General features: G+C 34.7%; 1 protein-coding gene across 1 annotated transcript; it reads left to right on the top strand.

Annotated features, from left to right (window-relative positions):
• Positions 1-38,661: 38,661 nt before the first annotated feature.
• On the top strand, positions 38,662-45,502 carry LOC143921915 (uncharacterized). Its single transcript, XM_077445236.1, has 2 exons — positions 38,662-43,840; positions 43,943-45,502. The coding sequence occupies exons 1-2, from the start codon at positions 38,981-38,983 to the stop codon at positions 44,240-44,242; spliced, it is 5,160 nt and encodes a 1,719-aa protein (XP_077301362.1). The 5' UTR covers positions 38,662-38,980; the 3' UTR covers positions 44,243-45,502.
• The last annotated feature ends 26,587 nt before the right edge of the window (positions 45,503-72,089 follow it).

A 72,089-nucleotide genomic window follows, 5' to 3' on the forward strand; every position in this document is an offset into this window, starting at 1 on the left:
TATGTGTGTGTGTTTCTGTATGTGTGTATTATGTATGTGTGTATTCGTGTGTTTGTATGTTTGCATGTGTGTATGTGTGTATTATGTATGTGTGTATGTGTGTGTGTGTATGCATGTATGTATGTGTGTACGTATGTATGTTAGTATGTATGCATGCATGTATGCATGTATGTAAGTATGTATGTATGTGTGTGTGTTTGTGTATGTGTGTATTTGTGTGGGTGTGTGTGTGTGTATGTGTGTATTATGTATGTGTGTTTGTGTGTGTTTGTATGTTTGCATGTGTGTATTTGTGTGTGTGTATGTATGTACGTATGTATGTTTGTATGTTTGCATGCATGTATGTATGTATGTATGTGTGTGTGTTTGTGTATGTGTGTATTTGTGTGGGTGTGTGTGTGTGTATGTGTGTATTATGTATGTGTATTTGTGTGTGTTTGTATGTTTGCATGTGTGTATTTGTGTGTGTGTATGTATGTACGTATGTATGTTTGTATGTATGCATGCATGTATGTATGTATGTATGTATGTGTTTGTGTATGTGTGTATTATGTATGTGTGTATGTATGCATGTATGTATGTATGTATGTACGTATGTATGTATGTTTGTATGCATGCATGTATGTATGTGTGTGTGTTTGTGTATGTGTGTATTATGTATGTGTGTATTCGTGTGTTTGTATGTTTGCATGTGTGGTTGTGTGTATTATGTATGTGTGTATGTAAGTCTGTGTATGTATGCATGTGTGTATTTGTGTGTTTGTATGTATGCATGCATGTATGTATGTATGTATGTATGCATGCATGTATGTATGTGTGTGTGTGTTTGTGTATAGGTTAGGTTAGGTTAGGTTAGGTTAGGTTAGGTTCGGTTAGGTTAGGTTAGGTTAGGTTAGGTTAGGTTAGGTTAGGTTAGGTTAGGTTAAGTTAGGTACGTATGTATGTTTGTATGTATGCATGCATGTTTGTATGTATGTATGCATGTGTGTATTATGTATGTGTGTATGTATGTATGTATGCATGCATGTATGTATGTGTGTGTGTTTCTGTATGTGTGTATTATGTATGTGTGTATTCGTGTGTTTGTATGTATGTATGTACGTATGTATGTATGTTTGTATGCATGCATGTATGTATGTGTGTGTGTTTCTGTATGTGTGTATTATGTATGTGTGTATTCGTGTGTTTGTATGTATGTATGTACGTATGTATGTATGTTTGTATGCATGCATGTATGTATGTGTGTGTGTTTGTGTATGTGTGTATTATGTATGTGTGTATTCGTGTGTGTGTATGTATGCACGTGTGTATGCATGTATGTATGTGTGTATGTATGTATGTATCTGTGTGTGTTTGTGTATGTGTGTATTATGTATGTGTGTATTTGTGTGTGTGTATGTATGCACGTGTGTATGCATGCATGTATCTATGTATGTATGTATGTGTGTGTGTTCGTGTATGTGTGTATTATGTATGTGTGTATTTGTGTGTGTGTATGTATGCATTTGTATATGTGTGTATTATGTATGTGTGTATGTGTGTATGTGTATGCATGTATGTATGTATGTATGTATGCATGCATGTATGTATGTGTGTGTGTTTGTGTATAGGTTAGGTTAGGTTAGGTAAGGTTAGGTTCGGTTAGGTTAGGTTAGGTTAGGTTAGGTTAGGTTAGGTAAGGTTAGGTTAGGTTAGGTTAGGTTAGGTACGTATGTATGTTTGTATGTATGCATGCATGTATGTATGTATGTATGCATGTGTGTATTATGTATGTGTGTATGTATGTATGTATGCATGCATGTATGTATGTGTGTGTGTTTCTGTATGTGTGTATTATGTATGTGTGTATTCGTGTGTTTGTATGTTTGCATGTGTGTATTTGTGTGTGTGTATGTATGTACGTATGTATGTTTGTATGTATGCATGCATGTATGTATGTATGTATGTATGTGTTTGTGTATGTGTGTATTATGTATGTGTATGTATGCATGTGTGTATGCATGCATGTATGTATGTATGTATATATGTGTGTGTGTGTATGCATGTATGTATGTATGTTTGTATGTATGCATGCATTTACGTATGTGTGTGTGTGTTTGTGTATGTGTGTATTATGTATGTGTGTATTCGTGTGTTTGTATGTTTGCATGTGTGTATGTGGGTATTATGTATGTGTGTATGTGTGTGTGTATGTATGCATGTGTGTATTTGTGTGTTTGTATGTATGCATGCATGTATGTATGTATGTATGTATGTGTGTGTGTGTATGCATGTATGTATGTATGTTTGTATGTATGCATGCATTTACGTATGTGTGTGTGTGTTTGTGTATGTGTGTATTATGTATGTGTGTATTCTTGTGTTTGTATGTTTGCATGTGTGTATGTGTGTATGTGTGTGTGTTTATGCATGTATGTATGTATGTACGTATGTATGTTTGTATGTATGCATGCATGTATGTATGCATGTATGTATGTATGTGTGTATTCTTGTGTTTGTATGTTTGCATGCGTGTATGTGTGTATTATGTATGTGTGTATGTGTGTATGTGTGTATGTGTATGCATGTATTTATGTATGTATGTATGTACGTATGTATGTATGTTTGTATGCATGCATGTATGTATGTGTGTGTGTTTGTGTATGTGTGTATTATGTATGTGTGTATTCGTGTGTTTGTATGTTTGCATGTGTGTATGTGTGTATTATGTATGTGTGTATGTGTGTGTGTGTATGCATGTATGTATGTATGTATGTATGTATGTATCTGTGTGTGTTTGTGTATGTGTGTATTATGTATGTGTGTATTTGTGTGTGTGTATGTATGCACGTGTGTATGCATGCATGTATGTATGTATGTATGTATGTGTGTGTGTTCGTGTATGTGTGTATTATGTATGTGTGTATTTGTGTGTGTGTATGTATGCATTTGTATATGTGTGTATTATGTATGTGTGTATGTGTGTATGTGTATGCATGTATGTATGTATGTATGTATGCATGCATGTATGAATGTGTGTGTGTTTGTGTATAGGTTAGGTTAGGTTAGGTAAGGTTAGGTTCGGTTAGGTTAGGTTAGGTTAGGTTAGGTTAGGTTAGGTTAGGTTAGGTTAGGTTCGGTTAGGTACGTATGTATGTTTGTATGTATGCATGCATGTATGTATGTATGTATGCATGTGTGTATTATGTATGTGTGTATGTATGTATGTATGCATGCATGTATGTATGTGTGTGTGTGTCTTTGTGTATGTGTGTATTATGTATGTGTGTATTCGTGTGTTTGTATGATTGCACGTGTGTATGTGTGTATTATGTATGTGTGTATGTGTGTGTGTGTATGCATGTATGTATGTGTGTACGTATGTATGTTTGTATGTATGCATGCATGTATGCATGTATGTATGTATGTATGTATGTGTGTGTGTTTGTGTATGTGTGTATTTGTGTGGGTGTGTGTGTGTATGTGTGTATTATGTATGTGTGTTTGTGTGTGTTTGTATGTTTGCATGTGTGTATTTGTGTGTGTGTATGTATGTACGTATGTATGTTTGTATGTTTGCATGCATGTATGTATGTATGTATGTGTGTGTGTTTGTGTATGTGTGTATTTGTGTGGGTGTGTGTGTGTGTATGTGTGTATTATGTATGTGTGTTTGTGTGTGTTTGTATGTTTGCATGTGTGTATTTGTGTGTGTGTATGTATGTACGTATGTATGTTTGTATGTATGCATGCATGTATGTTTGTATGTATGTATGTGTTTGTGTATGTGTGTATTATGTATGTGTGTATGTATGCATGTGTGTATGCATGCATGTATGTATGTTTGTATGTATGTGTGTGTGTGTATGCATGTATGTATGTATGTTTGTATGTATGCATGCATTTACGTATGTGTGTGTGTGTTTGTGTATGTGTGTATTATGTATGTGTGTATTCTTGTGTTTGTATGTTTGCATGTGTGTATGTGTGTATGTGTGTGTGTTTATGCATGTATGTATGTATGTACGTATGTATGTGTGTATTCTTGTGTTTGTATGTTTGCATGCGTGTATGTGTGTATTATGTATGTGTGTATGTGTGTATGTGTATGCATGTATGTATGTATGTATGTATGTTCGTATGTATGTATGTTTGTATGCATGCATGTAAGTATGTGTGTGTGTTTGTGTATGTGTGTATTATGTATGTGTGTATTCGTGTGTTTGTATGTTTGCATGTGTGTATGTGTATATTATGTATGTGTGTATGTGTGTGTGTGTATGCATGTATGTATGTATGTATGTATGTATGTATCTGTGTGTGTTTGTGTATGTGTGTATTATGTATGTGTGTATTTGTGTGTGTGTATGTATGCACGTGTGTATGCATGCATGTATGTATGTATGTATGTATGTGTGTGTGTATGCATGTATGTATGTATGTTTGTATGTATGCATATATGTATGTATGTATGTATGTATGCATGCATGTATGTATGTATTTGTGTGTGTTTGTGTATGTGTGTATTATGTATGTGTGTATTTGTGTGTGTGTATGTTTGTTTGTATGTGTATGCATGTATGTATGTATGTATGTATGTACGTATGTATGTATGTTTGTATGCATGTATGTATGTGTGTGTGTGTGTTTGTGTATGTGTGTATTATGTATGTGTGTATTCGTGTGTTTGTATGTTTGCACGTGTGTATGTGTGTATTATGTATGTGTGTATGTGTGTGTGTGTATGCATGTATGTATGTGTGTACGTATGTATGTTTGTATGTATGCATGCATGTTTGCATGCATGTATGTATGTATGTATGTGTGTGTGTTTGTGTATGTGTGTATTTGTGTGGGTGTGTGTGTTTGTATGTGTGTATTATGTATGTGTGTTTGTATGTTTGCATGTGTGTATTTGTGTGTGTGTATGTATGTACGTATGTATGTTTGTATGTATGCATGCATGTATGTATGTATGTATGTGTGTGTGTTTGTGTATATGTGTATTTGTGTGGGTGTGTGTGTGTGTATGTGTGTATTATGTATGTGTGTTTGTGTGTGTTTGTATGTTTGCATGTGTGTATTTGTGTGTGTGTATGTATGTACGTATGTATGTTTGTATGTATGCATGCATGTATGTATGTATGTATGTATGTGTTTGTGTATGTGTGTATTATGTATGTGTGTATGTATGCATGTGTGTATGCATGTATGTATGTATGTTTGTATGTATGCATGCATTTACGTATGTGTGTGTGTGTTTGTGTATGTGTGTATTATGTATGTGTGTATTCGTGTGTTTGTATGTTTGCACGTGTGTATGTGTGTATTATGTATGTGTGTGTGTGTATGCATGTATGTATGTGTGTACGTATGTATGTTTGTATGTATGCATGCATGTTTGCATGCATGTATGTATGTATGTATGTGTGTGTGTTTGTGTATGTGTGTATTTGTGTGGGTGTGTGTGTGTGTATGTGTGTATTATGTATGTGTGTTTGTGTGTGTTTGTATGTTTGCATGTGTGTATTTGTGTGTGTGTATGTATGTACGTATGTATGTTTGTATGTATGCATGCATGTATGTATGTATGTATGTATGTGTTTGTGTATGTGTGTATTATGTATGTGTGTATGTATGCATGTATGTATGTATGTATGTACGTATGTATGTATGTTTGTATGCATGCATGTATGTATGTGTGTGTGTTTGTGTATGTGTGTATTATGTATGTGTGTATTCGTGTGTTTGTATGTTTGCATGTGTGGTTGTGTGTATTATGTATGTGTGTATGTAAGTCTGTGTATGTATGCATGTGTGTATTTGTGTGTTTGTATGTATGCATGCATGTATGTATGTATGTATGTATGTGTGTGTGTGTATGCATGTATGTATGTATGTTTGTATGTATGCATGCATTTACGTATGTGTGTGTGTGTTTGTGTATGTGTGTATTATGTATGTGTGTATTCTTGTGTTTGTATGTTTGCATGTGTGTATGTGTGTATGTGTGTGTGTTTATGCATATATGTATGTATGTACGTATGTATGTTTGTATGTATGCATGCATGTATGTATGCATGTATGTATGTATGTGTGTATTCTTGTGTTTGTATGTTTGCATGCGTGTATGTGTGTATTATGTATGTGTGTATGTGTGTATGTGTGTATGTGTATGCATGTATTTATGTATGTATGTATGTACGTATGTATGTATGTTTGTATGCATGCATGTATGTATGTGTGTGTGTTTGTGTATGTGTGTATTATGTATGTGTGTATTCGTGTGTTTGTATGTTTGCATGTGTGTATGTGTGTATTATGTATGTGTGTATGTGTGTGTGTGTATGCATGTATGTATGTATGTATGTATGTATGTATCTGTGTGTGTTTGTGTATGTGTGTATTATGTATGTGTGTATTTGTGTGTGTGTATGTATGCACGTGTATATGCATGCATGTATGTATGTATGTATGTATGTGTGTGTGTTCGTGTATGTGTGTATTATGTATGTGTGTATTTGTGTGTGTGTATGTATGCATTTGTATATGTGTGTATTATGTATGTGTGTATGTGTGTATGTGTATGCATGTATGTATGTATGTATGTATGCATGCATGTATGAATGTGTGTGTGTTTGTGTATAGGTTAGGTTAGGTTAGGTAAGGTTAGGTTCGGTTAGGTTAAGTTAGGTTAGGTTAGGTTAGGTTAGGTTAGGTAAGGTTAGGTTAGGTTCGGTTAGGTACGTATGTATGTTTGTATGTATGCATGCATGTATGTATGTATGTATGCATGTGTGTATTATGTATGTGTGTATGTATGTATGTATGCATGCATGTATGTATGTGTGTGTGTGTCTTTGTGTATGTGTGTATTATGTATGTGTGTATTCGTGTGTTTGTATGATTGCACGTGTGTATGTGTGTATTATGTATGTGTGTATGTGTGTGTGTGTATGCATGTATGTATGTGTGTACGTATGTATGTTTGTATGTATGCATGCATGTATGCATGTATGTATGTATGTATGTATGTGTGTGTGTTTGTGTATGTGTGTATTTGTGTGGGTGTGTGTGTGTATGTGTGTATTATGTATGTGTGTTTGTGTGTGTTTGTATGTTTGCATGTGTGTATTTGTGTGTGTGTATGTATGTACGTATGTATGTTTGTATGTTTGCATGCATGTATGTATGTATGTATGTGTGTGTGTTTGTGTATGTGTGTATTTGTGTGGGTGTGTGTGTGTGTATGTGTGTATTATGTATGTGTGTTTGTGTGTGTTTGTATGTTTGCATGTGTGTATTTGTGTGTGTGTATGTATGTACGTATGTATGTTTGTATGTATGCATGCATGTATGTATGTATGTATGTATGTGTTTGTGTATGTGTGTATTATGTATGTGTGTATGTATGCATGTGTGTATGCATGCATGTATGTATGTTTGTATGTATGTGTGTGTGTGTATGCATGTATGTATGTATGTTTGTATGTATGCATGCATTTACGTATGTGTGTGTGTGTTTGTGTATGTGTGTATTATGTATGTGTGTATTCTTGTGTTTGTATGTTTGCATGTGTGTATGTGTGTATGTGTGTGTGTTTATGCATGTATGTATGTATGTACGTATGTATGTGTGTATTCTTGTGTTTGTATGTTTGCATGCGTGTATGTGTGTATTATGTATGTGTGTATGTGTGTATGTGTATGCATGTATGTATGTATGTATGTATGTACGTATGTATGTATGTTTGTATGCATGCATGTAAGTATGTGTGTGTGTTTGTGTATGTGTGTATTATGTATGTGTGTATTCGTGTGTTTGTATGTTTGCATGTGTGTATGTGTATATTATGTATGTGTGTATGTGTGTGTGTGTATGCATGTATGTATGTATGTATGTATGTATGTATCTGTGTGTGTTTGTGTATGTGTGTATTATGTATGTGTGTATTTGTGTGTGTGTATGTATGCACGTGTGTATGCATGCATGTATGTATGTATGTATGTATGTGTGTGTGTATGCATGTATGTATGTATGTTTGTATGTATGCATATATGTATGTATGTATGTATGTATGCATGCATGTATGTATGTATTTGTGTGTGTTTGTGTATGTGTGTATTATGTATGTGTGTATTTGTGTGTGTGTATGTTTGTTTGTATGTGTATGCATGTATGTATGTATGTATGTATGTACGTATGTATGTATGTTTGTATGCATGTATGTATGTGTGTGTGTGTGTTTGTGTATGTGTGTATTATGTATGTGTGTATTCGTGTGTTTGTATGTTTGCACGTGTGTATGTGTGTATTATGTATGTGTGTATGTGTGTGTGTGTATGCATGTATGTATGTGTGTACGTATGTATGTTTGTATGTATGCATGCATGTTTGCATGCATGTATGTATGTATGTATGTGTGTGTGTTTGTGTATGTGTGTATTTGTGTGGGTGTGTGTGTTTGTATGTGTGTATTATGTATGTGTGTTTGTATGTTTGCATGTGTGTATTTGTGTGTGTGTATGTATGTACGTATGTATGTTTGTATGTATGCATGCATGTATGTATGTATGTATGTGTGTGTGTTTGTGTATATGTGTATTTGTGTGGGTGTGTGTGTGTGTATGTGTGTATTATGTATGTGTGTTTGTGTGTGTTTGTATGTTTGCATGTGTGTATTTGTGTGTGTGTATGTATGTACGTATGTATGTTTGTATGTATGCATGCATGTATGTATGTATGTATGTATGTGTTTGTGTATGTGTGTATTATGTATGTGTGTATGTATGCATGTGTGTATGCATGTATGTATGTATGTTTGTATGTATGCATGCATTTACGTATGTGTGTGTGTGTTTGTGTATGTGTGTATTATGTATGTGTGTATTCGTGTGTTTGTATGTTTGCACGTGTGTATGTGTGTATTATGTATGTGTGTGTGTGTATGCATGTATGTATGTGTGTACGTATGTATGTTTGTATGTATGCATGCATGTTTGCATGCATGTATGTATGTATGTATGTGTGTGTGTTTGTGTATGTGTGTATTTGTGTGGGTGTGTGTGTGTGTATGTGTGTATTATGTATGTGTGTTTGTGTGTGTTTGTATGTTTGCATGTGTGTATTTGTGTGTGTGTATGTATGTACGTATGTATGTTTGTATGTATGCATGCATGTATGTATGTATGTATGTATGTGTTTGTGTATGTGTGTATTATGTATGTGTGTATGTATGCATGTATGTATGTATGTATGTACGTATGTATGTATGTTTGTATGCATGCATGTATGTATGTGTGTGTGTTTGTGTATGTGTGTATTATGTATGTGTGTATTCGTGTGTTTGTATGTTTGCATGTGTGGTTGTGTGTATTATGTATGTGTGTATGTAAGTCTGTGTATGTATGCATGTGTGTATTTGTGTGTTTGTATGTATGCATGCATGTATGTATGTATGTATGTATGCATGCATGTATGTATGTGTGTGTGTGTTTGTGTATAGGTTAGGTTAGGTTAGGTTAGGTTAGGTTAGGTTCGGTTAGGTTAGGTTAGGTTAGGTTAGGTTAGGTTAGGTTAGGTTAGGTTAGGTTAAGTTAGGTACGTATGTATGTTTGTATGTATGCATGCATGTTTGTATGTATGTATGCATGTGTGTATTATGTATGTGTGTATGTATGTATGTATGCATGCATGTATGTATGTGTGTGTGTTTCTGTATGTGTGTATTATGTATGTGTGTATTCGTGTGTTTGTATGTATGTATGTACGTATGTATGTATGTTTGTATGCATGCATGTATGTATGTGTGTGTGTTTCTGTATGTGTGTATTATGTATGTGTGTATTCGTGTGTTTGTATGTATGTATGTACGTATGTATGTATGTTTGTATGCATGCATGTATGTATGTGTGTGTGTTTGTGTATGTGTGTATTATGTATGTGTGTATTCGTGTGTGTGTATGTATGCACGTGTGTATGCATGTATGTATGTGTGTATGTATGTATGTATCTGTGTGTGTTTGTGTATGTGTGTATTATGTATGTGTGTATTTGTGTGTGTGTATGTATGCACGTGTGTATGCATGCATGTATGTATGTATGTATGTATGTGTGTGTGTTCGTGTATTTGTGTATTATGTATGTGTGTATTTGTGTGTGTGTATGTATGCATTTGTATATGTGTGTATTATGTATGTGTGTATGTGTGTATGTGTATGCATGTATGTATGTATGTATGTATGCATGCATGTATGTATGTGTGTGTGTTTGTGTATAGGTTAGGTTAGGTTAGGTAAGGTTAGGTTCGGTTAGGTTAGGTTAGGTTAGGTTAGGTTAGGTTAGGTAAGGTTAGGTTAGGTTAGGTTAGGTTAGGTACGTATGTATGTTTGTATGTATGCATGCATGTATGTATGTATGTATGCATGTGTGTATTATGTATGTGTGTATGTATGTATGTATGCATGCATGTATGTATGTGTGTGTGTTTCTGTATGTGTGTATTATGTATGTGTGTATTCGTGTGTTTGTATGTTTGCATGTGTGTATTTGTGTGTGTGTATGTATGTACGTATGTATGTTTGTATGTATGCATGCATGTATGTATGTATGTATGTATGTGTTTGTGTATGTGTGTATTATGTATGTGTGTATGTATGCATGTGTGTATGCATGTATGTATGTATGTTTGTATGTATGCATGCATTTACGTATGTGTGTGTGTGTTTGTGTATGTGTGTATTATGTATGTGTGTATTCGTGTGTTTGTATGTTTGCACGTGTGTATGTGTGTATTATGTATGTGTGTGTGTGTATGCATGTATGTATGTGTGTACGTATGTATGTTTGTATGTATGCATGCATGTTTGCATGCATGTATGTATGTATGTATGTGTGTGTGTTTGTGTATGTGTGTATTTGTGTGGGTGTGTGTGTGTGTATGTGTGTATTATGTATGTGTGTTTGTGTGTGTTTGTATGTTTGCATGTGTGTATTTGTGTGTGTGTATGTATGTACGTATGTATGTTTGTATGTATGCATGCATGTATGTATGTATGTATGTATGTGTTTGTGTATGTGTGTATTATGTATGTGTGTATGTATGCATGTATGTATGTATGTATGTACGTATGTATGTATGTTTGTATGCATGCATGTATGTATGTGTGTGTGTTTGTGTATGTGTGTATTATGTATGTGTGTATTCGTGTGTTTGTATGTTTGCATGTGTGTATGTGTGTATTATGTATGTGTGTATGTAAGTCTGTGTATGTATGCATGTGTGTATTTGTGTGTTTGTATGTATGCATGCATGTATGTATGTATGTATGTATGCATGCATGTATGTATGTGTGTGTGTGTTTGTGTATAGGTTAGGTTAGGTTAGGTTAGGTTAGGTTAGGTTCGGTTAGGTTAGGTTAGGTTAGGTTAGGTTAGGTTAGGTTAGGTTAGGTTAGGTTAAGTTAGGTACGTATGTATGTTTGTATGTATGCATGCATGTATGTATGTATGTATGCATGTGTGTATTATGTATGTGTGTATGTATGTATGTATGCATGCATGTATGTATGTGTGTGTGTTTCTGTATGTGTGTATTATGAATGTGTGTATTCGTGTGTTTGTATGTATGTATGTACGTATGTATGTATGTTTGTATGCATGCATGTATGTATGTGTGTGTGTTTGTGTATGTGTGTATTATGTATGTGTGTATTCGTGTGTTTGTATGTTTGCATGTGTGTATGTGGGTATTATGTATGTGTGTATGTGTGTGTGTATGTATGCATGTGTGTATTTGTGTGTTTGTATGTATGCATGCATGTATGTATGTATGTATGTATGTGTGTGTGTGTATGCATGTATGTATGTATGTTTGTATGTATGCATGCATTTACGTATGTGTGTGTGTGTTTGTGTATGTGTGTATTATGTATGTGTGTATTCTTGTGTTTGTATGTTTGCATGTGTGTATGTGTGTATGTGTGTGTGTTTATGCATGTATGTATGTATGTACGTATGTATGTTTGTATGTATGCATGCATGTATGTATGCATGTATGTATGTATGTGTGTATTCTTGTGTTTGTATGTTTGCATGCGTGTATGTGTGTATTATGTATGTGTGTATGTGTGTATGTGTGTATGTGTATGCATGTATTTATGTATGTATGTATGTACGTATGTATGTATGTTTGTATGCATGCATGTATGTATGTGTGTGTGTTTGTGTATGTGTGTATTATGTATGTGTGTATTCGTGTGTTTGTATGTTTGCATGTGTGTATGTGTGTATTATGTATGTGTGTATGTGTGTGTGTGTATGCATGTATGTATGTATGTATGTATGTATGTATCTGTGTGTGTTTGTGTATGTGTGTATTATGTATGTGTGTATTTGTGTGTGTGTATGTATGCACGTGTGTATGCATGCATGTATGTATGTATGTATGTATGTGTGTGTGTTCGTGTATGTGTGTATTATGTATGTGTGTATTTGTGTGTGTGTATGTATGCATTTGTATATGTGTGTATTATGTATGTGTGTATGTGTGTATGTGTATGCATGTATGTATGTATGTATGTATGCATGCATGTATGTATGTGTGTGTGTTTGTGTATAGGTTAGGTTAGGTTATGTAAGGTTAGGTTCGGTTAGGTTAGGTTAGGTTAGGTTAGGTTAGGTTAGGTAAGGTTAGGTTAGGTTAGGTTAGGTTAGGTACGTATGTATGTTTGTATGTATGCATGCATGTATGTATGTATGTATGCATGTGTGTATTATGTATGTGTGTATGTATGTATGTATGCATGCATGTATGTATGTGTGTGTGTTTCTGTATGTGTGTATTATGTATGTGTGTATTCGTGTGTTTGTATGTTTGCATGTGTGTATGTGTGTATTATGTATGTGTGTATGTGTGTGTGTGTATGCATGTATGTATGTGTGTACGTATGTATGTTAGTATGTATGCATGCATGTATGCATGTATGTAAGTATGTATGTATGTGTGTGTGTTTGTGTATGTGTGTATTTGTGTGGGTGTGTGTGTGTGTATGTGTGTATTATGTATGTGTGTTTGTGTGTGTTTGTATGTTTGCATGTGTGTATTTGTGTGTGTGTATGTATGTACGTATGTATGTTTGTATGTTTGCATGCATGTATGTATGTATGTATGTGTGTGTGTTTGTGTATGTGTGTATTTGTGTGGGTGTGTGTGTGTGTATGTGTGTATTATGTATGTGTATTTGTGTGTGTTTGTATGTTTGCATGTGTGTATTTGTGTGTGTGTATGTATGTACGTATGTATGTTTGTATGTATGCATGCATGTATGTATGTATGTATGTATGTGTTTGTGTATGTGTGTATTATGTATGTGTGTATGTATGCATGTATGTATGTATGTATGTACGTATGTATGTATGTTTGTATGCATGCATGTATGTATGTGTGTGTGTTTGTGTATGTGTGTATTATGTATGTGTGTATTCGTGTGTTTGTATGTTTGCATGTGTGGTTGTGTGTATTATGTATGTGTGTATGTAAGTCTGTGTATGTATGCATGTGTGTATTTGTGTGTTTGTATGTATGCATGCATGTATGTATGTATGTATGTATGCATGCATGTATGTATGTGTGTGTGTGTTTGTGTATAGGTTAGGTTAGGTTAGGTTAGGTTAGGTTAGGTTCAGTTAGGTTAGGTTAGGTTAGGTTAGGTTAGGTTAGGTTAGGTTAGGTTAGGTTAAGTTAGGTACGTATGTATGTTTGTATGTATGCATGCATGTTTGTATGTATGTATGCATGTGTGTATTATGTATGTGTGTATGTATGTATGTATGCATGCATGTATGTATGTGTGTGTGTTTCTGTATGTGTGTATTATGTATGTGTGTATTCGTGTGTTTGTATGTATGTATGTACGTATGTATGTATGTTTGTATGCATGCATGTATGTATGTGTGTGTGTTTCTGTATGTGTGTATTATGTATGTGTGTATTCGTGTGTTTGTATGTATGTATGTACGTATGTATGTATGTTTGTATGCATGCATGTATGTATGTGTGTGTGTTTGTGTATGTGTGTATTATGTATGTGTGTATTCGTGTGTGTGTATGTATGCACGTGTGTATGCATGTATGTATGTGTGTATGTATGTATGTATCTGTGTGTGTTTGTGTATGTGTGTATTATGTATGTGTGTATTTGTGTGTGTGTATGTATGCACGTGTGTATGCATGCATGTATGTATGTATGTATGTATGTGTGTGTGTTCGTGTATGTGTGTATTATGTATGTGTGTATTTGTGTGTGTGTATGTATGCATTTGTATATGTGTTTATTATGTATGTGTGTATGTGTGTATGTGTATGCATGTATGTATGTATGTATGTATGCATGCATGTATGTATGTGTGTGTGTTTGTGTATAGGTTAGGTTAGGTTAGGTAAGGTTAGGTTCGGTTAGGTTAGGTTAGGTTAGGTTAGGTTAGGTTAGGTAAGGTTAGGTTAGGTTAGGTTAGGTTAGGTACGTATGTATGTTTGTATGTATGCATGCATGTATGTATGTATGTATGCATGTGTGTATTATGTATGTGTGTATGTATGTATGTATGCATGCATGTATGTATGTGTGTGTGTTTCTGTATGTGTGTAATTTGTATGTGTGTATTCGTGTGTTTGTATGTTTGCATGTGTGTATTTGTGTGTGTGTATGTATGTACGTATGTATGTTTGTATGTATGCATGCATGTATGTATGTATGTATGTATGTGTTTGTGTATGTGTGTATTATGTATGTGTATGTATGCATGTGTGTATGCATGCATGTATGTATGTATGTATATATGTGTGTGTGTGTATGCATGTATGTATGTATGTTTGTATGTATGCATGCATTTACGTATGTGTGTGTGTGTTTGTGTATGTGTGTATTATGTATGTGTGTATTCGTGTGTTTGTATGTTTGCATGTGTGTATGTGGGTATTATGTATGTGTGTATGTGTGTGTGTATGTATGCATGTGTGTATTTGTGTGTTTGTATGTATGCATGCATGTATGTATGTATGTATGTATGTGTGTGTGTGTATGCATGTATGTATGTATGTTTGTATGTATGCATGCATTTACGTATGTGTGTGTGTGTTTGTGTATGTGTGTATTATGTATGTGTGTATTCTTGTGTTTGTATGTTTGCATGTGTGTATGTGTGTATGTGTGTGTGTTTATGCATGTATGTATGTATGTACGTATGTATGTTTGTATGTATGCATGCATGTATGTATGCATGTATGTATGTATGTGTGTATTCTTGTGTTTGTATGTTTGCATGCGTGTATGTGTGTATTATGTATGTGTGTATGTGTGTATGTGTGTATGTGTATGCATGTATTTATGTATGTATGTATGTACGTATGTATGTATGTTTGTATGCATGCATGTATGTATGTGTGTGTGTTTGTGTATGTGTGTATTATGTATGTGTGTATTCGTGTGTTTGTATGTTTGCATGTGTGTATGTGTGTATTATGTATGTGTGTATGTGTGTGTGTGTATGCATGTATGTATGTATGTATGTATGTATGTATCTGTGTGTGTTTGTGTATGTGTGTATTATGTATGTGTGTATTTGTGTGTGTGTATGTATGCACGTGTGTATGCATGCATGTATGTATGTATGTATGTATGTGTGTGTGTTCGTGTATGTGTGTATTATGTATGTGTGTATTTGTGTGTGTGTATGTATGCATTTGTATATGTGTGTATTATGTATGTGTGTATGTGTGTATGTGTATGCATGTATGTATGTATGTATGTATGCATGCATGTATGAATGTGTGTGTGTTTGTGTATAGGTTAGGTTAGGTTAGGTAAGGTTAGGTTCGGTTAGGTTAGGTTAGGTTAGGTTAGGTTAGGTTAGGTTAGGTTAGGTTAGGTTCGGTTAGGTACGTATGTATGTTTGTATGTATGCATGCATGTATGTATGTATGTATGCATGTGTGTATTATGTATGTGTGTATGTGTGTGTGTGTATGCATGTATGTATGTGTGTACGTATGTATGTTTGTATGTATGCATGCATGTTTGCATGCATGTATGTATGTATGTATGTGTGTGTGTTTGTGTATGTGTGTATTTGTGTGGGTGTGTGTGTTTGTATGTGTGTATTATGTATGTGTGTTTGTATGTTTGCATGTGTGTATTTGTGTGTGTGTATGTATGTACGTATGTATGTTTGTATGTATGCATGCATGTATGTATGTATGTATGTGTGTGTGTTTGTGTATATGTGTATTTGTGTGGGTGTGTGTGTGTGTATGTGTGTATTATGTATGTGTGTTTGTGTGTGTTTGTATGTTTGCATGTGTGTATTTGTGTGTGTGTATGTATGTACGTATGTATGTTTGTATGTATGCATGCATGTATGTATGTTTGTATGTATGTGTTTGTGTATGTGTGTATTATGTATGTGTGTATGTATGTATGCATGTGTGTATGCATGTATGTATGTATGTTTGTATGTATGCATGCATTTACGTATGTGTGTGTGTGTTTGTGTATGTGTGTATTATGTATGTGTGTATTCGTGTGTTTGTATGTTTGCACGTGTGTATGTGTGTATTATGTATGTGTGTGTGTGTATGCATGTATGTATGTGTGTACGTATGTATGTTTGTATGTATGCATGCATGTTTGCATGCATGTATGTATGTATGTATGTGTGTGTGTTTGTGTATGTGTGTATTTGTGTGGGTGTGTGTGTGTGTATGTGTGTATTATGTATGTGTGTTTGTGTGTGTTTGTATGTTTGCATGTGTGTATTTGTGTGTGTGTATGTATGTACGTATGTATGTTTGTATGTATGCATGCATGTATGTATGTATGTATGTATGTGTTTGTGTATGTGTGTATTATGTATGTGTGTATGTATGCATGTATGTATGTATGTATGTACGTATGTATGTATGTTTGTATGCATGCATGGATGTATGTGTGTGTGTTTGTGTATGTGTGTATTATGTATGTGTGTTTTCGTGTGTTTGTATGTTTGCATGTGTGTATGTGTGTATTATGTATGTGTGTATGTAAGTCAGTGTATGTATGCATGTGTGTATTTGTGTGTTTGTATGTATGCATGCATGTATGTATGTATGCATGCATGTATGTATGTGTGTGTGTGTTTGTGTATAGGTTAGGTTAGGTAAGGTTAGGTTAGGTTAGGTTAGGTTAGGTTAGGTTAGGTTCGGTTAGGTTAGGTTAGGTTAGGTTAGGTTAGGTTAGGTTAGGTTAGGTTAGGTTAAGTTAGGTACGTATGTATGTTTGTATGTATGCATGCATGTATGTATGTATGTATGCATGTGTGTATTATGTATGTGTGTATGTATGTATGTATGCATGCATGTATGTATGTGTGTGTGTTTCTGTATGTGTGTATTATGAATGTGTGTATTCGTGTGTTTGTATGTATGTATGTCCGTATGTATGTATGTTTGTATGCATGCATGTATGTATGTGTGTGTGTTTGTGTATGTGTGTATTATGTATGTGTGTATTCGTGTGTTTGTATGTTTGCATGTGTGGTTGTGTGTATTATGTATGTGTGTATGTAAGTCTGTGTATGTATGCATGTGTGTATTTGTGTGTTTGTATGTATGCATGCATGTATGTATGTATGTATGTATGCATGCATGTATGTATGTGTGTGTGTGTTTGTGAATAGGTTAGGTTAGGTTAGGTTAGGTTAGGTTAGGTTAGGTTCGGTTAGGTTAGGTTAGGTTAGGTTAGGTTAGGTTAGGTTAGGTTAGGTTAGGTTAAGTTAGGTACGTATGTATGTTTGTATGTATGCATGCATGTTTGTATGTATGTATGCATGTGTGTATTATGTATGTGTGTATGTATGTATGTATGCATGCATGTATGTATGTGTGTGTGTTTCTGTATGTGTGTATTATGTATGTGTGTATTCGTGTGTTTGTATGTATGTATGTACGTATGTATGTATGTTTGTATGCATGCATGTATGTATGTGTGTGTGTTTCTGTATGTGTGTATTATGTATGTGTGTATTCGTGTGTTTGTATGTATGTATGTACGTATGTATGTATGTTTGTATGCATGCATGTATGTATGTGTGTGTGTTTGTGTATGTGTGTATTATGTATGTGTGTATTCGTGTGTGTGTATGTATGCACGTGTGTATGCATGTATGTATGTGTGTATGTATGTATGTATCTGTGTGTGTTTGTGTATGTGTGTATTATGTATGTGTGTATTTGTGTGTGTGTATGTATGCACGTGTGTATGCATGCATGTATGTATGTATGTATGTATGTGTGTGTGTTCGTGTATGTGTGTATTATGTATGTGTGTATTTGTGTGTGTGTATGTATGCATTTGTATATGTGTGTATTATGTATGTGTGTATGTGTGTATGTGTATGCATGTATGTATGTATGTATGTATGCATGCATGTATGTATGTGTGTGTGTTTGTGTATAGGTTAGGTTAGGTTAGGTAAGGTTAGGTTCGGTTAGGTTAGGTTAGGTTAGGTTAGGTTAGGTTAGGTAAGGTTAGGTTAGGTTAGGTTAGGTTAGGTACGTATGTATGTTTGTATGTATGCATGCATGTATGTATGTATGTATGCATGTGTGTATTATGTATGTGTGTATGTATGTATGTATGCATGCATGTATGTATGTGTGTGTGTTTCTGTATGTGTGTATTATGTATGTGTGTATTCGTGTGTTTGTATGTTTGCATGTGTGTATTTGTGTGTGTGTATGTATGTACGTATGTATGTTTGTATGTATGCATGCATGTATGTATGTATGTATGTATGTGTTTGTGTATGTGTGTATTATGTATGTGTATGTATGCATGTGTGTATGCATGCATGTATGTATGTATGTATATATGTGTGTGTGTGTATGCATGTATGTATGTATGTTTGTATGTATGCATGCATTTACGTATGTGTGTGTGTGTTTGTGTATGTGTGTATTATGTATGTGTGTATTCGTGTGTTTGTATGTTTGCATGTGTGTATGTGGGTATTATGTATGTGTGTATGTGTGTGTGTATGTATGCATGTGTGTATTTGTGTGTTTGTATGTATGCATGCATGTATGTATGTATGTATGTATGTGTGTGTGTGTATGCATGTATGTATGTATGTTTGTATGTATGCATGCATTTACGTATGTGTGTGTGTGTTTGTGTATGTGTGTATTATGTATGTGTGTATTCTTGTGTTTGTATGTTTGCATGTGTGTATGTGTGTATGTGTGTGTGTTTATGCATGTATGTATGTATGTACGTATGAATGTTTGTATGTATGCATGCATGTATGTATGCATGTATGTATGTATGTGTGTATTCTTGTGTTTGTATGTTTGCATGCGTGTATGTGTGTATTATGTATGTGTGTATGTGTGTATGTGTGTATGTGTATGCATGTATTTATGTATGTATGTATGTACGTATGTATGTATGTTTGTATGCATGCATGTATGTATGTGTGTGTGTTTGTGTATGTGTGTATTATGTATGTGTGTATTCGTGTGTTTGTATGTTTGCATGTGTGTATGTGTGTATTATGTATGTGTGTATGTGTGTGTGTGTATGCATGTATGTATGTATGTATGTATGTATGTATCTGTGTGTGTTTGTGTATGTGTGTATTATGTATGTGTGTATTTGTGTGTGTGTATGTATGCACGTGTGTATGCATGCATGTATGTATGTATGTATGTATGTGTGTGTGTTCGTGTATGTGTGTATTATGTATGTGTGTATTTGTGTGTGTGTATGTATGCATTTGTATATGTGTGTATTATGTATGTGTGTATGTGTGTATGTGTATGCATGTATGTATGTATGTATGTATGCATGCATGTATGAATGTGTGTGTGTTTGTGTATAGGTTAGGTTAGGTTAGGTAAGGTTAGGTTCGGTTAGGTTAGGTTAGGTTAGGTTAGGTTAGGTTAGGTTAGGTTAGGTTAGGTTCGGTTAGGTACGTATGTATGTTTGTATGTATGCATGCATGTATGTATGTATGTATGCATGTGTGTATTATGTATGTGTGTATGTGTGTGTGTGTATGCATGTATGTATGTGTGTACGTATGTATGTTTGTATGTATGCATGCATGTTTGCATGCATGTATGTATGTATGTATGTGTGTGTGTTTGTGTATGTGTGTATTTGTGTGGGTGTGTGTGTTTGTATGTGTGTATTATGTATGTGTGTTTGTATGTTTGCATGTGTGTATTTGTGTGTGTGTATGTATGTACGTATGTATGTTTGTATGTATGCATGCATGTATGTATGTATGTATGTGTGTGTGTTTGTGTATATGTGTATTTGTGTGGGTGTGTGTGTGTGTATGTGTGTATTATGTATGTGTGTTTGTGTGTGTTTGTATGTTTGCATGTGTGTATTTGTGTGTGTGTATGTATGTACGTATGTATGTTTGTATGTATGCATGCATGTATGTATGTATGTATGTATGTGTTTGTGTATGTGTGTATTATGTATGTGTGTATGTATGTATGCATGTGTGTATGCATGTATGTATGTATGTTTGTATGTATGCATGCATTTACGTATGTGTGTGTGTGTTTGTGTATGTGTGTATTATGTATGTGTGTATTCGTGTGTTTGTATGTTTGCACGTGTGTATGTGTGTATTATGTATGTGTGTGTGTGTATGCATGTATGTATGTGTGTACGTATGTATGTTTGTATGTATGCATGCATGTTTGCATGCATGTATGTATGTATGTATGTGTGTGTGTTTGTGTATGTGTGTATTTGTGTGGGTGTGTGTGTGTGTATGTGTGTATTATGTATGTGTATTTGTGTGTGTTTGTATGTTTGCATGTGTGTATTTGTGTGTGTGTATGTATGTACGTATGTATGTTTGTATGTATGCATGCATGTATGTATGTATGTATGTATGTGTTTGTGTATGTGTGTATTATGTATGTGTGTATGTATGCATGTATGTATGTATGTATGTCCGTATGTATGTATGTTTGTATGCATGCATGTATGTATGTGTGTGTGTTTGTGTATGTGTGTATTATGTATGTGTGTATTCGTGTGTTTGTATGTTTGCATGTGTGGTTGTGTGTATTATGTATGTGTGTATGTAAGTCTGTGTATGTATGCATGTGTGTATTTGTGTGTTTGTATGTATGCATGCATGTATGTATGTATGTATGTATGCATGCATGTATGTATGTGTGTGTGTGTTTGTGAATAGGTTAGGTTAGGTTAGGTTAGGTTAGGTTAGGTTAGGTTCGGTTAGGTTAGGTTAGGTTAGGTTAGGTTAGGTTAGGTTAGGTTAGGTTAGGTTAAGTTAGGTACGTATGTATGTTTGTATGTATGCATGCATGTTTGTATGTATGTATGCATGTGTGTATTATGTATGTGTGTATGTATGTATGTATGCATGCATGTATGTATGTGTGTGTGTTTCTGTATGTGTGTATTATGTATGTGTGTATTCGTGTGTTTGTATGTATGTATGTACGTATGTATGTATGTTTGTATGCATGCATGTATGTATGTGTGTGTGTTTCTGTATGTGTGTATTATGTATGTGTGTATTCGTGTGTTTGTATGTATGTATGTACGTATGTATGTATGTTTGTATGCATGCATGTATGTATGTGTGTGTGTTTGTGTATGTGTGTATTATGTATGTGTGTATTCGTGTGTGTGTATGTATGCACGTGTGTATGCATGTATGTATGTGTGTATGTATGTATGTATCTGTGTGTGTTTGTGTATGTGTGTATTATGTATGTGTGTATTTGTGTGTGTGTATGTATGCACGTGTGTATGCATGCATGTATGTATGTATGTATGTATGTGTGTGTGTTCGTGTATGTGTGTATTATGTATGTGTGTATTTGTGTGTGTGTATGTATGCATTTGTATATGTGTGTATTATGTATGTGTGTATGTGTGTATGTGTATGCATGTATGTATGTATGTATGTATGCATGCATGTATGTATGTGTGTGTGTTTGTGTATAGGTTAGGTTAGGTTAGGTAAGGTTAGGTTCGGTTAGGTTAGGTTAGGTTAGGTTAGGTTAGGTTAGGTAAGGTTAGGTTAGGTTAGGTTAGGTTAGGTACGTATGTATGTTTGTATGTATGCATGCATGTATGTATGTATGTATGCATGTGTGTATTATGTATGTGTGTATGTATGTATGTATGCATGCATGTATGTATGTGTGTGTGTTTCTGTATGTGTGTATTATGTATGTGTGTATTCGTGTGTTTGTATGTTTGCATGTGTGTATTTGTGTGTGTGTATGTATGTACGTATGTATGTTTGTATGTATGCATGCATGTATGTATGTATGTATGTATGTGTTTGTGTATGTGTGTATTATGTATGTGTATGTATGCATGTGTGTATGCATGCATGTATGTATGTATGTATATATGTGTGTGTGTGTATGCATGTATGTATGTATGTTTGTATGTATGCATGCATTTACGTATGTGTGTGTGTGTTTGTGTATGTGTGTATTATGTATGTGTGTATTCGTGTGTTTGTATGTTTGCATGTGTGTATGTGGGTATTATGTATGTGTGTATGTGTGTGTGTATGTATGCATGTGTGTATTTGTGTGTTTGTATGTATGCATGCATGTATGTATGTATGTATGTATGTGTGTGTGTGTATGCATGTATGTATGTATGTTTGTATGTATGCATGCATTTACGTATGTGTGTGTGTGTTTGTGTATGTGTGTATTATGTATGTGTGTATTCTTGTGTTTGTATGTTTGCATGTGTGTATGTGTGTATGTGTGTGTGTTTATGCATGTATGTATGTATGTACGTATGAATGTTTGTATGTATGCATGCATGTATGTATGCATGTATGTATGTATGTGTGTATTCTTGTGTTTGTATGTTTGCATGCGTGTATGTGTGTATTATGTATGTGTGTATGTGTGTATGTGTGTATGTGTATGCATGTATTTATGTATGTATGTATGTACGTATGTATGTATGTTTGTATGCATGCATGTATGTATGTGTGTGTGTTTGTGTATGTGTGTATTATGTATGTGTGTATTCGTGTGTTTGTATGTTTGCATGTGTGTATGTGTGTATTATGTATGTGTGTATGTGTGTGTGTGTATGCATGTATGTATGTATGTATGTATGTATGTATCTGTGTGTGTTTGTGTATGTGTGTATTATGTATGTGTGTATTTGTGTGTGTGTATGTATGCACGTGTGTATGCATGCATGTATGTATGTATGTATGTATGTGTGTGTGTTCGTGTATGTGTGTATTATGTATGTGTGTATTTGTGTGTGTGTATGTATGCATTTGTATATGTGTGTATTATGTATGTGTGTATGTGTGTATGTGTATGCATGTATGTATGTATGTATGTATGCATGCATGTATGAATGTGTGTGTGTTTGTGTATAGGTTAGGTTAGGTTAGGTAAGGTTAGGTTCGGTTAGGTTAGGTTAGGTTAGGTTAGGTTAGGTTAGGTTAGGTTAGGTTAGGTTCGGTTAGGTACGTATGTATGTTTGTATGTATGCATGCATGTATGTATGTATGTATGCATGTGTGTATTATGTATGTGTGTATGTGTGTGTGTGTATGCATGTATGTATGTGTGTACGTATGTATGTTTGTATGTATGCATGCATGTTTGCATGCATGTATGTATGTATGTATGTGTGTGTGTTTGTGTATGTGTGTATTTGTGTGGGTGTGTGTGTTTGTATGTGTGTATTATGTATGTGTGTTTGTATGTTTGCATGTGTGTATTTGTGTGTGTGTATGTATGTAAGTATGTATGTTTGTATGTATGCATGCATGTATGTATGTATGTTTGTGTGTGTGTTTGTGTATATGTGTATTTGTGTGGGTGTGTGTGTGTGTATGTGTGTATTATGTATGTGTGTTTGTGTGTGTTTGTATGTTTGCATGTGTGTATTTGTGTGTGTGTATGTATGTACGTATGTATGTTTGTATGTATGCATGCATGTATGTATGTATGTATGTATGTGTTTGTGTATGTGTGTATTATGTATGTGTGTATGTATGTATGCATGTGTGTATGCATGTATGTATGTATGTTTGTATGTATGCATGCATTTACGTATGTGTGTGTGTGTTTGTGTATGTGTGTATTATGTATGTGTGTATTCGTGTGTTTGTATGTTTGCACGTGTGTATGTGTGTATTATGTATGTGTGTGTGTGTATGCATGTATGTATGTGTGTACGTATGTATGTTTGTATGTATGCATGCATGTTTGCATGCATGTATGTATGTATGTATGTGTGTGTGTTTGTGTATGTGTGTATTTGTGTGGGTGTGTGTGTGTGTATGTGTGTATTATGTATGTGTGTTTGTGTGTGTTTGTATGTTTGCATGTGTGTATTTGTGTGTGTGTATGTATGTACGTATGTATGTTTGTATGTATGCATGCATGTATGTATGTATGTATGTATGTGTTTGTGTATGTGTGTATTATGTATGTGTGTATGTATGCATGTATGTATGTATGTATGTACGTATGTATGTATGTTTGTATGCATGCATGTATGTATGTGTGTGTGTTTGTGTATGTGTGTATTATGTATGTGTGTATTCGTGTGTTTGTATGTTTGCATGTGTGTATGTGTGTATTATGTATGTGTGTATGTAAGTCAGTGTATGTATGCATGTGTGTATTTGTGTGTTTGTATGTATGCATGCATGTATGTATGTATGCATGCATGTATGTATGTGTGTGTGTGTTTGTGTATAGGTTAGGTTAGGTTAGGTTAGGTTAGGTTAGGTTAGGTTAGGTTAGGTTAGGTTCGGTTAGGTTAGGTTAGGTTAGGTTAGGTTAGGTTAGGTTAGGTTAAGTTAGGTACGTATGTATGTTTGTATGTATGCATGCATGTATGTATGTATGTATGCATGTGTGTATTATGTATGTGTGTATGTATGTATGTATGCATGCATGTATGTATGTGTGTGTGTTTCTGTATGTGTGTATTATGAATGTGTGTATTCGTGTGTTTGTATGTATGTATGTACGTATGTATGTATGTTTGTATGCATGCATGTATGTATGTGTGTGTGTTTGTGTATGTGTGTATTATGTATGTGTGTATTCGTGTGTTTGTATGTTTGCATGTGTGTATGTGTGTATTATGTATGTTTGTATGTGTGTGTGTGTATGCATGTATGTATGTATGTATGTATGTATGTATCTGTGTGTGTTTGTGTATGTGTGTATTATGTATGTGTGTATTTGTGTGTGTGTATGTATGCACGTGTGTATGCATGCATGTATGTATGTATGTATGTATGTGTGTGTGTTCGTGTATGTGTGTATTATGTATGTGTGTATTTGTGTGTGTGTATGTATGCATTTGTATATGTGTGTATTATGTATGTGTGTATGTGTGTATGTGTATGCATGTATGTATGTATGTATGTATGCATGCATGTATGTATGTGTGTGTGTTTGTGTATAGGTTAGGTTAGGTTATGTAAGGTTAGGTTCGGTTAGGTTAGGTTAGGTTAGGTTAGGTTAGGTTAGGTAAGGTTAGGTTAGGTTAGGTTAGGTTAGGTACGTATGTATGTTTGTATGTATGCATGCATGTATGTATGTATGTATGCATATGTGTATTATGTATGTGTGTATGTATGTATGTATGCATGCATGTATGTATGTGTGTGTGTTTCTGTATGTGTGTATTATGTATGTGTGTATTCGTGTGTTTGTATGTTTGCATGTGTGTATGTGTGTATTATGTATGTGTGTATGTGTGTGTGTGTATGCATGTATGTATGTGTGTACGTATGTATGTTAGTATGTATGCATGCATGTATGCATGTATGTAAGTATGTATGTATGTGTGTGTGTTTGTGTTTGTGTGTATTTGTGTGGGTGTGTGTGTGTGTATGTGTGTATTATGTATGTGTGTTTGTGTGTGTTTGTATGTTTGCATGTGTGTATTTGTGTGTGTGTATGTATGTACGTATGTATGTTTGTATGTTTGCATGCATGTATGTATGTATGTATGTGTGTGTGTTTGTGTATGTGTGTATTTGTGTGGGTGTGTGTGTGTGTATGTGTGTATTATGTATGTGTATTTGTGTGTGTTTGTATGTTTGCATGTGTGTATTTGTGTGTGTGTATGTTTGTACGTATGTATGTTTGTATGTATGCATGCATGTATGTATGTATGTATGTATGTGTTTGTGTATGTGTGTATTATGTATGTGTGTATGTATGCATGTATGTATGTATGTATGTACGTATGTATGTATGTTTGTATGCATGCATGTATGTATGTGTGTGTGTTTGTGTATGTGTGTATTATGTATGTGTGTATTCGTGTGTTTGTATGTTTGCATGTGTGGTTGTGTGTATTATGTATGTGTGTATGTAAGTCTGTGTATGTATGCATGTGTGTATTTGTGTGTTTGTATGTATGCATGCATGTATGTATGTATGTATGTATGCATGCATGTATGTATGTGTGTGTGTGTTTGTGTATAGGTTAGGTTAGGTTAGGTTAGGTTAGGTTAGGTTCGGTTAGGTTAGGTTAGGTTAGGTTAGGTTAGGTTAGGTTAGGTTAGGTTAGGTTAAGTTAGGTACGTATGTATGTTTGTATGTATGCATGCATGTTTGTATGTATGTATGCATGTGTGTATTATGTATGTGTGTATGTATGTATGTATGCATGCATGTATGTATGTGTGTGTGTTTCTGTATGTGTGTATTATGTATGTGTGTATTCGTGTGTTTGTATGTATGTATGTACGTATGTATGTATGTTTGTATGCATGCATGTATGTATGTGTGTGTGTTTCTGTATGTGTGTATTATGTATGTGTGTATTCGTGTGTTTGTATGTATGTATGTACGTATGTATGTATGTTTGTATGCATGCATGTATGTATGTGTGTGTGTTTGTGTATGTGTGTATTATGTATGTGTGTATTCGTGTGTGTGTATGTATGCACGTGTGTATGCATGTATGTATGTGTGTATGTATGTATGTATCTGTGTGTGTTTGTGTATGTGTGTATTATGTATGTGTGTATTTGTGTGTGTGTATGTATGCACGTGTGTATGCATGCATGTATGTATGTATGTATGTATGTGTGTGTGTTCGTGTATGTGTGTATTATGTATGTGTGTATTTGTGTGTGTGTATGTATGCATTTGTATATGTGTGTATTATGTATGTGTGTATGTGTGTATGTGTATGCATGTATGTATGTATGTATGTATGCATGCATGTATGTATGTGTGTGTGTTTGTGTATAGGTTAGGTTAGGTTAGGTAAGGTTAGGTTCGGTTAGGTTAGGTTAGGTTAGGTTAGGTTAGGTTAGGTAAGGTTAGGTTAGGTTAGGTTAGGTTAGGTACGTATGTATGTTTGTATGTATGCATGCATGTATGTATGTATGTATGCATGTGTGTATTATGTATGTGTGTATGTATGTATGTATGCATGCATGTATGTATGTGTGTGTGTTTCTGTATGTGTGTATTATGTATGTGTGTATTCGTGTGTTTGTATGTTTGCATGTGTGTATTTGTGTGTGTGTATGTATGTACGTATGTATGTTTGTATGTATGCATGCATGTATGTATGTATGTATGTATGTGTTTGTGTATGTGTGTATTATGTATGTGTATGTATGCATGTGTGTATGCATGCATGTATGTATGTATGTATATATGTGTGTGTGTGTATGCATGTATGTATGTATGTTTGTATGTATGCATGCATTTACGTATGTGTGTGTGTGTTTGTGTATGTGTGTATTATGTATGTGTGTATTCGTGTGTTTGTATGTTTGCATGTGTGTATGTGGGTATTATGTATGTGTGTATGTGTGTGTGTATGTATGCATGTGTGTATTTGTGTGTTTGTATGTATGCATGCATGTATGTATGTATGTATGTATGTGTGTGTGTGTATGCATGTATGTATGTATGTTTGTATGTATGCATGCATTTACGTATGTGTGTGTGTGTTTGTGTATGTGTGTATTATGTATGTGTGTATTCTTGTGTTTGTATGTTTGCATGTGTGTATGTGTGTATGTGTGTGTGTTTATGCATGTATGTATGTATGTACGTATGTATGTTTGTATGTATGCATGCATGTATGTATGCATGTATGTATGTATGTGTGTATTCTTGTGTTTGTATGTTTGCATGCGTGTATGTGTGTATTATGTATGTGTGTATGTGTGTATGTGTGTATGTGTATGCATGTATTTATGTATGTATGTATGTACGTATGTATGTATGTTTGTATGCATGCATGTATGTATGTGTGTGTGTTTGTGTATGTGTGTATTATGTATGTGTGTATTCGTGTGTTTGTATGTTTGCATGTGTGGTTGTGTGTATTATGTATGTGTGTATGTAAGTCTGTGTATGTATGCATGTGTGTATTTGTGTGTTTGTATGTATGCATGCATGTATGTATGTATGTATGTATGCATGCATGTATGTATGTGTGTGTGTGTTTGTGTATAGGTTAGGTTAGGTTAGGTTAGGTTAGGTTAGGTTCGGTTAGGTTAGGTTAGGTTAGGTTAGGTTAGGTTAGGTTAGGTTAGGTTAGGTTAAGTTAGGTACGTATGTATGTTTGTATGTATGCATGCATGTTTGTATGTATGTATGCATGTGTGTATTATGTATGTGTGTATGTATGTATGTATGCATGCATGTATGTATGTGTGTGTGTTTCTGTATGTGTGTATTATGTATGTGTGTATTCGTGTGTTTGTATGTATGTATGTACGTATGTATGTATGTTTGTATGCATGCATGTATGTATGTGTGTGTGTTTCTGTATGTGTGTATTATGTATGTGTGTATTCGTGTGTTTGTATGTATGTATGTACGTATGTATGTATGTTTGTATGCATGCATGTATGTATGTGTGTGTGTTTGTGTATGTGTGTATTATGTATGTGTGTATTCGTGTGTGTGTATGTATGCACGTGTGTATGCATGTATGTATGTGTGTATGTATGTATGTATCTGTGTGTGTTTGTGTATGTGTGTATTATGTATGTGTGTATTTGTGTGTGTGTATGTATGCACGTGTGTATGCATGCATGTATGTATGTATGTATGTATGTGTGTGTGTTCGTGTATGTGTGTATTATGTATGTGTGTATTTGTGTGTGTGTATGTATGCATTTGTATATGTGTGTATTATGTATGTGTGTATGTGTGTATGTGTATGCATGTATGTATGTATGTATGTATGCATGCATGTATGTATGTGTGTGTGTTTGTGTATAGGTTAGGTTAGGTTAGGTAAGGTTAGGTTCGGTTAGGTTAGGTTAGGTTAGGTTAGGTTAGGTTAGGTAAGGTTAGGTTAGGTTAGGTTAGGTTAGGTACGTATGTATGTTTGTATGTATGCATGCATGTATGTATGTATGTATGCATGTGTGTATTATGTATGTGTGTATGTATGTATGTATGCATGCATGTATGTATGTGTGTGTGTTTCTGTATGTGTGTATTATGTATGTGTGTATTCGTGTGTTTGTATGTTTGCATGTGTGTATTTGTGTGTGTGTATGTATGTACGTATGTATGTTTGTATGTATGCATGCATGTATGTATGTATGTATGTATGTGTTTGTGTATGTGTGTATTATGTATGTGTATGTATGCATGTGTGTATGCATGCATGTATGTATGTATGTATATATGTGTGTGTGTGTATGCATGTATGTATGTATGTTTGTATGTATGCATGCATTTACGTATGTGTGTGTGTGTTTGTGTATGTGTGTATTATGTATGTGTGTATTCGTGTGTTTGTATGTTTGCATGTGTGTATGTGGGTATTATGTATGTGTGTATGTGTGTGTGTATGTATGCATGTGTGTATTTGTGTGTTTGTATGTATGCATGCATGTATGTATGTATGTATGTATGTGTGTGTGTGTATGCATGTATGTATGTATGTTTGTATGTATGCATGCATTTACGTATGTGTGTGTGTGTTTGTGTATGTGTGTATTATGTATGTGTGTATTCTTGTGTTTGTATGTTTGCATGTGTGTATGTGTGTATGTGTGTGTGTTTATGCATGTATGTATGTATGTACGTATGTATGTTTGTATGTATGCATGCATGTATGTATGCATGTATGTATGTATGTGTGTATTCTTGTGTTTGTATGTTTGCATGCGTGTATGTGTGTATTATGTATGTGTGTATGTGTGTATGTGTGTATGTGTATGCATGTATTTATGTATGTATGTATGTACGTATGTATGTATGTTTGTATGCATGCATGTATGTATGTGTGTGTGTTTGTGTATGTGTGTATTATGTATGTGTGTATTCGTGTGTTTGTATGTTTGCATGTGTGTATGTGTGTATTATGTATGTGTGTATGTGTGTGTGTGTATGCATGTATGTATGTATGTATGTATGTATGTATCTGTGTGTGTTTGTGTATGTGTGTATTATGTATGTGTGTATTCGTGTGTTTGTATGTTTGCATGTGTGGTTGTGTGTATTATGTATGTGTGTATGTAAGTCTGTGTATGTATGCATGTGTGTATTTGTGTGTTTGTATGTATGCATGCATGTATGTATGTATGTATGTATGTGTGTGTGTGTATGCATGTATGTATGTATGTTTGTATGTATGCATGCATTTACGTATGTGTGTGTGTGTTTGTGTATGTGTGTATTATGTATGTGTGTATTCTTGTGTTTGTATGTTTGCATGTGTGTATGTGTGTATGTGTGTGTGTTTATGCATATATGTATGTATGTTCGTATGTATGTTTGTATGTATGCATGCATGTATGTATGCATGTATGTATGTATGTGTGTATTCTTGTGTTTGTATGTTTGCATGCGTGTATGTGTGTATTATGTATGTGTGTATGTGTGTATGTGTGTATGTGTATGCATGTATTTATGTATGTATGTATGTACGTATGTATGTATGTTTGTATGCATGCATGTATGTATGTGTGTGTGTTTGTGTATGTGTGTATTATGTATGTGTGTATTCGTGTGTTTGTATGTTTGCATGTGTGTATGTGTGTATTATGTATGTGTGTATGTGTGTGTGTGTATGCATGTATGTATGTATGTATGTATGTATGTATCTGTGTGTGTTTGTGTATGTGTGTATTATGTATGTGTGTATTTGTGTGTGTGTATGTATGCACGTGTATATGCATGCATGTATGTATGTATGTATGTATGTGTGTGTGTTCGTGTATGTGTGTATTATGTATGTGTGTATTTGTGTGTGTGTATGTATGCATTTGTATATGTGTGTATTATGTATGTGTGTATGTGTGTATGTGTATGCATGTATGTATGTATGTATGTATGCATGCATGTATGAATGTGTGTGTGTTTGTGTATAGGTTAGGTTAGGTTAGGTAAGGTTAGGTTCGGTTAGGTTAGGTTAGGTTAGGTTAGGTTAGGTTAGGTTAGGTAAGGTTAGGTTAGGTTCGGTTAGGTACGTATGTATGTTTGTATGTATGCATGCATGTATGTATGTATGTATGCATGTGTGTATTATGTATGTGTGTATGTATGTATGTATGCATGCATGTATGTATGTGTGTGTGTGTCTTTGTGTATGTGTGTATTATGTATGTGTGTATTCGTGTGTTTGTATGATTGCACGTGTGTATGTGTGTATTATGTATGTGTGTATGTGTGTGTGTGTATGCATGTATGTATGTGTGTACGTATGTATGTTTGTATGTATGCATGCATGTATGCATGTATGTATGTATGTATGTATGTGTGTGTGTTTGTGTATGTGTGTATTTGTGTGGGTGTGTGTGTGTATGTGTGTATTATGTATGTGTGTTTGTGTGTGTTTGTATGTTTGCATGTGTGTATTTGTGTGTGTGTATGTATGTACGTATGTATGTTTGTATGTTTGCATGCATGTATGTATGTATGTATGTGTGTGTGTTTGTGTATGTGTGTATTTGTGTGGGTGTGTGTGTGTGTATGTGTGTATTATGTATGTGTGTTTGTGTGTGTTTGTATGTTTGCATGTGTGTATTTGTGTGTGTGTATGTATGTACGTATGTATGTTTGTATGTATGCATGCATGTATGTATGTATGTATGTATGTGTTTGTGTATGTGTGTATTATGTATGTGTGTATGTATGCATGTGTGTATGCATGCATGTATGTATGTTTGTATGTATGTGTGTGTGTGTATGCATGTATGTATGTATGTTTGTATGTATGCATGCATTTACGTATGTGTGTGTGTGTTTGTGTATGTGTGTATTATGTATGTGTGTATTCTTGTGTTTGTATGTTTGCATGTGTGTATGTGTGTATGTGTGTGTGTTTATGCATGTATGTATGTATGTACGTATGTATGTGTGTATTCTTGTGTTTGTATGTTTGCATGCGTGTATGTGTGTATTATGTATGTGTGTATGTGTGTATGTGTATGCATGTATGTATGTATGTATGTATGTACGTATGTATGTATGTTTGTATGCATGCATGTAAGTATGTGTGTGTGTTTGTGTATGTGTGTATTATGTATGTGTGTATTCGTGTGTTTGTATGTTTGCATGTGTGTATGTGTATATTATGTATGTGTGTATGTGTGTGTGTGTATGCATGTATGTATGTATGTATGTATGTATGTATCTGTGTGTGTTTGTGTATGTGTGTATTATGTATGTGTGTATTTGTGTGTGTGTATGTATGCACGTGTGTATGCATGCATGTATGTATGTATGTATGTATGTGTGTGTGTATGCATGTATGTATGTATGTTTGTATGTATGCATATATGTATGTATGTATGTATGTATGCATGCATGTATGTATGTATTTGTGTGTGTTTGTGTATGTGTGTATTATGTATGTGTGTATTTGTGTGTGTGTATGTTTGTTTGTATGTGTATGCATGTATGTATGTATGTATGTATGTACGTATGTATGTATGTTTGTATGCATGTATGTATGTGTGTGTGTGTGTTTGTGTATGTGTGTATTATGTATGTGTGTATTCGTGTGTTTGTATGTTTGCACGTGTGTATGTGTGTATTATGTATGTGTGTATGTGTGTGTGTGTATGCATGTATGTATGTGTGTACGTATGTATGTTTGTATGTATGCATGCATGTTTGCATGCATGTATGTATGTATGTATGTGTGTGTGTTTGTGTATGTGTGTATTTGTGTGGGTGTGTGTGTTTGTATGTGTGTATTATGTATGTGTGTTTGTATGTTTGCATGTGTGTATTTGTGTGTGTGTATGTATGTACGTATGTATGTTTGTATGTATGCATGCATGTATGTATGTATGTATGTGTGTGTGTTTGTGTATATGTGTATTTGTGTGGGTGTGTGTGTGTGTATGTGTGTATTATGTATGTGTGTTTGTGTGTGTTTGTATGTTTGCATGTGTGTATTTGTGTGTGTGTATGTATGTACGTATGTATGTTTGTATGTATGCATGCATGTATGTATGTATGTATGTATGTGTTTGTGTATGTGTGTATTATGTATGTGTGTATGTATGCATGTGTGTATGCATGTATGTATGTATGTTTGTATGTATGCATGCATTTACGTATGTGTGTGTGTGTTTGTGTATGTGTGTATTATGTATGTGTGTATTCGTGTGTTTGTATGTTTGCACGTGTGTATGTGTGTATTATGTATGTGTGTGTGTGTATGCATGTATGTATGTGTGTACGTATGTATGTTTGTATGTATGCATGCATGTTTGCATGCATGTATGTATGTATGTATGTGTGTGTGTTTGTGTATGTGTGTATTTGTGTGGGTGTGTGTGTGTGTATGTGTGTATTATGTATGTGTGTTTGTGTGTGTTTGTATGTTTGCATGTGTGTATTTGTGTGTGTGTATGTATGTACGTATGTATGTTTGTATGTATGCATGCATGTATGTATGTATGTATGTATGTGTTTGTGTATGTGTGTATTATGTATGTGTGTATGTATGCATGTATGTATGTATGTATGTACGTATGTATGTATGTTTGTATGCATGCATGTATGTATGTGTGTGTGTTTGTGTATGTGTGTATTATGTATGTGTGTATTCGTGTGTTTGTATGTTTGCATGTGTGGTTGTGTGTATTATGTATGTGTGTATGTAAGTCTGTGTATGTATGCATGTGTGTATTTGTGTGTTTGTATGTATGCATGCATGTATGTATGTATGTATGTATGCATGCATGTATGTATGTGTGTGTGTGTTTGTGTATAGGTTAGGTTAGGTTAGGTTAGGTAAGGTTAGGTTCGGTTAGGTTAGGTTAGGTTAGGTTAGGTTAGGTTAGGTTAGGTTAGGTTAGGTTAAGTTAGGTACGTATGTATGTTTGTATGTATGCATGCATGTTTGTATGTATGTATGCATGTGTGTATTATGTATGTGTGTATGTATGTATGTATGCATGCATGTATGTATGTGTGTGTGTTTCTGTATGTGTGTATTATGTATGTGTGTATTCGTGTGTTTGTATGTATGTATGTACGTATGTATGTATGTTTGTATGCATGCATGTATGTATGTGTGTGTGTTTCTGTATGTGTGTATTATGTATGTGTGTATTCGTGTGTTTGTATGTATGTATGTACGTATGTATGTATGTTTGTATGCATGCATGTATGTATGTGTGTGTGTTTGTGTATGTGTGTATTATGTATGTGTGTATTCGTGTGTGTGTATGTATGCACGTGTGTATGCATGTATGTATGTGTGTATGTATGTATGTATCTGTGTGTGTTTGTGTATGTGTGTATTATGTATGTGTGTATTTGTGTGTGTGTATGTATGCACGTGTGTATGCATGCATGTATGTATGTATGTATGTATGTGTGTGTGTTCGTGTATTTGTGTATTATGTATGTGTGTATTTGTGTGTGTGTATGTATGCATTTGTATATGTGTGTATTATGTATGTGTGTATGTGTGTATGTGTATGCATGTATGTATGTATGTATGTATGCATGCATGTATGTATGTGTGTGTGTTTGTGTATAGGTTAGGTTAGGTTAGGTAAGGTTAGGTTCGGTTAGGTTAGGTTAGGTTAGGTTAGGTTAGGTTAGGTAAGGTTAGGTTAGGTTAGGTTAGGTTAGGTACGTATGTATGTTTGTATGTATGCATGCATGTATGTATGTATGTATGCATGTGTGTATTATGTATGTGTGTATGTATGTATGTATGCATGCATGTATGTATGTGTGTGTGTTTCTGTATGTGTGTATTATGTATGTGTGTATTCGTGTGTTTGTATGTTTGCATGTGTGTATTTGTGTGTGTGTATGTATGTACGTATGTATGTTTGTATGTATGCATGCATGTATGTATGTATGTATGTATGTGTTTGTGTATGTGTGTATTATGTATGTGTGTATGTATGCATGTGTGTATGCATGTATGTATGTATGTTTGTATGTATGCATGCATTTACGTATGTGTGTGTGTGTTTGTGTATGTGTGTATTATGTATGTGTGTATTCGTGTGTTTGTATGTTTGCACGTGTGTATGTGTGTATTATGTATGTGTGTGTGTGTATGCATGTATGTATGTGTGTACGTATGTATGTTTGTATGTATGCATGCATGTTTGCATGCATGTATGTATGTATGTATGTGTGTGTGTTTGTGTATGTGTGTATTTGTGTGGGTGTGTGTGTGTGTATGTGTGTATTATGTATGTGTGTTTGTGTGTGTTTGTATGTTTGCATGTGTGTATTTGTGTGTGTGTATGTATGTACGTATGTATGTTTGTATGTATGCATGCATGTATGTATGTATGTATGTATGTGTTTGTGTATGTGTGTATTATGTATGTGTGTATGTATGCATGTATGTATGTATGTATGTACGTATGTATGTATGTTTGTATGCATGCATGTATGTATGTGTGTGTGTTTGTGTATGTGTGTATTATGTATGTGTGTATTCGTGTGTTTGTATGTTTGCATGTGTGTATGTGTGTATTATGTATGTGTGTATGTAAGTCTGTGTATGTATGCATGTGTGTATTTGTGTGTTTGTATGTATGCATGCATGTATGTATGTATGTATGTATGCATGCATGTATGTATGTGTGTGTGTGTTTGTGTATAGGTTAGGTTAGGTTAGGTTAGGTTAGGTTAGGTTCGGTTAGGTTAGGTTAGGTTAGGTTAGGTTAGGTTAGGTTAGGTTAGGTTAGGTTAAGTTAGGTACGTATGTATGTTTGTATGTATGCATGCATGTATGTATGTATGTATGCATGTGTGTATTATGTATGTGTGTATGTATGTATGTATGCATGCATGTATGTATGTGTGTGTGTTTCTGTATGTGTGTATTATGAATGTGTGTATTCGTGTGTTTGTATGTATGTATGTACGTATGTATGTATGTTTGTATGCATGCATGTATGTATGTGTGTGTGTTTGTGTATGTGTGTATTATGTATGTGTGTATTCGTGTGTTTGTATGTTTGCATGTGTGTATGTGGGTATTATGTATGTGTGTATGTGTGTGTGTATGTATGCATGTGTGTATTTGTGTGTTTGTATGTATGCATGCATGTATGTATGTATGTATGTATGTGTGTGTGTGTATGCATGTATGTATGTATGTTTGTATGTATGCATGCATTTACGTATGTGTGTGTGTGTTTGTGTATGTGTGTATTATGTATGTGTGTATTCTTGTGTTTGTATGTTTGCATGTGTGTATGTGTGTATGTGTGTGTGTTTATGCATGTATGTATGTATGTACGTATGTATGTTTGTATGTATGCATGCATGTATGTATGCATGTATGTATGTATGTGTGTATTCTTGTGTTTGTATGTTTGCATGCGTGTATGTGTGTATTATGTATGTGTGTATGTGTGTATGTGTGTATGTGTATGCATGTATTTATGTATGTATGTATGTACGTATGTATGTATGTTTGTATGCATGCATGTATGTATGTGTGTGTGTTTGTGTATGTGTGTATTATGTATGTGTGTATTCGTGTGTTTGTATGTTTGCATGTGTGTATGTGTGTATTATGTATGTGTGTATGTGTGTGTGTGTATGCATGTATGTATGTATGTATGTATGTATGTATCTGTGTGTGTTTGTGTATGTGTGTATTATGTATGTGTGTATTTGTGTGTGTGTATGTATGCACGTGTGTATGCATGCATGTATGTATGTATGTATGTATGTGTGTGTGTTCGTGTATGTGTGTATTATGTATGTGTGTATTTGTGTGTGTGTATGTATGCATTTGTATATGTGTGTATTATGTATGTGTGTATGTGTGTATGTGTATGCATGTATGTATGTATGTATGTATGCATGCATGTATGTATGTGTGTGTGTTTGTGTATAGGTTAGGTTAGGTTATGTAAGGTTAGGTTCGGTTAGGTTAGGTTAGGTTAGGTTAGGTTAGGTTAGGTAAGGTTAGGTTAGGTTAGGTTAGGTTAGGTACGTATGTATGTTTGTATGTATGCATGCATGTATGTATGTATGTATGCATGTGTGTATTATGTATGTGTGTATGTATGGATGTATGCATGCATGTATGTATGTGTGTGTGTTTCTGTATGTGTGTATTATGTATGTGTGTATTCGTGTGTTTGTATGTTTGCATGTGTGTATGTGTGTATTATGTATGTGTGTATGTGTGTGTGTGTATGCATGTATGTATGTGTGTACGTATGTATGTTAGTATGTATGCATGCATGTATGCATGTATGTAAGTATGTATGTATGTGTGTGTGTTTGTGTATGTGTGTATTTGTGTGGGTGTGTGTGTGTGTATGTGTGTATTATGTATGTGTGTTTGTGTGTGTTTGTATGTTTGCATGTGTGTATTTGTGTGTGTGTATGTATGTACGTATGTATGTTTGTATGTTTGCATGCATGTATGTATGTATGTATGTGTGTGTGTTTGTGTATGTGTGTATTTGTGTGGGTGTGTGTGTGTGTATGTGTGTATTATGTATGTGTATTTGTGTGTGTTTGTATGTTTGCATGTGTGTATTTGTGTGTGTGTATGTATGTACGTATGTATGTTTGTATGTATGCATGCATGTATGTATGTATGTATGTATGTGTTTGTGTATGTGTGTATTATGTATGTGTGTATGTATGCATGTATGTATGTATGTATGTACGTATGTATGTATGTTTGTATGCATGCATGTATGTATGTGTGTGTGTTTGTGTATGTGTGTATTATGTATGTGTGTATTCGTGTGTTTGTATGTTTGCATGTGTGGTTGTGTGTATTATGTATGTGTGTATGTAAGTCTGTGTATGTATGCATGTGTGTATTTGTGTGTTTGTATGTATGCATGCATGTATGTATGTATGTATGTATGCATGCATGTATGTATGTGTGTGTGTGTTTGTGTATAGGTTAGGTTAGGTTAGGTTAGGTTAGGTTAGGTTCGGTTAGGTTAGGTTAGGTTAGGTTAGGTTAGGTTAGGTTAGGTTAGGTTAGGTTAAGTTAGGTACGTATGTATGTTTGTATGTATGCATGCATGTTAAACCAAGTACATACCGGTATATTCATATCGGTAGATCTTTGTTTCTTAATGTGTGTAGAAACACCCTCCCCCCCCCCCCCCTTCCACGATAAATGTGGAATTACACTTGTAGCCCCAAAGTGGATTAAATCAAGTACATACCGGCATATTCATACATCGGTAGATCTCTTTGTTTCATAATGTGTGATGAAACAGTGGTGATTTAAAATAAATCACAAGACTTGTAGCCCCAAAGTGGTTTAAATCAAGCACCCACCAATTTAGGGTTGTTATTTCTTCCAAAATATGTTGGATAGATTCTGGTGATAATAGTTAAAGTAGAATATTAAGATTCACGGTTAATCATTGAATATTATTACCTTATCTCTACGAATAGTTCAATTGACAGCTATAGTAGAGAATAACTGTATTTATGAGACGAAATAGTGCAACTTTCTGAAACAAATGTCAAGTGCTGAAAACGAGGTAATAGAAGCTTCGACTTCCCAGTCGCATAAAGGTCGAAATCCAACTAGGGACGTAGAACCTATTAGAGACAGGTCAAGCTCTAGAATACATCAGACTCGAAGTCAGACTCAATCGATAAAAACATTAGCGAAAGAAAATAAAGTAGAAGTTACAATGACGTCAATAGAATTAAGGTATTCGGGCGCGTTTAAAAGACTACAGGAGAAAATAGACAGAATCTCCGAAATAAATGAAGGACAGTATCAATTTATTGAAAAAGCATACGACTATCTCCAAAAACTCCATTATGAGTATTTAGACAACATCACAGATATAGAGCAGGCGGATCAAATAGACGAAGAGTTCTACATAATCACAATGACAATTCAAAATCTTAAAGCAGCATTAGAGAGACAATCCATTCAAGATTGTAAACTGAAGGTAGAGCAAGCAACAATTAAATTTGCTAGAGATAAGTTACCGACGTTAACCATTCCCACATTTCAGGGAGATCCATCTGAATGGCAATCGTTTCAACAAGCTTTTAAGAATATAATAGGAAACAAAACGGAATATTCGAATGTCACGAAATTGCAATATTTGCATCAATCCTTAATCGGTCCCGCTTTGGCAGCTGTATCAGGTTTAGATATTAGCTCAGACAATTACGAAATAGCTTGGAGTATTTTAGACAAGCAATATAATTTACCAAGACTTAATCTCAAAACTAGGATTAATTCACTTTGTGACTTAAAATTAATCACAAGAGAATCACATATCGAATTGAGAAATCTATTGAATCAGGTAACAGTGTGTATTAAAAACATTGAATCGTTGGGTTACGCGAGAGAAATTTTAGATCCATGGGTAACATGTTTAGTTCTAAGGAAATTACCTTTTAATATAGTAAGAGACTGGGAAATATCGCTGGTTAGCAGAGAAATGCCACCATATGAAAGTTTAGAGACATTCTTGCAGAATAGATGTAATGTATTACAATCTACTGCATCTGTAACTACGGTGAAGGAATTCCCTCATAGTCGTCAAAGAATCATGAGAACTCATGTCGCGAACAAAAACCCATCAAGTAAGGTAAACGCATGCGCATTCTGTCGAAATAATCATTTCATAGGCAAATGTGATAAATTCAAAGCAAAATCCAGTATGGAAAGAAATGAATTCGTTAAATCTAATAACATGTGTTTTAAATGTTTAAATTCATCGCATAAGATAACAAATTGCAAGTCTAACTATAATTGCTTAAGGTGCAAACAAAACCATCACACTTTGTTGCATCAGGACGATACATTTAGTTCCAATAATACGGGAAGGAAGTCAATTAATGCTCATTCTACTCATTTCTCTCAAAGGGAGATAATTTTACCGACGGTACAAGTAGACATTATAACGTCCAATGGAACGGTCGTTAAGGGTCGCACATTATTAGATTCCGGCTCACAAGTCAACTATGTTACCACATCTTTCGCTAAGAAGAATAACTTCAAATTAGAGAAAATCTCTCAAAAAATTGTAGGTATCGCTAATCAAGAAAGTAGCATTCGTCACATCACCAAGGTGACCATAAGGTCTTCAACCACTAATTACTCAACCAAAGTGTTGTGTTTGGTATTACCAGAAATTACTGGCGAAATTCCAACTGTGAAACTGGATCAACAGTTAATTTCAATACCAGCGGGAATCAAGTTATCAGATCCCCTTTGGAATAAACCGACGCCAATCGATTTATTGCTCGGCGCCGAGATTTGCGTTCATGCTATGAAAGCAGGAACCATCCAGTTAGGAAAAGGTATGCCTATCTTAAAGGATACCGAATTCGGATGGACAATAGTTGGTCCATATCCCGAAGTAAATAATGCTCCAGGGAAGAGCCACATAGGCTTAAGTCAATTAGACAGTCACATTCAAAACTTTTGGATGATCGACCAGGTTCCTATGGTAAAACATCAATCTCTTGAGGAGAAAAGATGTGAGGAACATTTCCAAGCACACACATCACGAGATAAAAACGGTAGATTTTGTGTAGCTTTACCATATAAAAATTCCCCGGTAGTATTAGGAAGTTCATTGCACATTGCGGAGAAAAGACACAAAACTTTGGAAAGACGTTTTTTAGCCAATAATAATTTAAAAATGGAATACAATAAAGTTTTAGAAGAGTACATAAATTTAGGACATATGTCAGAGTGTGAACCCCCGGAGGCACATGAGGTTCATTGTTATTTACCTCATCACGTCGTGGTTAAGGAGTCTAGCCTTACCACTAAATATCGTGTAGTTTTTGATGCGTCCGCAAAGACAACGTCCAATATCTCACTAAATAATATTTTGATGGTGGGACCTAGTGTCCAATCAGATTTGTTAAGTTTACTACTCAACTTTCGACTCCATAAATACGTGATTACTGCGGATATTAAGCAGATGTACCGACAGATTCAAATAGCAGAGAAAAATAAAAATGTACAACGAATCATTTGGCGAACAGATCCCCAGAGTAAATTCAAGCATTACAAACTTAATACAGTAACATTCGGAACTGCTTCAGCCCCATTTTTAGCTACTAGATGTCTAAATCAGTTAGCAGAGGAGAATAGAAACAAATATCCCATCGCTAGTAAAGTGATCGAACGTGATTTTTATGTTGACGATTTGCTCACGGGAACTAATACTATTGAAGCTGGTAAATTATTAAAGGTTCAACTGGAAACCATATTATTATCAGCCGGTATGCCCTTAAGCAAATGGACATCGAACAACTCCGATATAATCACGGATGTTAAAGCTGACGATTGTTCAGATTTTAACTTCTCTAACGAATCACACAAAACTTTAGGTTTATTTTGGAAACCGCGGGAAGACGTTTTTGTATTTAAGGTTCAAACCGAAGTCGAGACTGAAAATATAACAAAAAGAAACTTTTTATCAGTAATTAGTCAGATCTTCGACCCATTAGGACTATTATCTCCATTGTTAATTAATTATAAGATATTAATGCAATCTGTCTGGCAACAAACCATTGGTTGGGATGAATTCATTCCTCAGACAATCTTCAAAAAATGGAAAGATTGTCAATTATCCAATACAGTCATGAAACTTTATAAAATTCCTAGATTGATAATACTAAATAATGTCATTAATATACAGGCACACGGATTTTGTGACGCATCCGAGAAAGCTTATGGTGCTTGTATTTATGTAAAATGTACTGATCAATTGGGAAATTCCAAATGTCATCTTGTGTGTTCTCGTTCGAGAGTCGCTCCGCTCAGTTTTGTAACTATTCCGCGTTTAGAGCTGTGCTCCGCTATGTTATTATCAAAGTTAATGAAGTCAACAATAGACCAATTAACAATTCATATTAATGAAAAATATTATTGGACGGATTCAACCGTCGCATTGCATTGGATTAGAGGAGAGTCATGTAAATGGACCACCTTCGTTGCCAATCGAGTGGCCGAAATCCAATCAATATCTCAACCCATTGAGTGGTACCATGTCTCCTCTACAGACAATCCAGCAGATTTAATTTCTCGAGGGACTCAACCATCAGAATTAAATCATAATTCGTTATGGTGGGACGGCCCTAGTTGGTTGAAATTAGACGAATCACGATGGCCTCGAAGACCTCCTGAGATCACAATAGATCTTCCAGAGAGAAGGGTAGTCACTAACGCTACCCTTGTGAGGGAAAATAATTGGATAGATAAACATTCTCATCTTCCAAGACTCCTTCGAGTTTTATCATATGTTCGTCGGCCACTAAGGAATAAACAATTAAACGTTAAAGAAAATAACGAACCGTCCGCTTTAGAATTAAAAGATGCTTTAAATAATTTGATAAGGTTATCGCAAATGGAATCATTTCCATTGGAATATCGTTTGCTGAGCAAGGGACATCCAATTCCCAGTAGCAGTAAATTAGCTAAATTGTCCCCTCTATTCCACGAGAATTTAATTTGTGTTGGAAGTAGACTTCCTCTGGGAACAACTCTATCAACGTCACCCATTATCTTGTCAAATAAGCATAAACTTACACACATGATTGTCCGAGATGCGCACTTGAAATATATTCACTTGGGTACTCAAGCCTTACTGTCGTTATTGCGGCAGACCTATTGGCCATTGGCCGGACATAATACTGTCAAAGGAGTGGTGCGTTCATGTGTCATTTGTTTCAGAAATAAACCACTGTCACACAATAGATTAATGGGATTACTCCCGCTTGAACGTACCACTGCGAATTTTCCTTTCAGTCATGTGGGGATAGATTTCGCAGGACCTTTTCCTGTGAAGAGTGGTTGCAATAAGAATTCTAAGATAATTAAGGGTTACGTTTGTGTCTTTGTGTGTTTTTCCAGTAAGGCAGTTCACTTGGAACTTGTCGGAGACTTAACGAGTTCAAATTTCTTAAATTGTTTAAGAAGATTCGTAGCCAGACGTGGCAGGCCCAATACGATATATTCCGACAATGCTACTAATTTTGTCGGTGCAAGTCGTGAACTCGTTAATTTAGTAAAATTAATTTACGAACGTCCTCATGAGGAGAAGCTACTACGGTATGTAGCCTCCGAAGGGATTCGTTGGAAGTTTAACCCGCCAAGGGCGCCTCACATGGGAGGGCTGTGGGAAGCAGCGGTTAAATCCATGAAGATTCATTTAAACAAGGTGTTAAAGGCCACCACCTTAAATTTCGAATCATTTTGTACGGTATTGACTCAAATAGAAGCTTGCATGAATTCCCGTCCTCTTAGTCCCTTGTCTTCGGATCCACTAGACCTTTTACCCCTCACACCTGGACATTTCTTAATTGGCAGATCCTTACTCGCTCTTCCAATGGAGGTTAAATATAACACTAATGTCCATGCCAATCTGCTTCAGATACAATTGACCACAGCAGCATTTTGGAAACGTTGGTCGGCGGAATATTTACATTCTTTGCAGTTACGACACAAATGGAAGAAGGACTCGAGCAACAATCTGAGTGTGGGTCAAATGGTCCTGTTAAAGGAGGAACACATGCTGCCAACCCGATGGGTCTTGGGTCGAGTCACTAAATTGTATCCCGGACCAGATGGCAGAGTTCGAGTCGTCGACGTCTTTACTGCCAGCGGAGAGTTTCGTCGGTCCAGTCATCTAGTGGCGCCATTGCCGATTCTACCACAAGGACCACTTGACAGGAAGGAAGATCAGCAAGAGGGAGGAGAAACAGCAGCTTCAATTCCGTCAACTTCGGTAGCTTAGTTTAACCCGAAGACACTACCCCCAACTCATATTACTTATTAGATGTAATCATGAGTTTAAATCATTCAATGTTAATAGTAGTACTCCGTAATTCACTTTAATTGTGTTGTGTGTATAATTTAAGCTATTTTCATTTTAACATTCGGCAGTATATATCTCCGAATTTAATCTAATCATTTTGTCTTTATAATATAAGACTTGTCTCATGTCATCACTCGGAAGGATTATATCCGAGTTTAAAATAAACTGTTCAAATTTGACAGTTAAAATTAGATTCATGATTTGTTAATGTTAGTCTCCAAGCCACACTTAATGGAGCATCTTAAATTATTTCATGTCTACTTAATTATAACCTGCCGGGAGTCATCCGCAGGTCTTATGTTTCTTGTTATGAAAACATAAGTTAACTCTTACTGTTTATAGTATTTATGTGAATCATAGAATAAGTAAATATTATAATACTGAACATTTCGATGTTTAACGTAGAGACATCTATAATCATAGTTCGCCTTCATTTCCTGCTTGTAGGAATGAATGAATGACTTTCCAATTTACTTTTAATTTAGCAATGTTTGTGCTACTTGTTGATGAAATCAAGTTAACTTAGGAGCATTACACTCACTAATCAAGTTTAGTTGATCGGTAATAGCTGATCTGTCTTGACAACTGTAACAGTGTCAACATTGTATTGTCTAAGTTAACATCAAGATGAGGAATGCTTAAGTTTTAAACCATATACAGTCCACTCTCTCTTCTTTAAAGTAAACTTATCTTGTAATGCTTATTCACAGCTTCAAAGGAGATTTCAAAAATTTTAATGTAAATAGAAACAACATTCACCAGAGGTATACCTATAAGTTGAAATATTACTGAACCAATAAATTGATTTTATCCTCACACTGGATGAGGCAAAGGTTTCATTATTCACCCTCTATTTAATTATTTTAAGAGCTATGATTTATTGTAAACGACTCGTCAGTAATGCTGTAACTCTGTAGAATAACTGTATTGTTCAACAGTTTTCCTATGTGGGACTATGTTCCGACTTTTGTAATGACGTGTGGCAAACAGTCTTATTAACTGATTGTCGATTGGCATTATTGACGAGTTGGCATTAGTGTCGGCCCAAGCGGAAATACGCGACGGTCGACAGAGTTCGAGCAGACGGCGTACGGACAACTTGTGTTCCGTACGCTCCGCTGAACCACCACGTGCAAATTTTACATTTCAATAAACTACATCAAACCATTATCGAAGTCTTTTCCATGAATGTATGTATGTATGTATGTGTTTGTGTATGTGTGTATTATGTATGTGTATGTATGCATGTGTGTATGCATGCATGTATGTATGTATGTATATATGTGTGTGTGTGTATGCATGTATGTATGTATGTTTGTATGTATGCATGCATTTACGTATGTGTGTGTGTGTTTGTGTATGTGTGTATTATGTATGTGTGTATTCGTGTGTTTGTATGTTTGCATGTGTGTATGTGGGTATTATGTATGTGTGTATGTGTGTGTGTATGTATGCATGTGTGTATTTGTGTGTTTGTATGTATGCATGCATGTATGTATGTATGTATGTATGTGTGTGTGTGTATGCATGTATGTATGTATGTTTGTATGTATGCATGCATTTACGTATGTGTGTGTGTGTTTGTGTATGTGTGTATTATGTATGTGTGTATTCTTGTGTTTGTATGTTTGCATGTGTGTATGTGTGTATGTGTGTGTGTTTATGCATGTATGTATGTATGTACGTATGTATGTTTGTATGTATGCATGCATGTATGTATGCATGTATGTATGTATGTGTGTATTCTTGTGTTTGTATGTTTGCATGCGTGTATGTGTGTATTATGTATGTGTGTATGTGTGTATGTGTGTATGTGTATGCATGTATTTATGTATGTATGTATGTACGTATGTTTGTATGTTTGTATGCATGCATGTATGTATGTGTGTGTGTTTGTGTATGTGTGTATTATGTATGTGTGTATTCGTGTGTTTGTATGTTTGCATGTGTGTATGTGTGTATTATGTATGTGTGTATGTGTGTGTGTGTATGCATGTATGTATGTATGTATGTATGTATGTATCTGTGTGTGTTTGTGTATGTGTGTATTATGTATGTGTGTATTTGTGTGTGTGTATGTATGCACGTGTGTATGCATGCATGTATGTATGTATGTATGTATGTGTGTGTGTTCGTGTATGTGTGTATTATGTATGTGTGTATTTGTGTGTGTGTATGTATGCATTTGTATATGTGTGTATTATGTATGTGTGTATGTGTGTATGTGTATGCATGTATGTATGTATGTATGTATGCATGCATGTATGAATGTGTGTGTGTTTGTGTATAGGTTAGGTTAGGTTAGGTAAGGTTAGGTTCGGTTAGGTTAGGTTAGGTTAGGTTAGGTTAGGTTAGGTTAGGTTAGGTTAGGTTAGGTTAGGTTCGGTTAGGTACGTATGTATGTTTGTATGTATGCATGCATGTATGTATGTATGTATGCATGTGTGTATTATGTATGTGTGTATGTATGTATGTATGCATGCATGTATGTATGTGTGTGTGTGTCTTTGTGTATGTGTGTATTATGTATGTGTGTATTCGTGTGTTTGTATGATTGCACGTGTGTATGTGTGTATTATGTATGTGTGTATGTGTGTGTGTGTATGCATGTATGTATGTGTGTACGTATGTATGTTTGTATGTATGCATGCATGTATGCATGTATGTATGTATGTATGTATGTGTGTGTGTTTGTGTATGTGTGTATTTGTGTGGGTGTGTGTGTGTATGTGTGTATTATGTATGTGTGTTTGTGTGTGTTTGTATGTTTGCATGTGTGTATTTGTGTGTGTGTATGTATGTACGTATGTTTGTTTGTATGTTTGCATGCATGTATGTATGTATGTATGTGTGTGTGTTTGTGTATGTGTGTATTTGTGTGGGTGTGTGTGTGTGTATGTGTGTATTATGTATGTGTGTTTGTGTGTGTTTGTATGTTTGCATGTGTGTATTTGTGTGTGTGTATGTATGTACGTATGTATGTTTGTATGTATGCATGCATGTATGTTTGTATGTATGTATGTGTTTGTGTATGTGTGTATTATGTATGTGTGTATGTATGCATGTGTGTATGCATGCATGTATGTATGTTTGTATGTATGTGTGTGTGTGTATGCATGTATGTATGTATGTTTGTATGTATGCATGCATTTACGTATGTGTGTGTGTGTTTGTGTATGTGTGTATTATGTATGTGTGTATTCTTGTGTTTGTATGTTTGCATGTGTGTATGTGTGTATGTGTGTGTGTTTATGCATGTATGTATGTATGTACGTATGTATGTGTGTATTCTTGTGTTTGTATGTTTGCATGCGTGTATGTGTGTATTATGTATGTGTGTATGTGTGTATGTGTATGCATGTATGTATGTATGTATGTATGTTCGTATGTATGTATGTTTGTATGCATGCATGTAAGTATGTGTGTGTGTTTGTGTATGTGTGTATTATGTATGTGTGTATTTGTGTGTGTGTATGTATGCACGTGTGTATGCATGCATGTATGTATGTATGTATGTATGTGTGTGTGTATGCATGTATGTATGTATGTTTGTATGTATGCATATATGTATGTATGTATGTATGTATGCATGCATGTATGTATGTATTTGTGTGTGTTTGTGTATGTGTGTATTATGTATGTGTGTATTTGTGTGTGTGTATGTTTGTTTGTATGTGTATGCATGTATGTATGTATGTATGTATGTACGTATGTATGTATGTTTGTATGCATGTATGTATGTGTGTGTGTGTGTTTGTGTATGTGTGTATTATGTATGTGTGTATTCGTGTGTTTGTATGTTTGCACGTGTGTATGTGTGTATTATGTATGTGTGTATGTGTGTGTGTATGCATGTATGTATGTGTGTACGTATGTATGTTTGTATGTATGCATGCATGTTTGCATGCATGTATGTATGTATGTATGTGTGTGTGTTTGTGTATGTGTGTATTTGTGTGGGTGTGTGTGTTTGTATGTGTGTATTATGTATGTGTGTTTGTATGTTTGCATGTGTGTATTTGTGTGTGTGTATGTATGTACGTATGTATGTTTGTATGTATGCATGCATGTATGTATGTATGTATGTGTGTGTGTTTGTGTATATGTGTATTTGTGTGGGTGTGTGTGTGTGTATGTGTGTATTATGTATGTGTGTTTGTGTGTGTTTGTATGTTTGCATGTGTGTATTTGTGTGTGTGTATGTATGTACGTATGTATGTCTGTATGTATGCATGCATGTATGTATGTATGTATGTATGTGTTTGTGTATGTGTGTATTATGTATGTGTGTATGTATGCATGTGTGTATGCATGTATGTATGTATGTTTGTATGTATGCATGCATTTACGTATGTGTGTGTGTGTTTGAGTATGTGTGTATTATGTATGTGTGTATTCGTGTGTTTGTATGTTTGCACGTGTGTATGTGTGTATTATGTATGTGTGTGTGTGTATGCATGTATGTATGTGTGTACGTATGTATGTTTGTATGTATGCATGCATGTTTGCATGCATGTATGTATGTATGTATGTGTGTGTGTTTGTGTATGTGTGTATTTGTGTGGGTGTGTGTGTGTGTATGTGTGTATTATGTATGTGTGTTTGTGTGTGTTTGTATGTTTGCATGTGTGTATTTGTGTGTGTGTATGTATGTACGTATGTATGTTTGTATGTATGCATGCATGTATGTATGTATGTATGTATGTGTTTGTGTATGTGTGTATTATGTATGTGTGTATGTATGCATGTATGTATGTATGTATGTACGTATGTATGTATGTTTGTATGCATGCATGTATGTATGTGTGTGTGTTTGTGTATGTGTGTATTATGTATGTGTGTATTCGTGTGTTTGTATGTTTGCATGTGTGTATGTGTGTATTATGTATGTGTGTATGTAAGTCTGTGTATGTATGCATGTGTGTATTTGTGTGTTTGTATGTATGCATGCATGTATGTATGTATGTATGTATGCATGCATGTATGTATGTGTGTGTGTTTGTGTATAGGTTAGGTTAGGTTAGGTTAGGTTAGGTTAGGTTCGGTTAGGTTAGGTTAGGTTAGGTTAGGTTAGGTTAGGTTAGGTTAGGTTAGGTTAAGTTAGGTACGTATGTATGTTTGTATGTATGCATGCATGTATGTATGTATGTATGCATGTGTGTATTATGTATGTGTGTATGTATGTATGTATGCATGCATGTATGTATGTGTGTGTGTTTCTGTATGTGTGTATTATGAATGTGTGTATTCGTGTGTTTGTATGTATGTATGTACGTATGTATGTATGTTTGTATGCATGCATGTATGTATGTGTGTGTGTTTGTGTATGTGTGTATTATGTATGTGTGTATTCGTGTGTTTGTATGTTTGCATGTGTGTATGTGTGTATTATGTATGTTTGTATGTGTGTGTGTGTATGCATGTATGTATGTATGTATGTATGTATGTATCTGTGTGTGTTTGTGTATGTGTGTATTATGTATGTGTGTATTTGTGTGTGTGTATGTATGCACGTGTGTATGCATGCATGTATGTATGTATGTATGTATGTGTGTGTGTTCGTGTATGTGTGTATTATGTATGTGTGTATTTGTGTGTGTGTATGTATGCATTTGTATATGTGTGTATTATGTATGTGTGTATGTGTGTATGTGTATGCATGTATGTATGTATGTATGTATGCATGCATGTATGTATGTGTGTGTGTTTGTGTATAGGTTAGGTTAGGTTATGTAAGGTAAGGTTCGGTTAGGTTAGGTTAGGTTAGGTTAGGTTAGGTTAGGTAAGGTTAGGTTAGGTTAGGTTAGGTTAGGTACGTATGTATGTTTGTATGTATGCATGCATGTATGTATGTATGTATGCATGTGTGTATTATGTATGTGTGTATGTATGTATGTATGCATGCATGTATGTATGTGTGTGTGTTTCTGTATGTGTGTATTATGTATGTGTGTATTCGTGTGTTTGTATGTTTGCATGTGTGTATGTGTGTATTATGTATGTGTGTATGTGTGTGTGTGTATGCATGTATGTATGTGTGTACGTATGTATGTTAGTATGTATGCATGCATGTATGCATGTATGTAAGTATGTATGTATGTGTGTGTGTTTGTGTATGTGTGTATTTGTGTGGGTGTGTGTGTGTGTATGTGTGTATTATGTATGTGTGTTTGTGTGTGTTTGTATGTTTGCATGTGTGTATTTGTGTGTGTGTATGTATGTACGTATGTATGTTTGTATGTTTGCATGCATGTATGTATGTATGTATGTGTGTGTGTTTGTGTATGTGTGTATTTGTGTGGGTGTGTGTGTGTGTATGTGTGTATTATGTATGTGTATTTGTGTGTGTTTGTATGTTTGCATGTGTGTATTTGTGTGTGTGTATGTATGTACGTATGTATGTTTGTATGTATGCATGCATGTATGTATGTATGTATGTATGTGTTTGTGTATGTGTGTATTATGTATGTGTGTATGTATGCATGTATGTATGTATGTATGTCCGTATGTATGTATGTTTGTATGCATGCATGTATGTATGTGTGTGTGTTTGTGTATGTGTGTATTATGTATGTGTGTATTCGTGTGTTTGTATGTTTGCATGTGTGGTTGTGTGTATTATGTATGTGTGTATGTAAGTCTGTGTATGTATGCATGTGTGTATTTGTGTGTTTGTATGTATGCATGCATGTATGTATGTATGTATGTATGCATGCATGTATGTATGTGTGTGTGTGTTTGTGAATAGGTTAGGTTAGGTTAGGTTAGGTTAGGTTAGGTTAGGTTCGGTTAGGTTAGGTTAGGTTAGGTTAGGTTAGGTTAGGTTAGGTTAGGTTAGGTTAAGTTAGGTACGTATGTATGTTTGTATGTATGCATGCATGTTTGTATGTATGTATGCATGTGTGTATTATGTATGTGTGTATGTATGTATGTATGCATGCATGTATGTATGTGTGTGTGTTTCTGTATGTGTGTATTATGTATGTGTGTATTCGTGTGTTTGTATGTATGTATGTACGTATGTATGTATGTTTGTATGCATGCATGTATGTATGTGTGTGTGTTTCTGTATGTGTGTATTATGTATGTGTGTATTCGTGTGTTTGTATGTATGTATGTACGTATGTATGTATGTTTGTATGCATGCATGTATGTATGTGTGTGTGTTTGTGTATGTGTGTATTATGTATGTGTGTATTCGTGTGTGTGTATGTATGCACGTGTGTATGCATGTATGTATGTGTGTATGTATGTATGTATCTGTGTGTGTTTGTGTATGTGTGTATTATGTATGTGTGTATTTGTGTGTGTGTATGTATGCACGTGTGTATGCATGCATGTATGTATGTATGTATGTATGTGTGTGTGTTCGTGTATGTGTGTATTATGTATGTGTGTATTTGTGTGTGTGTATGTATGCATTTGTATATGTGTGTATTATGTATGTGTGTATGTGTGTATGTGTATGCATGTATGTATGTATGTATGTATGCATGCATGTATGTATGTGTGTGTGTTTGTGTATAGGTTAGGTTAGGTTAGGTAAGGTTAGGTTCGGTTAGGTTAGGTTAGGTTAGGTTAGGTTAGGTTAGGTAAGGTTAGGTTAGGTTAGGTTAGGTTAGGTACGTATGTATGTTTGTATGTATGCATGCATGTATGTATGTATGTATGCATGTGTGTATTATGTATGTGTGTATGTATGTATGTATGCATGCATGTATGTATGTGTGTGTGTTTCTGTATGTGTGTATTATGTATGTGTGTATTCGTGTGTTTGTATGTTTGCATGTGTGTATTTGTGTGTGTGTATGTATGTACGTATGTATGTTTGTATGTATGCATGCATGTATGTATGTATGTATGTATGTGTTTGTGTATGTGTGTATTATGTATGTGTATGTATGCATGTGTGTATGCATGCATGTATGTATGTATGTATATATGTGTGTGTGTGTATGCATGTATGTATGTATGTTTGTATGTATGCATGCATTTACGTATGTGTGTGTGTGTTTGTGTATGTGTGTATTATGTATGTGTGTATTCGTGTGTTTGTATGTTTGCATGTGTGTATGTGGGTATTATGTATGTGTGTATGTGTGTGTGTATGTATGCATGTGTGTATTTGTGTGTTTGTATGTATGCATGCATGTATGTATGTATGTATGTATGTGTGTGTGTGTATGCATGTATGTATGTATGTTTGTATGTATGCATGCATTTACGTATGTGTGTGTGTGTTTGTGTATGTGTGTATTATGTATGTGTGTATTCTTGTGTTTGTATGTTTGCATGTGTGTATGTGTGTATGTGTGTGTGTTTATGCATGTATGTATGTATGTACGTATGTATGTTTGTATGTATGCATGCATGTATGTATGCATGTATGTATGTATGTGTGTATTCTTGTGTTTGTATGTTTGCATGCGTGTATGTGTGTATTATGTATGTGTGTATGTGTGTATGTGTGTATGTGTATGCATGTATTTATGTATGTATGTATGTACGTATGTATGTATGTTTGTATGCATGCATGTATGTATGTGTGTGTGTTTGTGTATGTGTGTATTATGTATGTGTGTATTCGTGTGTTTGTATGTTTGCATGTGTGTATGTGTGTATTATGTATGTGTGTATGTGTGTGTGTGTATGCATGTATGTATGTATGTATGTATGTATGTATCTGTGTGTGTTTGTGTATGTGTGTATTATGTATGTGTGTATTTGTGTGTGTGTATGTATGCACGTGTGTATGCATGCATGTATGTATGTATGTATGTATGTGTGTGTGTTCGTGTATGTGTGTATTATGTATGTGTGTATTTGTGTGTGTGTATGTATGCATTTGTATATGTGTGTATTATGTATGTGTGTATGTGTGTATGTGTATGCATGTATGTATGTATGTATGTATGCATGCATGTATGAATGTGTGTGTGTTTGTGTATAGGTTAGGTTAGGTTAGGTAAGGTTAGGTTCGGTTAGGTTAGGTTAGGTTAGGTTAGGTTAGGTTAGGTTAGGTTAGGTTAGGTTAGGTTAGGTTCGGTTAGGTACGTATGTATGTTTGTATGTATGCATGCATGTATGTATGTATGTATGCATGTGTGTATTATGTATGTGTGTATGTATGTATGTATGCATGCATGTATGTATGTGTGTGTGTGTCTTTGTGTATGTGTGTATTATGTATGTGTGTATTCGTGTGTTTGTATGATTGCACGTGTGTATGTGTGTATTATGTATGTGTGTATGTGTGTGTGTGTATGCATGTATGTATGTGTGTACGTATGTATGTTTGTATGTATGCATGCATGTATGTGTGTGTGTTTGTGTATGTGTGTATTTGTGTGGGTGTGTGTGTGTATGTGTGTATTATGTATGTGTGTTTGTGTGTGTTTGTATGTTTGCATGTGTGTATTTGTGTGTGTGTATGTATGTACGTATGTATGTTTGTATGTTTGCATGCATGTATGTATGTATGTATGTGTGTGTGTTTGTGTATGTGTGTATTTGTGTGGGTGTGTGTGTGTGTATGTGTGTATTATGTATGTGTGTTTGTGTGTGTTTGTATGTTTGCATGTGTGTATTTGTGTGTGTGTATGTATGTACGTATGTATGTTTGTATGTATGCATGCATGTATGTTTGTATGTATGTATGTGTTTGTGTATGTGTGTATTATGTATGTGTGTATGTATGCATGTGTGTATGCATGCATGTATGTATGTTTGTATGTATGTGTGTGTGTGTATGCATGTATGTATGTATGTTTGTATGTATGCATGCATTTACGTATGTGTGTGTGTGTTTGTGTATGTGTGTATTATGTATGTGTGTATTCTTGTGTTTGTATGTTTGCATGTGTGTATGTGTGTATGTGTGTGTGTTTATGCATGTATGTATGTATGTACGTATGTATGTGTGTATTCTTGTGTTTGTATGTTTGCATGCGTGTATGTGTGTATTATGTATGTGTGTATGTGTGTATGTGTATGCATGTATGTATGTATGTATGTATGTTCGTATGTATGTATGTTTGTATGCATGCATGTAAGTATGTGTGTGTGTTTGTGTATGTGTGTATTATGTATGTGTGTATTCGTGTGTTTGTATGTTTGCATGTGTGTATGTGTATATTATGTATGTGTGTATGTGTGTGTGTGTATGCATGTATGTATGTATGTATGTATGTATGTATCTGTGTGTGTTTGTGTATGTGTGTATTATGTATGTGTGTATTTGTGTGTGTGTATGTATGCACGTGTGTATGCATGCATGTATGTATGTATGTATGTATGTGTGTGTGTATGCATGTATGTATGTATGTTTGTATGTATGCATATATGTATGTATGTATGTATGTATGCATGCATGTATGTATGTATTTGTGTGTGTTTGTGTATGTGTGTATTATGTATGTGTGTATTTGTGTGTGTGTATGTTTGTTTGTATGTGTATGCATGTATGTATGTATGTATGTATGTACGTATGTATGTATGTTTGTATGCATGTATGTATGTGTGTGTGTGTGTTTGTGTATGTGTGTATTATGTATGTGTGTATTCGTGTGTTTGTATGTTTGCACGTGTGTATGTGTGTATTATGTATGTGTGTATGTGTGTGTGTGTATGCATGTATGTATGTGTGTACGTATGTATGTTTGTATGTATGCATGCATGTTTGCATGCATGTATGTATGTATGTATGTGTGTGTGTTTGTGTATGTGTGTATTTGTGTGGGTGTGTGTGTTTGTATGTGTGTATTATGTATGTGTGTTTGTATGTTTGCATGTGTGTATTTGTGTGTGTGTATGTATGTACGTATGTATGTTTGTATGTATGCATGCATGTATGTATGTATGTATGTGTGTGTGTTTGTGTATATGTGTATTTGTGTGGGTGTGTGTGTGTGTATGTGTGTATTATGTATGTGTGTTTGTGTGTGTTTGTATGTTTGCATGTGTGTATTTGTGTGTGTGTATGTATGTACGTATGTATGTTTGTATGTATGCATGCATGTATGTATGTATGTATGTATGTGTTTGTGTATGTGTGTATTATGTATGTGTGTATGTATGCATGTGTGTATGCATGTATGTATGTATGTTTGTATGTATGCATGCATTTACGTATGTGTGTGTGTGTTTGTGTATGTGTGTATTATGTATGTGTGTATTCGTGTGTTTGTATGTTTGCACGTGTGTATGTGTGTATTATGTATGTGTGTGTGTGTATGCATGTATGTATGTGTGTACGTATGTATGTTTGTATTCATGCATGCATGTTTGCATGCATGTATGTATGTATGTATGTGTGTGTGTTTGTGTATGTGTGTATTTGTGTGGGTGTGTGTGTGTGTATGTGTGTATTATGTATGTGTGTTTGTGTGTGTTTGTATGTTTGCATGTGTGTATTTGTGTGTGTGTATGTATGTACGTATGTATGTTTGTATGTATGCATGCATGTATGTATGTATGTATGTATGTGTTTGTGTATGTGTGTATTATGTATGTGTGTATGTATGCATGTATGTATGTATGTATGTACGTATGTATGTATGTTTGTATGCATGCATGTATGTATGTGTGTGTGTTTGTGTATGTGTGTATTATGTATGTGTGTATTCGTGTGTTTGTATGTTTGCATGTGTGTATGTGTGTATTATGTATGTGTGTATGTAAGTCTGTGTATGTATGCATGTGTGTATTTGTGTGTTTGTATGTATGCATGCATGTATGTATGTATGTATGTATGCATGCATGTATGTATGTGTGTGTGTGTTTGTGTATAGGTTAGGTTAGGTTAGGTTAGGTTAGGTTAGGTTCGGTTAGGTTAGGTTAGGTTAGGTTAGGTTAGGTTAGGTTAGGTTAGGTTAGGTTAAGTTAGGTACGTATGTATGTTTGTATGTATGCATGCATGTATGTATGTATGTATGCATGTGTGTATTATGTATGTGTGTATGTATGTATGTATGCATGCATGTATGTATGTGTGTGTGTTTCTGTATGTGTGTATTATGAATGTGTGTATTCGTGTGTTTGTATGTATGTATGTACGTATGTATGTATGTTTGTATGCATGCATGTATGTATGTGTGTGTGTTTGTGTATGTGTGTATTATGTATGTGTGTATTCGTGTGTTTGTATGTTTGCATGTGTGTATGTGGGTATTATGTATGTGTGTATGTGTGTGTGTATGTATGCATGTGTGTATTTGTGTGTTTGTTTGTATGCATGCATGTATGTATGTATGTATGTATGTGTGTGTGTGTATGCATGTATGTATGTATGTTTGTATGTATGCATGCATTTACGTATGTGTGTGTGTGTTTGTGTATGTGTGTATTATGTATGTGTGTATTCTTGTGTTTGTATGTTTGCATGTGTGTATGTGTGTATGTGTGTGTGTTTATGCATATATGTATGTATGTACGTATGTATGTTTGTATGTATGCATGCATGTATGTATGCATGTATGTATGTATGTGTGTATTCTTGTGTTTGTATGTTTGCATGCGTGTATGTGTGTATTATGTATGTGTGTATGTGTGTATGTGTGTATGTGTATGCATGTATTTATGTATGTATGTATGTACGTATGTATGTATGTTTGTATGCATGCATGTATGTATGTGTGTGTGTTTGTGTATGTGTGTATTATGTATGTGTGTATTCGTGTGTTTGTATGTTTGCATGTGTGTATGTGTGTATTATGTATGTGTGTATGTGTGTGTGTGTATGCATGTATGTATGTATGTATGTATGTATGTATCTGTGTGTGTTTGTGTATGTGTGTATTATGTATGTGTGTATTTGTGTGTGTGTATGTATGCACGTGTGTATGCATGCATGTATGTATGTATGTATGTATGTGTGTGTGTTCGTGTATGTGTGTATTATGTATGTGTGTATTTGTGTGTGTGTATGTATGCATTTGTATATGTGTGTATTATGTATGTGTGTATGTGTGTATGTGTATGCATGTATGTATGTATGTATGTATGCATGCATGTATGAATGTGTGTGTGTTTGTGTATAGGTTAGGTTAGGTTAGGTAAGGTTAGGTTCGGTTAGGTTAGGTTAGGTTAGGTTAGGTTAGGTTAGGTTAGGTTAGGTTAGGTTAGGTTCGGTTAGGTACGTATGTATGTTTGTATGTATGCATGCATGTATGTATGTATGTATGCATGTGTGTATTATGTATGTGTGTATGTATGTATGTATGCATGCATGTATGTATGTGTGTGTGTGTCTTTGTGTATGTGTGTATTATGTATGTGTGTATTCGTGTGTTTGTATGATTGCACGTGTGTATGTGTGTATTATGTATGTGTGTATGTGTGTGTGTGTATGCATGTATGTATGTGTGTACGTATGTATGTTTGTATGTATGCATGCATGTATGCATGTATGTATGTATGTATGTATGTGTGTGTGTTTGTGTATGTGTGTATTTGTGTGGGTGTGTGTGTGTATGTGTGTATTATGTATGTGTGTTTGTGTGTGTTTGTATGTTTGCATGTGTGTATTTGTGTGTGTGTATGTATGTACGTATGTATGTTTGTATGTTTGCATGCATGTATGTATGTATGCATGTGTGTGTGTTTGTGTATGTGTGTATTTGTGTGGGTGTGTGTGTGTGTATGTGTGTATTATGTATGTGTGTTTGTGTGTGTTTTGTATGTTTGCATGTGTGTATTTGTGTGTGTGTATGTATGTACGTATGTATGTTTGTATGTATGCATGCATGTATGTATGTATGTATGTATGTGTTTGTGTATGTGTGTATTATGTATGTGTGTATGTATGCATGTGTGTATGCATGCATGTATGTATGTTTGTATGTATGTGTGTGTGTGTATGCATGTATGTATGTATGTTTGTATGTATGCATGCATTTACGTATGTGTGTGTGTGTTTGTGTATGTGTGTATTATGTATGTGTGTATTCTTGTGTTTGTATGTTTGCATGTGTGTATGTGTGTATGTGTGTGTGTTTATGCATGTATGTATGTATGTACGTATGTATGTGTGTATTCTTGTGTTTGTATGTTTGCATGCGTGTATGTGTGTATTATGTATGTGTGTATGTGTGTATGTGTATGCATGTATGTATGTATGTATGTGTGTGTGTTTGTGTATGTGTGTATTTGTGTGGGTGTGTGTGTTTGTATGTGTGTATTATGTATGTGTGTTTGTATGTTTGCATGTGTGTATTTGTGTGTGTGTATGTATGTACGTATGTATGTTTGTATGTATGCATGCATGTATGTATGTATGTATGTGTGTGTGTTTGTGTATATGTGTATTTGTGTGGGTGTGTGTGTGTGTATGTGTGTATTATGTATGTGTGTTTGTGTGTGTTTGTATGTTTGCATGTGTGTATTTGTGTGTGTGTATGTATGTACGTATGTATGTTTGTATGTATGCATGCATGTATGTATGTATGTATGTATGTGTTTGTGTATGTGTGTATTATGTATGTGTGTATGTATGCATGTGTGTATGCATGTATGTATGTATGTTTGTATGTATGCATGCATTTACGTATGTGTGTGTGTGTTTGTGTATGTGTGTATTATGTATGTGTGTATTCGTGTGTTTGTATGTTTGCACGTGTGTATGTGTGTATTATGTATGTGTGTGTGTGTATGCATGTATGTATGTGTGTACGTATGTATGTTTGTATGTATGCATGCATGTTTGCATGCATGTATGTATGTATGTATGTGTGTGTGTTTGTGTATGTGTGTATTTGTGTGGGTGTGTGTGTGTGTATGTGTGTATTATGTATGTGTGTTTGTGTGTGTTTGTATGTTTGCATGTGTGTATTTGTGTGTGTGTATGTATGTACGTATGTATGTTTGTATGTATGCATGCATGTATGTATGTATGTATGTATGTGTTTGTGTATGTGTGTATTATGTATGTGTGTATGTATGCATGTATGTATGTATGTATGTACGTATGTATGTATGTTTGTATGCATGCATGTATGTATGTGTGTGTGTTTGTGTATGTGTGTATTATGTATGTGTGTATTCGTGTGTTTGTATGTTTGCATGTGTGTATGTGTGTATTATGTATGTGTGTATGTAAGTCTGTGTATGTATGCATGTGTGTATTTGTGTGTTTGTATGTATGCATGCATGTATGTATGTATGTATGTATGCATGCATGTATGTATGTGTGTGTGTGTTTGTGTATAGGTTAGGTTAGGTTAGGTTAGGTTAGGTTAGGTTCGGTTAGGTTAGGTTAGGTTAGGTTAGGTTAGGTTAGGTTAGGTTAGGTTAGGTTAAGTTAGGTACGTATGTATGTTTGTATGTATGCATGCATGTATGTATGTATGTATGCATGTGTGTATTATGTATGTGTGTATGTATGTATGTATGCATGCATGTATGTATGTGTGTGTGTTTCTGTATGTGTGTATTATGAATGTGTGTATTCGTGTGTTTGTATGTATGTATGTACGTATGTATGTATGTTTGTATGCATGCATGTATGTATGTGTGTGTGTTTGTGTATGTGTGTATTATGTATGTGTGTATTCGTGTGTTTGTATGTTTGCATGTGTGTATGTGTGTATTATGTATGTTTGTATGTGTGTGTGTGTATGCATGTATGTGTGTATGTATGTATGTATGTATGTATCTGTGTGTGTTTGTGTATGTGTGTATTATGTATGTGTGTATTTGTGTGTGTGTATGTATGCACGTGTGTATGCATGCATGTATGTATGTATGTATGTATGTGTGTGTGTTCGTGTATGTGTGTATTATGTATGTGTGTATTTGTGTGTGTGTATGTATGCATTTGTATATGTGTGTATTATGTATGTGTGTATGTGTGTATGTGTATGCATGTATGTATGTATGTATGTATGCATGCATGTATGTATGTGTGTGTGTTTGTGTATAGGTTAGGTTAGGTTATGTAAGGTTAGGTTCGGTTAGGTTAGGTTAGGTTAGGTTAGGTTAGGTTAGGTAAGGTTAGGTTAGGTTAGGTTAGGTTAGGTACGTATGTATGTTTGTATGTATGCATGCATGTATGTATGTATGTATGCATGTGTGTATTATGTATGTGTGTATGTATGTATGTATGCATGCATGTATGTATGTGTGTGTGTTTCTGTATGTGTGTATTATGTATGTGTGTATTCGTGTGTTTGTATGTTTGCATGTGTGTATGTGTGTATTATGTATGTGTGTATGTGTGTGTGTGTATGCATGTATGTATGTGTGTACGTATGTATGTTAGTATGTATGCATGCATGTATGCATGTATGTAAGTATGTATGTATGTGTGTGTGTTTGTGTATGTGTGTATTTGTGTGGGTGTGTGTGTGTGTATGTGTGTATTATGTATGTGTGTTTGTGTGTGTTTGTATGTTTGCATGTGTGTATTTGTGTGTGTGTATGTATGTACGTATGTATGTTTGTATGTATGCATGCATGTATGTATGTATGTATGTATGTGTTTGTGTATGTGTGTATTATGTATGTGTGTATGTATGTATGCATGTGTGTATGCATGTATGTATGTATGTTTGTATGTATGCATGCATTTACGTATGTGTGTGTGTGTTTGTGTATGTGTGTATTATGTATGTGTGTATTCGTGTGTTTGTATGTTTGCACGTGTGTATGTGTGTATTATGTATGTGTGTGTGTGTATGCATGTATGTATGTGTGTACGTATGTATGTTTGTATGTATGCATGCATGTTTGCATGCATGTATGTATGTATGTATGTGTGTGTGTTTGTGTATGTGTGTATTTGTGTGGGTGTGTGTGTGTGTATGTGTGTATTATGTATGTGTGTTTGTGTGTGTTTGTATGTTTGCATGTGTGTATTTGTGTGTGTGTATGTATGTACGTATGTATGTTTGTATGTATGCATGCATGTATGTATGTATGTATGTATGTGTTTGTGTATGTGTGTATTATGTATGTGTGTATGTATGCATGTATGTATGTATGTATGTACGTATGTATGTATGTTTGTATGCATGCATGTATGTATGTGTGTGTGTTTGTGTATGTGTGTATTATGTATGTGTGTATTCGTGTGTTTGTATGTTTGCATGTGTGTATGTGTGTATTATGTATGTGTGTATGTAAGTCAGTGTATGTATGCATGTGTGTATTTGTGTGTTTGTATGTATGCATGCATGTATGTATGTATGCATGCATGTATGTATGTGTGTGTGTGTTTGTGTATAGGTTAGGTTAGGTTAGGTTAGGTTAGGTTAGGTTAGGTTAGGTTAGGTTAGGTTCGGTTAGGTTAGGTTAGGTTAGGTTAGGTTAGGTTAGGTTAGGTTAGGTTAAGTTAGGTACGTATGTATGTTTGTATGTATGCATGCATGTATGTATGTATGTATGCATGTGTGTATTATGTATGTGTGTATGTATGTATGTATGCATGCATGTATGTATGTGTGTGTGTTTCTGTATGTGTGTATTATGAATGTGTGTATTCGTGTGTTTGTATGTATGTATGTACGTATGTATGTATGTTTGTATGCATGCATGTATGTATGTGTGTGTGTTTGTGTATGTGTGTATTATGTATGTGTGTATTCGTGTGTTTGTATGTTTGCATGTGTGTATGTGTGTATTATGTATGTTTGTATGTGTGTGTGTGTATGCATGTATGTATGTATGTATGTATGTATGTATCTGTGTGTGTTTGTGTATGTGTGTATTATGTATGTGTGTATTTGTGTGTGTGTATGTATGCACGTGTGTATGCATGCATGTATGTATGTATGTATGTATGTGTGTGTGTTCGTGTATGTGTGTATTATGTATGTGTGTATTTGTGTGTGTGTATGTATGCATTTGTATATGTGTGTATTATGTATGTGTGTATGTGTGTATGTGTATGCATGTATGTATGTATGTATGTATGCATGCATGTATGTATGTGTGTGTGTTTGTGTATAGGTTAGGTTAGGTTATGTAAGGTTAGGTTCGGTTAGGTTAGGTTAGGTTAGGTTAGGTTAGGTTAGGTAAGGTTAGGTTAGGTTAGGTTAGGTTAGGTACGTATGTATGTTTGTATGTATGCATGCATGTATGTATGTATGTATGCATGTGTGTATTATGTATGTGTGTATGTATGTATGTATGCATGCATGTATGTATGTGTGTGTGTTTCTGTATGTGTGTATTATGTATGTGTGTATTCGTGTGTTTGTATGTTTGCATGTGTGTATGTGTGTATTATGTATGTGTGTATGTGTGTGTGTGTATGCATGTATGTATGTGTGTACGTATGTATGTTAGTATGTATGCATGCATGTATGCATGTATGTAAGTATGTATGTATGTGTGTGTGTTTGTGTATGTGTGTATTTGTGTGGGTGTGTGTGTGTGTATGTGTGTATTATGTATGTGTGTTTGTGTGTGTTTGTATGTTTGCATGTGTGTATTTGTGTGTGTGTATGTATGTACGTATGTATGTTTGTATGTTTGCATGCATGTATGTATGTATGTATGTGTGTGTGTTTGTGTATGTGTGTATTTGTGTGGGTGTGTGTGTGTGTATGTGTGTATTATGTATGTGTATTTGTGTGTGTTTGTATGTTTGCATGTGTGTATTTGTGTGTGTGTATGTATGTACGTATGTATGTTTGTATGTATGCATGCATGTATGTATGTATGTATGTATGTGTTTGTGTATGTGTGTATTATGTATGTGTGTATGTATGCATGTATGTATGTATGTATGTACGTATGTATGTATGTTTGTATGCATGCATGTATGTATGTGTGTGTGTTTGTGTATGTGTGTATTATGTATGTGTGTATTCGTGTGTTTGTATGTTTGCATGTGTGGTTGTGTGTATTATGTATGTGTGTATGTAAGTCTGTGTATGTATGCATGTGTGTATTTGTGTGTTTGTATGTATGCATGCATGTATGTATGTATGTATGTATGCATGCATGTATGTATGTGTGTGTGTGTTTGTGTATAGGTTAGGTTAGGTTAGGTTAGGTTAGGTTAGGTTCGGTTAGGTTAGGTTAGGTTAGGTTAGGTTAGGTTAGGTTAGGTTAGGTTAGGTTAAGTTAGGTACGTATGTATGTTTGTATGTATGCATGCATGTTTGTATGTATGTATGCATGTGTGTATTATGTATGTGTGTATGTATGTATGTATGCATGCATGTATGTATGTGTGTGTGTTTCTGTATGTGTGTATTATGTATGTGTGTATTCGTGTGTTTGTATGTATGTATGTACGTATGTATGTATGTTTGTATGCATGCATGTATGTATGTGTGTGTGTTTCTGTATGTGTGTATTATGTATGTGTGTATTCGTGTGTTTGTATGTATGTATGTACGTATGTATGTATGTTTGTATGCATGCATGTATGTATGTGTGTGTGTTTGTGTATGTGTGTATTATGTATGTGTGTATTCGTGTGTGTGTATGTATGCACGTGTGTATGCATGTATGTATGTGTGTATGTATGTATGTATCTATGTGTGTTTGTGTATGTGTGTATTATGTATGTGTGTATTTGTGTGTGTGTATGTATGCACGTGTGTATGCATGCATGTATGTATGTATGTATGTATGTGTGTGTGTTCGTGTATGTGTGTATTATGTATGTGTGTATTTGTGTGTGTGTATGTATGCATTTGTATATGTGTGTATTATGTATGTGTGTATGTGTGTATGTGTATGCATGTATGTATGTATGTATGTATGCATGCATGTATGTATGTGTGTGTGTTTGTGTATAGGTTAGGTTAGGTTAGGTAAGGTTAGGTTCGGTTAGGTTAGGTTAGGTTAGGTTAGGTTAGGTTAGGTAAGGTTAGGTTAGGTTAGGTTAGGTTAGGTACGTATGTATGTTTGTATGTATGCATGCATGTATGTATGTATGTATGCATGTGTGTATTATGTATGTGTGTATGTATGTATGTATGCATGCATGTATGTATGTGTGTGTGTTTCTGTATGTGTGTATTATGTATGTGTGTATTCGTGTGTTTGTATGTTTGCATGTGTGTATTTGTGTGTGTGTATGTATGTACGTAAGTATGTTTGTATGTATGCATGCATGTATGTATGTATGTATGTATGTGTTTGTGTATGTGTGTATTATGTATGTGTATGTATGCATGTGTGTATGCATGCATGTATGTATGTATGTATATATGTGTGTGTGTGTATGCATGTATGTATGTATGTTTGTATGTATGCATGCATTTACGTATGTGTGTGTGTGTTTGTGTATGTGTGTATTATGTATGTGTGTATTCGTGTGTTTGTATGTTTGCATGTGTGTATGTGGGTATTATGTATGTGTGTATGTGTGTGTGTATGTATGCATGTGTGTATTTGTGTGTTTGTATGTATAAATGCATGTATGTATGTATGTATGTATGTGTGTGTGTGTATGCATGTATGTATGTATGTTTGTATGTATGCATGCATTTACGTATGTGTGTGTGTGTTTGTGTATGTGTGTATTATGTATGTGTGTATTCTTGTGTTTGTATGTTTGCATGTGTGTATGTGTGTATGTGTGTGTGTTTATGCATGTATGTATGTATGTACGTATGTATGTTTGTATGTATGCATGCATGTATGTATGCATGTATGTATGTATGTGTGTATTCTTGTGTTTGTATGTTTGCATGCGTGTATGTGTGTATTATGTATGTGTGTATGTGTGTATGTGTGTATGTGTATGCATGTATTTATGTATGTATGTATGTACGTATGTATGTATGTTTGTATGCATGCATGTATGTATGTGTGTGTGTTTGTGTATGTGTGTATTATGTATGTGTGTATTCGTGTGTTTGTATGTTTGCATGTGTGTATGTGTGTATTATGTATGTGTGTATGTGTGTGTGTGTATGCATGTATGTATGTATGTATGTATGTATGTATCTGTGTGTGTTTGTGTATGTGTGTATTATGTATGTGTGTATTTGTGTGTGTGTATGTATGCACGTGTGTATGCATGCATGTATGTATGTATGTATGTATGTGTGTGTGTTCGTGTATGTGTGTATTATGTATGTGTGTATTTGTGTGTGTGTATGTATGCATTTGTATATGTGTGTATTATGTATGTGTGTATGTGTGTATGTGTATGCATGTATGTATGTATGTATGTATGCATGCATGTATGAATGTGTGTGTGTTTGTGTATAGGTTAGGTTAGGTTAGGTAAGGTTAGGTTCGGTTAGGTTAGGTTAGGTTAGGTTAGGTTAGGTTAGGTTAGGTTAGGTTAGGTTAGGTTAGGTTCGGTTAGGTACGTATGTATGTTTGTATGTATGCATGCATGTATGTATGTATGTATGCATGTGTGTATTATGTATGTGTGTATGTATGTATGTATGCATGCATGTATGTATGTGTGTGTGTGTCTTTGTGTATGTGTGTATTATGTATGTGTGTATTCGTGTGTTTGTATGATTGCACGTGTGTATGTGTGTATTATGTATGTGTGTATGTGTGTGTGTGTATGCATGTATGTATGTATGTTTGTATGTATGCATGCATTTACGTATGTGTGTGTGTGTTTGTGTATGTGTGTATTATGTATGTGTGTATTCGTGTGTTTGTATGTTTGCACGTGTGTATGTGTGTATTATGTATGTGTGTGTGTGTATGCATGTATGTATGTGTGTACGTATGTATGTTTGTATGTATGCATGCATGTTTGCATGCATGTATGTATGTATGTATGTGTGTGTGTTTGTGTATGTGTGTATTTGTGTGGGTGTGTGTGTGTGTATGTGTGTATTATGTATGTGTGTTTGTGTGTGTTTGTATGTTTGCATGTGTGTATTTGTGTGTGTGTATGTATGTACGTATGTATGTTTGTATGTATGCATGCATGTATGTATGTATGTATGTATGTGTTTGTGTATGTGTGTATTATGTATGTGTGTATGTATGCATGTATGTATGTATGTATGTACGTATGTATGTATGTTTGTATGCATGCATGTATGTATGTGTGTGTGTTTGTGTATGTGTGTATTATGTATGTGTGTATTCGTGTGTTTGTATGTTTGCATGTGTGTATGTGTGTATTATGTATGTGTGTATGTAAGTCTGTGTATGTATGCATGTGTGTATTTGTGTGTTTGTATGTATGCATGCATGTATGTATGTATGTATGTATGCATGCATGTATGTATGTGTGTGTGTGTTTGTGTATAGGTTAGGTTAGGTTAGGTTAGGTTAGGTTAGGTTCGGTTAGGTTAGGTTAGGTTAGGTTAGGTTAGGTTAGGTTAGGTTAGGTTAGGTTAAGTTAGGTACGTATGTATGTTTGTATGTATGCATGCATGTATGTATGTATGTATGCATGTGTGTATTATGTATGTGTGTATGTATGTATGTATGCATGCATGTATGTATGTGTGTGTGTTTCTGTATGTGTGTATTATGAATGTGTGTATTCGTGTGTTTGTATGTATGTATGTACGTATGTATGTATGTTTGTATGCATGCATGTATGTATGTGTGTGTGTTTGTGTATGTGTGTATTATGTATGTGTGTATTCGTGTGTTTGTATGTTTGCATGTGTGTATGTGGGTATTATGTATGTGTGTATGTGTGTGTGTATGTATGCATGTGTGTATTTGTGTGTTTGTATGTATGCATGCATGTATGTATGTATGTATGTATGTGTGTGTGTGTATGCATGTATGTATGTATGTTTGTATGTATGCATGCATTTACGTATGTGTGTGTGTGTTTGTGTATGTGTGTATTATGTATGTGTGTATTCTTGTGTTTGTATGTTTGCATGTGTGTATGTGTGTATGTGTGTGTGTTTATGCATATATGTATGTATGTACGTATGTATGTTTGTATGTATGCATGCATGTATGTATGCATGTATGTATGTATGTGTGTATTCTTGTGTTTGTATGTTTGCATGCGTGTATGTGTGTATTATGTATGTGTGTATGTGTGTATGTGTGTATGTGTATGCATGTATTTATGTATGTATGTATGTACGTATGTATGTATGTTTGTATGCATGCATGTATGTATGTGTGTGTGTTTGTGTATGTGTGTATTATGTATGTGTGTATTCGTGTGTTTGTATGTTTGCATGTGTGTATGTGTGTATTATGTATGTGTGTATGTGTGTGTGTGTATGCATGTATGTATGTATGTATGTATGTATGTATCTGTGTGTGTTTGTGTATGTGTGTATTATGTATGTGTGTATTTGTGTGTGTGTATGTATGCACGTGTGTATGCATGCATGTATGTATGTATGTATGTATGTGTGTGTGTTCGTGTATGTGTGTATTATGTATGTGTGTATTTGTGTGTGTGTATGTATGCATTTGTATATGTGTGTATTATGTATGTGTGTATGTGTGTATGTGTATGCATGTATGTATGTATGTATGTATGCATGCATGTATGAATGTGTGTGTGTTTGTGTATAGGTTAGGTTAGGTTAGGTAAGGTTAGGTTCGGTTAGGTTAGGTTAGGTTAGGTTAGGTTAGGTTAGGTTAGGTTAGGTTAGGTTAGGTTCGGTTAGGTACGTTTTTTGTTTGTATGTATGCATGCATGTATGTATGTATGTATGCATGTGTGTATTATGTATGTGTGTATGTATGTATGTATGCATGCATGTATGTATGTGTGTGTGTGTCTTTGTGTATGTGTGTATTATGTATGTGTGTATTCGTGTGTTTGTATGATTGCACGTGTGTATGTGTGTATTATGTATGTGTGTATGTGTGTGTGTGTATGCATGTATGTATGTGTGTACGTATGTATGTTTGTATGTATGCATGCATGTATGCATGTATGTATGTATGTATGTATGTGTGTGTGTTTGTGTATGTGTGTATTTGTGTGGGTGTGTGTGTGTATGTGTGTATTATGTATGTGTGTTTGTGTGTGTTTGTATGTTTGCATGTGTGTATTTGTGTGTGTGTATGTATGTACGTATGTATGTTTGTATGTTTGCATGCATGTATGTATGTATGCATGTGTGTGTGTTTGTGTATGTGTGTATTTGTGTGGGTGTGTGTGTGTGTATGTGTGTATTATGTATGTGTGTTTGTGTGTGTTTTGTATGTTTGCATGTGTGTATTTGTGTGTGTGTATGTATGTACGTATGTATGTTTGTATGTATGCATGCATGTATGTATGTATGTATGTATGTGTTTGTGTATGTGTGTATTATGTATGTGTGTATGTATGCATGTGTGTATGCATGCATGTATGTATGTTTGTATGTATGTGTGTGTGTGTATGCATGTATGTATGTATGTTTGTATGTATGCATGCATTTACGTATGTGTGTGTGTGTTTGTGTATGTGTGTATTATGTATGTGTGTATTCTTGTGTTTGTATGTTTGCATGTGTGTATGTGTGTATGTGTGTGTGTTTATGCATGTATGTATGTATGTACGTATGTATGTGTGTATTCTTGTGTTTGTATGTTTGCATGCGTGTATGTGTGTATTATGTATGTGTGTATGTGTGTATGTGTATGCATGTATGTATGTATGTATGTGTGTGTGTTTGTGTATGTGTGTATTTGTGTGGGTGTGTGTGTTTGTATGTGTGTATTATGTATGTGTGTTTGTATGTTTGCATGTGTGTATTTGTGTGTGTGTATGTATGTACGTATGTATGTTTGTATGTATGCATGCATGTATGTATGTATGTATGTGTGTGTGTTTGTGTATATGTGTATTTGTGTGGGTGTGTGTGTGTGTATGTGTGTATTATGTATGTGTGTTTGTGTGTGTTTGTATGTTTGCATGTGTGTATTTGTGTGTGTGTATGTATGTACGAATGTATGTTTGTATGTATGCATGCATGTATGTATGTATGTATGTATGTGTTTGTGTATGTGTGTATTATGTATGTGTGTATGTATGCATGTGTGTATGCATGTATGTATGTATGTTTGTATGTATGCATGCATTTACGTATGTGTGTGTGTGTTTGTGTATGTGTGTATTATGTATGTGTGTATTCGTGTGTTTGTATGTTTGCACGTGTGTATGTGTGTATTATGTATGTGTGTGTGTGTATGCATGTATGTATGTGTGTACGTATGTATGTTTGTATGTATGCATGCATGTTTGCATGCATGTATGTATGTATGTATGTGTGTGTGTTTGTGTATGTGTGTATTTGTGTGGGTGTGTGTGTGTGTATGTGTGTATTATGTATGTGTGTTTGTGTGTGTTTGTATGTTTGCATGTGTGTATTTGTGTGTGTGTATGTATGTACGTATGTATGTTTGTATGTATGCATGCATGTATGTATGTATGTATGTATGTGTTTGTGTATGTGTGTATTATGTATGTGTGTATGTATGCATGTATGTATGTATGTATGTACGTATGTATGTATGTTTGTATGCATGCATGTATGTATGTGTGTGTGTTTGTGTATGTGTGTATTATGTATGTGTGTATTCGTGTGTTTGTATGTTTGCATGTGTGTATGTGTGTATTATGTATGTGTGTATGTAAGTCTGTGTATGTATGCATGTGTGTATTTGTGTGTTTGTATGTATGCATGCATGTATGTATGTATGTATGTATGCATGCATGTATGTATGTGTGTGTGTGTTTGTGTATAGGTTAGGTTAGGTTAGGTTAGGTTAGGTTAGGTTCGGTTAGGTTAGGTTAGGTTAGGTTAGGTTAGGTTAGGTTAGGTTAGGTTAGGTTAGGTTAAGTTAGGTACGTATGTATGTTTGTATGTATGCATGCATGTATGTATGTATGTATGCATGTGTGTATTATGTATGTGTGTATGTATGTATGTATGCATGCATGTATGTATGTGTGTGTGTTTCTGTATGTGTGTATTATGAATGTGTGTATTCGTGTGTTTGTATGTATGTATGTACGTATGTATGTATGTTTGTATGCATGCATGTATGTATGTGTGTGTGTTTGTGTATGTGTGTATTATGTATGTGTGTATTCGTGTGTTTGTATGTTTGCATGTGTGTATGTGTGTATTATGTATGTTTGTATGTGTGTGTGTTTTTGCATGTATGTATGTATGTATGTATGTATGTATGTATCTGTGTGTGTTTGTGTATGTGTGTATTATGTATGTGTGTATTTGTGTGTGTGTATGTATGCACGTGTGTATGCATGCATGTATGTATGTATGTATGTATGTGTGTGTGTTCGTGTATGTGTGTATTATGTATGTGTGTATTTGTGTGTGTGTATGTATGCATTTGTATATGTGTGTATTATGTATGTGTGTATGTGTGTATGTGTATGCATGTATGTATGTATGTATGTATGCATGCATGTATGTATGTGTGTGTTTGTGTATAGGTTAGGTTAGGTTATGTAAGGTTAGGTTCGGTTAGGTTAGGTTAGGTTAGGTTAGGTTAGGTTAGGTAAGGTTAGGTTAGGTTAGGTTAGGTTAGGTACGTATGTATGTTTGTATGTATGCATGCATGTATGTATGTATGTATGCATGTGTGTATTATGTATGTGTGTATGTATGTATGTATGCATGCATGTATGTATGTGTGTGTGTTTCTGTATGTGTGTATTATGTATGTGTGTATTCGTGTGTTTGTATGTTTGCATGTGTGTATGTGTGTATTATGTATGTGTGTATGTGTGTGTGTGTATGCATGTATGTATGTGTGTACGTATGTATGTTAGTATGTATGCATGCATGTATGCATGTATGTAAGTATGTATGTATGTGTGTGTGTTTGTGTATGTGTGTATTTGTGTGGGTGTGTGTGTGTGTATGTGTGTATTATGTATGTGTGTTTGTGTGTGTTTGTATGTTTGCATGTGTGTATTTGTGTGTGTGTATGTATGTACGTATGTATGTTTGTATGTTTGCATGCATGTATGTATGTATGTATGTGTGTGTGTTTGTGTATGTGTGTATTTGTGTGGGTGTGTGTGTGTGTATGTGTGTATTATGTATGTGTGTTTGTGTGTGTTTGTATGTTTGCATGTGTGTATTTGTGTGTGTGTATGTATGTACGTATGTATGTTTGTATGTATGCATGCATGTATGTATGTATGTATGTATGTGTTTGTGTATGTGTGTATTATGTATGTGTGTATGTATGCATGTGTGTATGCATGCATGTATGTATGTTTGTATGTATGTGTGTGTGTGTATGCATGTATGTATGTATGTTTGTATGTATGCATGCATTTACGTATGTGTGTGTGTGTTTGTGTATGTGTGTATTATGTATGTGTGTATTCTTGTGTTTGTATGTTTGCATGTGTGTATGTGTGTATGTGTGTGTGTTTATGCATGTATGTATGTATGTACGTATGTATGTGTGTATTCTTGTGTTTGTATGTTTGCATGCGTGTATGTGTGTATTATGTATGTGTGTATGTGTGTATGTGTATGCATGTATGTATGTATGTATGTATGTAAGTATGTATGTATGTTTGTATGCATGCATGTAAGTATGTGTGTGTGTTTGTGTATGTGTGTATTATGTATGTGTGTATTCGTGTGTTTGTATGTTTGCATGTGTGTATGTGTATATTATGTATGTGTGTATGTGTGTGTGTGTATGCATGTATGTATGTATGTATGTATGTATGTATCTGTGTGTGTTTGTGTATGTGTGTATTATGTATGTGTGTATTTGTGTGTGTGTATGTATGCACGTGTGTATGCATGCATGTATGTATGTATGTATGTATGTGTGTGTGTATGCATGTATGTATGTATGTTTGTATGTATGCATATATGTATGTATGTATGTATGTATGCATGCATGTATGTATGTA

Source organism: Arctopsyche grandis, unplaced genomic scaffold, assembly GCF_051622035.1.
Source record: "Arctopsyche grandis isolate Sample6627 unplaced genomic scaffold, ASM5162203v2 HiC_scaffold_46, whole genome shotgun sequence".
Classification (NCBI taxonomy): Eukaryota; Metazoa; Arthropoda; class Insecta; order Trichoptera; family Hydropsychidae; genus Arctopsyche; species Arctopsyche grandis.

What these genes read in the sequence shown, in the direction of transcription:
- LOC143921915 (XM_077445236.1), top strand. Translation starts at nt 38,981, where the DNA reads ATGTCAAGTGCTGAAAACGAGGTAATAGAAGCTTCGACTTCCCAGTCG. An exon ending in TACTCGCTCTTCCAATGGAG is followed by an intron (nt 43,841 to 43,942) that starts GTTAAATATAAC and finishes CATTCTTTGCAG; the next exon opens with TTACGACACAAATGGAAGAA.